Source organism: Heteronotia binoei, chromosome 21 (assembly GCF_032191835.1).
Source record: "Heteronotia binoei isolate CCM8104 ecotype False Entrance Well chromosome 21, APGP_CSIRO_Hbin_v1, whole genome shotgun sequence".
Classification (NCBI taxonomy): domain Eukaryota; kingdom Metazoa; phylum Chordata; class Lepidosauria; order Squamata; family Gekkonidae; genus Heteronotia; species Heteronotia binoei.
In genome coordinates, this window is record NC_083243.1 from 31,242,922 (window position 1) to 31,303,523 (window position 60,602).

Below are 60,602 nucleotides of genomic sequence, written 5' to 3' on the forward strand. Positions count from 1 at the left end.
AGGCTGGCTCCCAGTGCCGTCTATGGTTGCCAGCCTCCAGGTGGTGCCTGGAAATCTGAGATTACAACAGATCGCGTGATCAGTTCACCTTAAGACCGTTGTACGATGTTAGGCTCTTAAGTCTAAGGCACCAGAAGGCTCAATGAAGTCCCTCCCTTCCGCAAACCCTGCCTTCTCTAGGCTCCACCTCCAAACTCTCCAACTATTTCCCAACAGGAGGCCACAATCCGAACGCCGTCCTTCTGTTGTGCAGCACGCAACCCCCAGCCCCTTGGAGTCAGAACCACTTCCTTCGGCCAAAAGAAAACAGGCCGGCTTGGAGGCTGTGCCAAGGAGGCTGTGAAACAGTGAAAGAATCCTGCCCATTTATGGAAATCGAATTAAACAAGTTTGAAATAGATCCAGAGATGTTTTATTTAATGTCTTTTTATTTACATCTCGTTGCAAAATTTAATGTGTTTTTAAATCTTATTGCAAAAGAGGGGCAGGAGGGAAGATGCAGTGAAATAGTGTTTTCCGTTCTGAAACTCTGTGCATGCACTGACAGGGTGCAGGGGTGACCATCCTTTGCTTAGTCTTGTGAGGCCAAAATACTCCCTGTGCCGTTGCTTGCAGCTTGGGGTTTCTTACTGCAGGCCTGGGAAACAAATAATAATCACAGTACCTCTGTGCATGTGCAGAATGCACAGCTCTAGCCTTGTTCCTGCTCAGCTCTGGAATTAACATTCAACGTTTCTAGGCATGCGTTGACAACCAGAATCTGTCTTTTCAGGAAGTAACCAGTGATAATTTAATTTAAAAGTAAATTATAAGAGGGAGGGTGACTTCAATTCCATTGCTATACTTCCCCCCAGTAGTTGGTTTAGCTCAGTGGGAGTTAAGTCAATGTATGAACATATGAAGCTGCCTTCTACTGAATCAGACCCCTGGGTCCATCAAAGTCAGTCTTGTCTACTCAGACTGGCAGCGGCTCTCCAGGATCTCAAGCTGAGCTTTTTCACGCCTATTTGCCTGGACCCTTTTTAGTTGGAGATGCCGGGGATTGAACCTGGGACCTTCTGCTTACCAAGCAGATGCTCTGCCACTGAGCCACCGTCCCTCCCCTATGGACCATAGTAGCAGAAAAAGAAGCTGATAGTTTGTTAAGATTTTCTGGCCTCTTGGCTCCTTGCATAAGATAATTAGAAAAACTTAGAACAAAGTTAGAATGCAGTAAGAAAGTTAGAAACCTGTAAGACCAACAAAGGTTAATTCTGTGTATAAGCTTTCATATGCATGCACAATTCTTTGTTGATCTTAAAGGTGCCACTGGACTCCAGACTTTGTTCTGTTGCTTCAGACTGTTGCCTGAATCTAGAAAATTTTAGTCAGTAAAAGGCAGATTTAGTTTAACTGCTATGACTATAGTATTTATATCTTTCCAGCAGCGGTCTGGTTTCTGCACTGTCTGGTTTGTTGGAACTGAATCCTTTTGAAAGAAAAGTGCTTGAGAAGAATCCAGCATCCTGGTGGACTTAAGAAGCAGGATGTAATTCACCATTCAGTTCTGCAGCAAGAACTAGGGGTTTCATTGAACTCAGGGAGACTATCTTTTGCCATTTCCTGTATGTTGTATGTGCTCCCTGCAATGTAACTTTGTTGCATTGTTCAGAAAAGCAGAAAGGTTAAGCATTTAAAAAAAAATTAAAATCAATGTGTCTTGCAAATTCTGGACCTGAATTAGCCCCAAAGAAACCACACTTGCATGTTAGACTGTTTTCACAAGGTGCTTGGTGCTGTAGGAATTCAAGAAGAAGGAGATGAAGACAGCAGTTTTATACCCTGCCCTTCTCTCTGAATCAGAGCCTCAGAGTGGCTTACAATATCCTTTATCTTCTTCCCCCACAACAGACACCCTGTGAGGTGGACTGGGCTGAGAGAGCTCTCACAGCAGCTGTCCTTTTAAGGACAGCTCTGCGAGAGCTATGGCTAATCCCCGGCCATTCCAGCAGGGGCAAGTGGAGGAGTGGGGAATCAAACCCAGTTTTCCGAGATAAGAGTCTGCACACTTATCCGCTACACCAAACTGGCTCCTGCACCCATGATCCTCAGACAAACATGGTATGTGTGAAACCTGGACAGAAGCATCTTTTCTCTTGTCCAATCCCAGCTCCCCTGTACAGGAAAAGGATCATGTGTACTCTGAGCAGATAGAAGTTCCAGTGCTGCTGGTGACCAGAGATTCTGTGCAAAGTAGTATTTTTTTCTACAGGCCTCACTTCACGTTCTGGCCAGAGCAAGCCATTTCACTAGCACTCCCTAAAATGACTGACCTCAAGAGGACCAAAAGAATCATCAGCTATTCCTTCTTTCTTTTGTTGAGGAGGTATTTTTTTTAATGTGTGTCCTTGTGTGTGCACCTGGAAGTCATCGCAACCTCTCCTGACTGACCCCTACTGGCTGAGTAAAGCCTGCCCCTGTCCTCCTGGCTCTGGTATTCCAAGGAGGTCTTCCATCCAAGTACTTGCCAGAGTCCACACTGCCTAGCTTCTGAGATCTGACAAGATCAGGGAACTACTCTTGGTTATCTGGAGATCAACTGTAATAGCAGGAGATCTCCAGGTGCCACATGGAGCTGGCAACAATGACCTTGGCCTGCAGTACAACCAACCAACCACGTAGACAAGTTCCCAGGCAGTTTGAGTTCCCAGTGGCTATGCAAGCACCTCAAGTAGAAGGATATTGCACAGGTGGGGCCTGGAGAGCTCTTGCAATTACAACTGATCTCCAGGCCGCAGAGTTCAGTTCCCCTGGAGAAAATGGATGCTTTGGAGGGTGGCTGTATGCAGGGCCGGCACGTTGGAGTAGGTGGCTGTTTAGGGCACTACCCTGCCTGTGGCACCCCCTTACTCCATTTGCCTCTTTCCCTTCCTGGGAAGGCGCCGCTTGGCCATTGCACTCTTCAGAGACGTCCTTAGAAGCCTCTGAAGAGCACAGTGTTTTAGTCCTGCCCGGTCTCTTTCGACCCAAAAGCAGCCGCTGCACTCTTTGAAGGCTTCCTTGGAAGCCTCCGAATAGTGCAGTGTTTTAGCGGCACCTGGCTGCTTTCGGGTTGAAAGCGGCTGAGCAGTACCTTCCCATGAAGGCGCCACTTTCAACCCGAAAGCAGCCAGGCGCTGCTAAAACACTGCACTCTTCAGAGGCTTGAAGAGCATAGTGCAGGAGGAACGTGGCGGTGTGGCAGCGCTCTGGTGCACTGTCTGTTGCTCCCCCCGCCCTTGCAGCCCTGCTTGCCAAATAAACATTGTTAAGGGAGCTTGGGGGGGGGAGCAGAGCAGGGGTCTGCCTGGAGCTACAGAACCCCTAGCGCTGTGTAGCGTTATGCCCTACAGACATCTATCCCCTCTCCAAGCCCCATGCTCTCAAGGCTCCACTCTTAGACTTCTAGGAATTTCCCAACCTGGAGCTGGTGATCTTAGCCCCAATGACCATGCAAGAGTTTCAAGAGAAAGGATACTTCACAGTTCCTCTGCTAGTGCACTGTGTGCCTTGCGCATCAATGATTAGGAGATGTTCTCAGAGCCAAGTAAAATCTGTGCACTGCCTAGCCTCTGGGAATGATCTTACAATGGTCTTCCAAATCATGTAGCAGTCATGAAGGGAGGTGGAAGATGGCAGCATCCCCCAGCCTCCAAAGGGCTAATAACAACTAGGGTTGCCATGCCTGTGTTGGAAAATACCTGGAGACTTTGGGGGTGGATCTGGGAGATGGTGGGATTTGGGGATGGAAGAGGCCTCAGCATCTACAGTGCCAAACAGCCCACCCTTCAGAGCAGCCATTTTCTTCAGGAGAGCTGATCTCTGCCAGCTGGAGATCAGTTGTAAAAGCAGGAGATCTCCAGGGCCCACCTGGAGGCTGGCAACCCTTAGTCCCCAGAAGAAGATGCTTTTGAGTAAATACCCTCTGAATCAGGGTCCATACAGCTGCTATTTTCCTTCTTAAAACACTTTGTGTTTCTTCTAGCATCTAGTCCAGGGTGTCAAATTCATTTGCTATGAGGGCTAGATCTGACATAAATAAGACCTTGTTAGGCCAGGCCATGCATGTCATAAAACATAATGCCAGGTAGCGGAGATATAGACTTTATAAAGGACACAGACAAACACAGTTAAAGATTGTTTAAAAAGAAACTTAAAACATGTTTAAAAGATTAGCACTGTTTTGTTTATTATTTAACAGTTTCCGATAACTAACACCTCTTGCTCTGAATTATTGCATCAAAATCTGGAGATTGGCTGTGCTGTAGCAATCTTGAGTATGCTGTTTCAGGTGTTTTTCAGGTGTGTGACAGTAAGTTGCAAACCTACTTGACATTCATTAAAGAAATCTCATGGTCAATGCTTTGAGCCTAAGGGGAAACATGAAATGTTTGGGCATTGGGAGCTTTTGTATATAAGTTGCTTCATGTGCTTGTAAGTCAATGGAGAAAACAGAGACTTTGCTCTGTAACTCCTGTGTGATTGAGCAAGCCTGGCAAAGCAAGCTGTGATGCAGAAGGAAGCAAGAGAGAGAGAAGAAACAGATGACAGCGAGTTGCTCATGGGCTTGATAGGAGCCCTGTGGGGATCTGATCCGGCCCTCAGGCCACACATTTGACACCCCTGACATAACCAGTTTACTATTAACACAGCAGCAGAGCACCTCTTAAGGAGCAATCCTAAACAGGTCTAGTTCAAAGCATGTCCCATTTTATTCAGTGAGGCATATTCTCACAAAAGTGTTCTTAGGACTGCAACCTCTGATTACTTAGTGCAATACTTGAACAGTGCCTAACAGTAAATGTTGTGCTTCGCAGTTCTATGAAGTTATGTAAAAATCCATTTTCCAAATAAAGACCAGGGAAATATTATTATGATCATTTCTTAGCAGTCACTGTCAAACATTTTGACTATTTAAGTGCTATACATAGGCTGCTTCCGCATGGTGATTTTCCCTGTTCCTTCCATGCTTATTGCAAATGCAGAAGAATTTGGAATAGCAGGGGACAGTCCACGTGGTAGTTTTCCTCACACTTTGCTAGGCTCAGTAATTAACATATTCAAATAGCAACACGTCATTCATGGATTCCATGTGGAAAGAGCCATACATCATCACAGCGATCCATACAGTGTCTATAATAGAGAGAGACCTGCTTGTCCAAACCTGCCTAATTTGGTGTCACAAAGTGTTCACCTGCATGAGCGAATACATAGAAATTCAATGTTGCTCAGTGCAGCATTAATAAGGTAAACACAAGAGCTGTTCACAGCCTGCAAACCTAAACACGCAAAGAAATCAGAACCTGTAAGCCTAAACATGGAAGTAAAAAAATCATTTCATCCAGGACCTGCAATCCTAAACATGAAAGTAAAAAAGTGTTATATTTAGGATCTGTAAGCCTAAACATTGAAGCAAAAAAGCATTACATCCAGGAGCTGCAAGCCTAAGCAGGTAAGTAAAAAGCATTATACTCTATGACGGGGTGGACAAACTGTGGCTCAGGAGCCACATGTGGCTCCTTCACACACATATTGTGTGGCTCTCAAAGCCCCCACCGTCCCATCAGCCAGCTTGGAGAAGGCATTTGTCTCTTAAATAACTTCTAAAAGCCAAACCAGCCAGTGGCTTGGAAAATGCACTTAAAATTGCTTTCTTTCCACCTCTCCCTCCCCAAACATCCTTCCTTCTCTCAAACATCTGACATTTATTCTATGTGGCTCTTGGGTTAAGAAAGTTTGGCCACCCTGCTCTATGAGACTATGTTTCAAATATAATCCACACAGTTGTCTTTTCCCTTTATTAACAGGCGCATCTAAACAGCTCATAGGCTAACAGATGAATAAACATGCTTCAGTTCATACCATTAGTCTGACCAGCATCTGGCACAAGAGGCAATGCTGATGGCTGATCCCTACCACCTAATTTGAGGCTATTACCCCAACCAGGAGCAAAAGAGAATTTTGGCCATGCGTCCAAAGGTACCATAAAAGAGTGATGTCTTTACTGAAGATTACCCAAATTGCTTTGGGTAATTTTTCATTAAATACAGCAGTTTATTCCTAGTGGCTAGCTGGCAGGGGGCAGCTGCTGCAATCTGCTGTGAGAAACTGTTTTCTCCAAAGTGAGTGATTTAAAACACCAGGGAAGACACTCTCCATTCAGTCATGTTAACAGTCAATGGCAGTTATTTAGAAAGCAATGCTAAGCAGATCTACTCAGAACCCTACTCACATCCATTGAAGTTAGCTTACTCTCAGGAAAGTGTTATTTAACTTTGAACTGTATCAGCAAATAGTAAAGACTAATTCAACTTAGAAAGGGGTTAGCATAAATTGCTGCTTTCTTTTCACCTCTTCTCAGCTCTTGTATCAGGGTAAATAAGAGACCACTCCAGGGCTTTTTTTGTAGCAGGAACTCCTTTGCATTTTAGGCCACACATCCCTGAGGTTGCCAATCCTCCTGGAACTTCCAGTAGGCCCTGCAAGAAGAGCCCTGTAAACTCTTGGAGGATTGACTACATCAGAGGGCCTAATATGCAAAGGAGTTCCTGTTACAAAAAAGCCCTGCCACTAACTGTGCAGGGGGACTCCTTTCCAATTAAGGTGTTCTGTTTTAAGCAGAATATTTTACTCTCTCCACCACACTTGAGGTCAGGGTAGACAGTGCCGTCACATGCCCACTACATCAGTATAGAAGTTGTGTCATAACATAAACGCTAACATTTCAACTTTGTCAGTTATACAGGCATTTAAATATATATATATATATATATACTTTAACTCATTCAAAGATAACTGCCTAAATAGCATTATTTTCTACTTTGCCTTTTTCTGCCACTAAACCGCTAGGTGACTGCTGTGTGTGTGTGAGAGAGAGAGATTGAGAGAGAGAAACAGAGAGAGAGAGAGATTGAGAGAGAGAGAGAGAAACACAGAGAAAGAGAGATTGATTTTGAGACACGCACACCCAGAGAAAGAGGAAGAGATTGAGAGACAGAGAGAGATAGATTAAGAGAGACACAGAGAAAGAGAATGAGAGAGAGAGAGAGACTCTAGATAATGACCCCAGACTCTGTGGATCAAAAAATCTGCCCATTTGAGCCATGCACAGATAGGTTAAAAAGCAGCAGGAAGACAAAGCTGGCAACAGCTGAAAGGCTGGGGGGAAGATGAGGCAGGTTCAGAGGTGGAAGAAAGGGACAAGGCAGAGGCAAAGACAACACTTGGAGCTGTCCACTTCAATCAGCTGAAAGAGGAAGGAAGGTTGAAGCCTGCCTTCCACTTCCTGCTTAAAATCTCTCGCTGCCATCACTGTCCACTGCTTGCGGATTGGGGAGAGCTGGGACAGATTTTGTTCATCCTCCTACCCCCACAGCAGGCAAGTGATTGTGGTGATGGCAAGAGGTTTTAAGCAAAGATGTGCAGGGGATGCACTTTCTGCTTCAGCTTTCCCTCTCCTCCCCCTTGATGCCCAGCTGATTGGGGGGAAGGGGTGTCTGGCTGGCTGGAAGACTGGGGAAGAAGGAGGTGATTGAGGTGTGGAGGAAAGGAGAGAAATGGGGATAAAGGAAAAACTAGGGGGGAAGCAGATGGGATTTCCTTCCCCCACAAATTTTGAAGTTCCCATTTGTATGTGTGTACATCTCTCTCTCTCTCTTACACACACATGCATCTGTATCACCCTCCCCCTCCCTCAAGCTTCACCCATACAGTGGCCATGAGTATCCCCTTCCCAGCGACTGGGTCTGGCAATATAAAATCTCAGTTGTGCCTGGGACTCCTTCTAGGACTTTCTGGCTGCACAGTTTAAAGTGTGCTTTGTGCTTACTAAGCCTATGGTGTGTCCCACAACACTGTGCCCTTGTCTGCAGTCTTCCCTGCCCTTGTATATCTATAGCCAAGTTTCAGCACCAAGGCCAGTGGGGAATTCCAGATGCCCCAGGATACATCTTTTCCTTGTTTCCCCCACTAGGTGTGTAACCAGAGGGATTTTGCTCAGCTTGTGAAATGTGGGTTCTATTTTTATATCTTCCTGTTTTGAGGCTGATTATCTGTTTGGTCAAATGGTGAGTTTATCCTCACCTTCTACCTTAGTGGGGTACAAATCTCCATCTTGCTTCTCACCTGGGGCTTCCCCCACCGTGACCTATTGAAGAGATGAACATTGTGAGAATATTTTCTTGTTCTCTTTTTCGTATGTTCTCTCAGTGCTCTAAGCTGTGGAGTCTTATGAGCAGAAATTCTACTTTGTGAGCTACTAGCATTAAAGTTGTGAGCTACTGCATAAATTAGTTTGCTCTAGGGCCATTTTTTGTGAGCTAAGAAAAAAACGTGTGAGCCGGAGACTAAAAAACTGAGCTAGCTCACACTAACTCAGCTTAGAGGGAACACTGGTGCTGTCCTAATCTGTCTGTTTCTGTTGTTCCTTGCTGATCCCATGAGATGCAAAAATATTTCAAGATTAAGAAAACAAAAACTAGAAAGAGGCTTAGGGGTCCATCCTATTTTACATGTGCATCCTATAAGGCTGGAGCAACTGTTGTATTCTTTTTCAATAAATTTGTATAGGAAATAAAGGTTAGCCTTCAGAAGCAGAATTTTGGGGAGCATTTCTGATTGTCATGGGAGGGCAGAGCCAACAAAGTAGCAGTCACTGCACTGGACTAATTCATCTTTTTTTAATCTGCAAAATTGCTCCAGGCTAAGCACACTGTAATTAATGGGCATGAATTGCAATAAATCAGCATAGGATTTCACAGTCAGTGTGTCCGCACTTCCTTAAAACTAGACTGCTTACATTAAATTTTCTTTATTGCTTCTTTATAAGATTATATATACAAGACATTAGAAATCTGCAGAGTTATAGACGTTTAAAAAAGAGGTGTGTGTGTGTGTATGCATGTGCACATTCATGCTGCAAGTCGTGGCTGACTTCAGGTGACCCCTAGTGGGGCTTGGAGGCAAGGGACATTCAGGGAGATGTCCTGAAAATACACAGTTCCATCTCCTTCAGCTCCATACATGCCCTAGCTGGTCTTATTCTAAGATAGGCTTTTTAAGCATGCAAGTTACAGCAGTATAAAACTGACCCATTATGTTACCCAGGGGTGCTGCCTACATCTGGGGAAGCATCCCACTAAGAGATGGGGTCCCCCAGTCTTTCACTCTGAACCATGGTTCATTGCAAAAAGCAGGCCAAGAGAGAGAAGTCATGCTGGAATGGAAATACAGCATGTAGACAGTGTTTGTGGTTTGGTAGAATAGCAGCAGCCCCGGGCTAAATTTCCTCCCCCGTCCACTCTTCAATTAAATTTGTAAAACAATGGGTCTCAGGTAAAATATTGCTCATGTCTTAATATCTGGCTAGCAACTAATGGCTAATCTTCTCTACTTTCCTGCTCCAACTCAACACCTTTTGTGTTACCTCTATGCTAATACAGACCACATTGCACACATCTTTTTGTTGCAGTTCTGACTCTTCCCCAGAGTATTGAAACCCAATTGATATCTAACATTAAGCCCATCATCACCCATCATGACAAACATTAAGGATCATTCTCACCTTTTGTCTTAAACTGGAAATCTATTCAGGTACTCAGGAAAGACCCATCAATGACCATTAAGAGTCTTCATAGCTCTGGAAGGGTCTCCAACCCTTCAAATACTATAAAACATGAGAGCAAACCACACCTCACTGTTCAATCTGGGCACATAGACAGCATGATGGCTGTGCATGTTCCCATCTTTAATTTCTAAATGAATGTCTTCACATCTGGACAGGTAGTATCACTTTCATAATAAACCCTAAAAGTTCCTCTCTCACCTCTATTTTCCTAGTCTCTTGATTGTATGTGTATTCTGATTGTTTTATGTGTGATTGTATTTTTACATATTTTCTATGTAAATAATTTAAAACTTCCTTTTTATTATTTGTATTATTGGCAAAAGATCCCTGCTCCAAAATAGCTCTACCTAGATCTACCTCTTGCTAATTCCCTCATCAAAAAGTGGAGACCCCAGCAATTCAGCTAACAATTACCTTGGTATCTTTGTTCAGGCAGGCAGATCACTGTCTGCTCTACAAGAGCACACTTGCAACTGTCAGGTCTATGACTATCTTCAATAATAACGACTCTCCATTTGAACAGGATTAGTGTTTATTGTAAGACAGGATAGTACCACTGGCAAAGTCAGTGGCGAAATTAAGGCGGGATACAAGTGATGGAATATATATAGAAGCAGTTAGCCATTACATCCACGCCCAGCTTTCTGGTGCGAGATGAGTTTAAAACAGTAAAATGTAACAAGGCAGACATTCTCACAGCACAGTATTCGTTAGCAAAACATTCTAACAGATAGGGCTGACCTTGAAGGACAGACAGTGTTAGAAGGCCTACATACTTTTGTTTTCTAAGTAGCACAGCAGGTGTTTCAATACAGACAGTAAAAGAATAAAGCATTACAAAATGACAAGGGATGTTGACATACTGCCCTCCTTAAGCTAGCCCCTGGGTTTGTTCGGGAAGGCTTTATAACATTTCCAAATAAGGTCAGGGGCGAGCACATGTTCTTTTGAGACCCAGTTGTTGCGAGATGGGGAGAAATGCAACCATTTAATTAGGTACTATAATGTCCCCTTTTTGAGGCGAGCGTCCAAGATTTCTTCCACTTTGTGATGGTTCTGGTCTCCCACCAAGATGGGGGCTGGTGCTTGGGGGCATAGGTGCCACACAGATCCACCGGGGGGCTCTCTTGAATAAGCTGGAATGGAAGACAGGATGAATCTTATTGAACATTTTAGGAAGATCTAGTTCATTAATTATTCCCTTGATTTTAAAAGGCTCAATGTATTTATAAGCCAGTTTTTTAGATGTTTGTGGCAAGGGAAGGTTTTTCGTTGAAAGGAACACTGAATCTCCCACTTTGAAGTCCCATAAGGGGGAGTGGTGCTTGTCTTAGTGCTTTTTGTACTTTTCCTTTGCGATATCTAAGTTCTGTTGAATATAGCTCCAGGAGTCCCTTAGTTTAGTCCACCATTGTGCAAAGTCCTTCAGGAGGTTTTCCTCCCCTCCGCGCCGCCCCAGTAGACGTGGGAATGGTTTACCTTCATACCCATTTACGATCAACAAAGGGGAGGACTGGGTAGAGCTATGGGTGCTGTTTTATCCATATCCCACAAAGGGGAGTAGGTCTTCCCAGTCAGATTGTTAGTGGGAAATAAAACAGATACTGTTCAATAATAGAGTTCACTCTCTGTTTGACCATCAGTCTGGGGGTGATAAGCAGAGCTGATCAAGGGATCAAAAGTGACAAGGGATCTTGATCAGATTAATATTCATCTAGAACATGCTTCATTGTTAGTGAAATGGTCTTCATTTTTAATGTATCAGAACATCCATCTGATGAAGTTACATCCAGTCCACAGAAGCTTCCACACATCTGTTTGTCTTTAAGGTACCAGAAGACTGACATCTCTCTTTGCTTGGGCTGCAACAGACTGGCAAAGATGCTGCACTGGGATTTTAAATTTTATATGGTATTAATAAAGCTATCATTTTGAAAAAGTATACATTATTGGTGGGGTTTTAAAAAAAATAAAGTAGCATTTCTGTAGCAGCCAATTTTGCGGAATCTTTGGGACCCGTTTAGTTAAGCCCTCCTACTTACGTCTTTTAATATTTAATTCATATGGATTATCAAATTAATCTAGGTCCAAATTCCACAACCGCACATTTTGTTCTATAAAATACAATTTAACATGTTCCAAAAGCAATCCTAAAACACAATGCTTAGTTTACCACCGCTCCAGTTTCATTTAATCTTCTTCAACTACAAATGGCTGTTTGGTGTCAATCTGCATACTACATCATCTAGTGGCCTAAGCAATCCCGTGTCCAAAACTTTAAAGCTCTGAGGTGGAACCAGCTGGAATTCAAACCTCTGCAGAAATTTGGCCACCAACACTTTAGCCTCTATCTGTAATAAAAGCAAAAATAAAATGGTGAGCTGATGGTAGCAGTTTCAGACACTAACAACAAAAAAACAACAGTTAGAAGTGTCTGAGTTTAAATCAGTGAGTTGGAATGCTTAGTATTGGGGGGAAATATAGACGGTATTTCAGAAATTTGGTAGAATGAGGAGAATCAGTGGAACACAGTGATTCCTGGATATAAATTATATCAGAAGAATAGGGAGGGAAGGGTTGAAGGTGGGGTGGCTCTGTATGTCAGAGAGGGTATACAGTCCAGTAAGATTGAGAAGGTGAGATAATTAGATTCTCTTTCTCCTGACCGGAGCACATATTGACCCAATGTGCGGGTAGTTAAAATCACCTATAATGACACAGTTTTTACGTTTAGCCACTATCTTTAATTCTTTCATTGCTTTACAATCATCCTCCGTCTTTTGATCTGGTGGGTGATAACAAACTCCCAGAGTTAAACTTCTGTTTGAAGTGATAAGTTTAGCTTTAAGGGAAGAAGAGTTCTGGAAGCCATCTGCCCAGGGGGGGCCAAACTGTGTGGCTCTCAAAGCCCCCCGCCCACCCTGTCAACTGGCTTGGAGAAGGCATTTTTCTCTTTAAATCACTTCTCCAAGCCAAGCCAGCTGGCAGCTTGGAGAATGTCAAATGCAGGGGTGGCCAAACTTGCTTAATGTAAGAGCCACATAGAATAAACATCCAATGTTTGAGAGCCACAAGACAGGAAAGAAGAAAGGCAAATAGATGGGAGCAGGACTTTTTATGAGCAGGAACGCACAGGAATGCAGTTCTGGCTGGCTTGGTGTCAGGGGGTGTGGCCTAATATGCAAATGAATTTCTGCTGGGCTTTTTCTACAGAAAAGCCCTATGTGAAACAATGATGAGATCAGGGGTGTGGTCTAATATGCAAATGAGTTCCTGCTGGGCTTTTTCTACCTGTCTCCTCTTTTGTTTGTGTGTTTAGCAGTGTTAGGTATTTCCTTTCTTTCCTAGTCATTTCCTGCTTATCTGTATTGTGCTTCAATGAACAAACAAAAATGTTCCCTATAAAACAAATGTGAAGTCAGCACCAGTAACCATTTCTGTCTTTGTTCCCAAGTTAAACCCATCAGACCTTAGAGTGAATGGTCTTAGGAAACTGTATCTCTGTTTTAGACAACACTATTTATATTTTGCTATGGCAATTTCAAAAATACCATATGAAACTGCAAATTGCACACAGACCCTTTCTGATGGCATTAGAGGCCAATCAAGTTATTCCCATGAAGGTTTTCTGCTTATTTCCTAGCAATTGCTTGGAGTAGGCATTTGTCATGCTGTCCTAGAGAGTTTATCTCTGCAATTAATTTTTTTGCTGTTTTGTGGCAGTTTAGCAGGCCCCGTGCTTAGTGTCATTCTGGGAAAGGCTGATGATGATCACTGCTCAAAGACAACTAGTCTTATTCAAGTCTATCAAAAGCTTTTCCTGCATCTAGAAACCTTGGCATTATGAAAATGTTGCATATTTCTAATATGTATTAGGAATATTAGAAGAAACATTCAGAGATTATTTATACTCTTTCGTCACAATGTACATACTCCTGCTATATATTAGTATTATTGCTAACACTGCAGTTAAAATAATCTTGCATACATAAACTCTGTCCAATTTTTGTTTTTCTTGTTTCTCTTTTTTGCCATCAAGTTATTAATTACAGTCCACATATGTTCTAATTCCTAATATATATTTCTGAAAACTTGTTTTAACCATTTTCAGTCTTAACATGTCAAAAGGCCACAGATTCCATTTGTAGCATTTACACAGCTATCTCTTCATTTCCCAGTACTGTCCCAATACTGAGACGATGTTGGAAGCAACTAGAAGATGGTTGCTCCCCAATGAGAAGCTCCAGTGCCCTATCTGTAAAGTCACAATATTTTCAGTCTTGCTGCTTTACCAGCCTCTTGGAGATCCCTGCCCCAACCTACCTGCTACAGCAAGCAATGCTATTTTTGCTTCACAATGAGCACAGAGGAACCAAAAAAAGAAGTAATCTGCTGGGCAGTGAAGGGCTGCGATCATGCACACTAAATAATGCACTTTCAATGCACTTTCCAACTGGATTTTACTGTGTGAACGGGCAAAATCCAGTTGGAAAGTGCATTGAAAGTGGATTGAAAGTGTATATGAAGAAAGGTTAAAACGGTTGGGGCTCTTTAGCTTAAAGAACCGTCGAACATGATAGAGGTTTACAAGATAATGCATGGGATGGAGAAAGTAGAGAAAGAAGTGCTTTTCTCCCTTTCTCACAATACAAGAACTCGTATGCATTCAATGAAATTGCTGAGCAGTCAGGTTAGAATGGATAAAAGGAAGTACTTCTTCACCCAAAGGGTGATTAACATGTGGAATTCACTGCCATAGGAGGTGGTGGCGGCTATAAGCATAGACAACTTCAAGAGGGGAATGGATAAGCTTATGGAGCAGAGGTCCATAAGTGGCTATTAGCCACAGCTTACCATTGGAACTCTCTGGGGCAGTGATGCTTTGTATTCTGGTGCTTGGGGGGGGGGGAGAGTGGAAGGGCTTCTAGTCCCACTGGTGGACCTCTTGATGGCACTTGGGTTTGAGGTTTTTTGGCCACTGTGTGACACAAAGTGTTGGACTGGATGGGCCATTGGCCTGCTTCTCTTATGTTCTTAGGAAAGTGCATTATTTAGTGTGTGTTATCGCAGCCAAGGAGCTATATTTTATCTCAGCACCTTAGGCTTTTGAAGGGCCATAGAATACCTGGGAAGACCCAGCAAGCCTAAAAGTAGCTGCCTTACCTGTGCGAATTTCTGCCCAATACAGGAACGAGGCCCCAGAGAAAATGGGAAGTAGGAAAAGTAGGGCCTAAAAGGGGGGGGGGGGAGCAAGAGAGATATTCAGTCATTTATTTGGCTTGGTCCAAATAGGATGGGCTTCCCGACATGTATTGTGGTTGCCCAGAAATGTTGTTCTCCTGAATAGCTCACACCAGCCTGAGCTCATCAGAACTTGTAAGTTAAGCAGGGTCAGTCATAGTTAATACTTAGTTGGGAGACCACCGAGGAAGATGGAATCTTTTATCTAAAGGAAGGCATGAAAACCCCTTAAGTTGGTTGCAACTTGATAGCAATGAATTGTTGTTATAAATAATAGTAAATATTACTATAAATAAATAATAACCATAAATAATAACTATAACTATAAATAACCATCATCACAGATATAATAAAAACCCAACACGTTGGCTCATCCCTCAATTTTTATTGGAAGTTGTGGCAACCACAGGAGTGGCTTTGCATTCTGTCTGTCACCACTCCCCACTGTCATTGGGTAGACTCTCTGTGACCCGCCTACTGCTGGCCCTGGCAGGCCAGTACCCCATCAGTCAGTCTCTGACCTCTGAGGGAGATAGTTCTCTGCTGAGAGGTTCTCCTGGAGTCTTACTTATCACTACTGCCTCTCCTCAGGCCATCCCCCCCTCCAAAATACTGCCACAGTTTTTTTTTATAAATATGCCAGAAAATCCTTCTTATGGGGCAATATTCCACCTCTTCATTTACAACACAGCCTTTAGTTGAATCCCCTGTGAACTAATATGTGACAGACATACTTGCTTAAGTAACATTGAACATTGTTTGATAACTATATACACTGAAGCAAACTCTGACAGAAAATAGTTCAGTCTCTTCAACTGACAGAAAAGGAATGTTCCATCGCAACAGAGGAAGGGGGCAGTTCAGCAGCAGCACCAGAGAAGCAGACTCACTGTATTATGTACACTCTATACTCAAGCCTCCTTTCCACCTGCAAATAATATTCACTTTTTCTATTCAAATTAGGCTACAGTGGGCTGCTTGCTTTAAGAGGAAGGAAGTCATTTGAAGGCTCCCTTTTGCTCCCTTTTGCTCCCCCACCTGCAAGTGGGAAGGAGTGAAAGGCAGGCTTTTAATGAATGCCTACCTTCCTGCCTGCTTGCCTGACTTCTCTGTCTCCCTTCTTTCCTTCCCCTTTATTTTATCTATTTCTAACAAACTTTTACATAATTCTCATCTCATTCATTCCCCCCCTCATTCTATCTTCCTTCTCATTTTTCTTTCTCTCACTTCTTCCTTACTTTTCTTCTATCTCCCTCCTTTCCTTTCTCTCATTCTTTCTCTGTCTTTCTGTCTTTTTATTTCATTCTGGCTGCAATCACACACATTTTTCATTTCCACAAGAGCTAAGCAGAACCTGTTTGTTACCTGCATTTTAGCAGTAACTTTTGCTGCTGCTGCTGCTGATGATAATGATATTGGATTTATATCCCGCCCTCCACTCCGAAGAGTCTCAGAGCGGCTCACAATCTCCTTTACCTTCCTCCCCCACAACAGACACCCTGTGAGGTGGGTGGGGCTGGAGAGGGCTCTCACAGCAGCTGCCCTTTCAAGGACAACCTCTGCCAGAGCTATGGCTGACCCAAGGCCATGCTAGCAGGTGCAAGTGGAAGAGTGGGGAATCAAACCTGGTTCTCCCAGATAAGAGTCCGCACACTTAACCACTACACCAAACTGGCTCTCCTGACTGCAGGGATTAGCAGTTGATAACCTTTATACACATACAGTTAAAACCTTTGCTCTTAATTTCTGCAGATCAAGATAGACCATATCAAATGTACATAGGAGGCACCTGCTGGATAGCCCAGGCTAGCCCAGTCTCATCAGATCTCAGAATCTAAACACGGTTGACCCTGGTTAGTGTTTGGATGGCAGACCACCAAGGACATCCAGGGCTGATATGCAGAGGCAGACAATGGCAAACCACCTTTGAACATTTCTTGCCTTGAAAACCCCATGAGGAGTCTCCATGCATCAGCTGTGACTTGACAGCACTTCACACACAGAGAGGAGGCAACAATGGTAATCTCTTACAGCTACTCTCATGGCATCTTAAAGCCTACAATGTTTTTTTTTCCAGCAGAAAAGTTCATGAAGCGGACTCCAAGCCACAAAAAATTATCATTAAAAAATGTAATTTTTTAAGGTTTTGTACAACTCTAGCAAACATGCACCAAATTTCATACATACTGAGTTTCTGCTTCAGTTTAGCTACTTTACCTCATCAGGATTTTTTCAGTCCCACTCCCCATGCTTGTTCAGACTGCCACAAAAGTGGTCTGAAAAAACAGGAATAACTCTTAAGAAGAATGAGGAGCACAATGACCCGTGAACAATGCTGGGTATAAGGGAGGGGGAAACTGAAGCAGTGAAGAAGCTAAGCTGCAGCAAAAATCCAGACAAGTCAATACATTTTGTTTAAAGAACAGAACTTTTAATACTCTTTACCTTATGTACAGTATAAAATACTCACTTTGGTTGGTCTTTCTGAAATCGGTCAGGATCAAATGTGAGTGGGTTTTTGAAAAACTTTTCCATGCGTCCCATGGCAGCTGTACTGAACTGTCAAAAGAGAAGTCATCGACATTAGCATATATAAAACAAGTGTTTTCTTTCTAAAGGGTCTATGGAAATGACAGGTAAATGCACATTTAAACACATCATTTCAATGAAGTTCTTTCCCCAGCCTTTCTGATAGAAACCTTTGCACATCTATTATTTAATTGTCAGCTGCCTTGGTGGCTCTGATTGGGTGGAAAGGAGGAATGTAAATGTGATAAAATAAAAGCTGAACAATTATACTACACTTGCAATACAATCTTAAACAGATTTATTATTCCAAAAGTCAATAGGCTTAGAAGGGGTGACTCTGTCAAGGGTTGCACCACTATATCAGCTTGTGCAGGAAATGCTTTACATCATTCAATTCAAGAAGAAAAAAAACCTGGATTTATACCCCACCCTTCACTACCCGAAGGAGTCTCAGAGCAGCTTACAATCTCCTTTCCCTTCTTCTCCCCACAACAGATACCTGTGAGCAGTGTTCCCTCTAAGATGAGTTTGCGTGAGCTAGCTCACAGTTTTTTAGCCTCCTGCTCACACATTTTTGTCTTAGCTCAGGAAGGATTACTCCAGAGCACACTAATTTATGCAGCAGCTTACAACTTTAATGCCAGTAGCTCACAAAGTAGAATTTTTGCTCACAAGACTCTGCAGCTTACAGGGAACATTGTCTGTGAGGTAGGTGGGGATGAGAGAGCAGCTCTTTCAAGAACTGTGACAGACTTAAGGTCACTCAGCAGGTGAATGTGGAGAAGTGGGGAATCAAACCTGGTTCTCTCCCAGATTAGAGTCCTCACACTTAACCACTACACCAAACTGGCTTCCTGTGGTCGAGAGAATATCCTGTTCTTGGAAGGCACCAGCTGGTCTGTTAATGAGTATACACATCATAGAAGTGTGGGCATCATATATAGATTGTTGTTCATATTGTAAGCTGCCCTGAGCTCCTGTAATTAGAAAGGCAGCTAATAAATGTTTAAAATAAATGAATAAAATAAGACCCAGGTGGAAGTGACCTGAAGAGGAGTAGATATTCTTACAAAAACAGTCTGTACAAAGTGTGGTCTGAATGTTTTGCACTTATCAGTGCAACTGTAATGCTGCAGTTAGTGTCAGATTGGATCCCAGAGACTCAGGTTCAAACCCCCCTTCTGGGTGACCTTGGATCAGGGTGATTGGGTGACCTTGGATCAGTCTCTCTCTCTCTCTCTCTCCCTCTCTCTCTCCTTCAGGATTGCTTCAAGGGTAAAATGGATGATGAAAGAAGTGTGTTTGTAGTCCTGAGCATTCTGGACAAAGAGAAGGTAATTGGCACATTTAGGCTTTTGCGGCTAACCTAGCATGCAAAATTGAGGGTGGGGAATTTAAGATCCTGAAAGATCCTGCTATACAGCTGGTCAGCTGCATCTGCTTGGTGGCTTTGAGCCAGCTTGTACTAAAACATATAAAGGCCAAGCAAAAGTGTGGACATGTAGACAATGGGGACTCAGTAGACATTATATACTTGGACTTTCAAAAGGCTTTTGACAAGGTACCTCACCAAAGACTCCTTGGTAAAACTTAGCACTCATGAGATAAGAAGATGGGTTCCCTTATGGATTAAAAAGTAAAAAGCTGAAAAATAAACTCCCTACATAAAAAATACATACGGATGAGTTCAAAAGAGCTCAGCTTATAGAATACATCATATTGCTTTGATGTATCTATTTCTTGAACTTTGCCTGTCTGAATCAAATCCTAGGATAATGGTATAGATGTTATTATAGATTTTTGTCTGGGGGGAGGGGGAATTTAAAGGATTAAGATTTTGTGAATATTTGACTGCACTTACTGTATATCGTTTTCTAAAGTTTAATTTAAAAAAGAGAGAATGCAAAAATATTGATTAAAAAGGGATTAAATGACAGGAAGCAAAGAGTAGGAATAAATAGACAGTGCTCACCAAGACTTTTTTTTCTGAAAATAGATGTGCCGGAACTCTCAAGAGGGAAATCAAAGAGAAATACAGGGGTGCCCCTCATGAACTTTTAAACATTTTTTTAGAATTTTGTTTCCACAAAGATGTTCCAGAATTTTGTTCCACCGCATTCCCTCAGAAGAAAAATAAGCAATGGAGGGAAGTAAGCAGTGGGGTCCCACAAGGATTGGTGTTGAGGCCACCACTATTAATTTATACATCAATGATCTGGAACTGGGGGTGAGTAGTGTAGTGACCAAGTTTGCAGATGACACAAAATTATTCAGGATGATGAAAACCAAGACTGGCTATGAAGAGCTCTAAAAGGATCTCCACGAACTGGGTGGATAAAATACTGCTTGCCATGACCTGGATAGAGCAGAGAAAAAAAGGCAAAAGCCTCCACGTTAACCAGCCTCAAAATAACTCCACAAAGTTGACCTGGATAGAGCCAGGAGGCAACCTCAGGAGAAGGCCTCTGCCTCTATGCCCTGTTGTTGGCCCGCCAGAGGAACTGGTTGGCTATTGTGTGAGACAGGATGCTGGACTAGATGGACCATTGGCCTGATCCAGCAGGGCTCTTCTTGTGTTCTTGTGATATGTTATAGCAGACATAGCAGTCCATTCAACAGACTCACAATCAGGGTGGAGTTTGCTGGAATTTTGATCCCTTCAACAATGGTTTCAGTTCCTGTCCAACGTAGAGTGGTTGGGCTAGCTGGGTACAATCGTTGGACTTCTTTGAGAACCTGAGGCAGTAAAGATCAATTGAACTCAGTTTAGGCAGAGAAACCACATTTTTCTTGCTATCTATCATGAGAGATGGACCTACAACTGGAATACCTTGGTTAAAACTCTAGACCTGCTGTGAATTTACTGGGTGGTTTTTAGTAAACACAGCAATCTTAATCTTCCAGTACTGCCAGTTGTGTCTTATATGGCTTTTTAACTTTGCAGGATGGTTTCAATTTCAAACACTATTGTTCAACCCAATGTTGCCCTGTATATAAAAATGCTGAGGGAGTACCAAATTCTGTGGTTCTTTCAAAACTGTAAATTAGAAGTCAGAAAGACCTACACAAATTATGCAGGCTTAGCAGAAAGATTTTCTTTAGAGAAATTATTCAATGGTTTCCCATCCCAGCAAAACTTCATGGCATCCAGAGTAAAGTCTTGCATTTGCTCTAAATTCAACGTACTGCCCAATGAGATCTTAGAAAAAATGACATCCCACCACAAAAGGTAAGTTACTTAAATTGGCTTAGATGTCCTGGAGAACTGACACAGACAGGAAGAGGAAATTGTCACTGATTTCCCTCCTGCTGCTGTAGACCTCCAACTCTCCTGCCACCCCCCACCCCCACCCAGTAGTATTTCAAAGGGTATTTGGGGCTGCAGGGAGAGGGGGAGATGAGAAAGTCATGGTCCACAGATAGAAATCCTTTTTCATTCATGGAAATTGTCCATGGGATTAAGCCTTCTGTGTACAACACAGGAATACAGGGCTTTTTTTTTTTTTAGCAAGGATGCACAGGGACACAGTTCCGGCTGGCTTGGTGTCAGGGGGTGTGGCCTAAAATGCAAATAAGTTGTTGCTGGGCTTTTTTGTAGAAAAATTGTAGAAACAATGGTGATGTCAGGGGTGTGGTCTGATATGCAAATGAATTCCTGCTGGGCTTTGCTACAAAAATAAGCCCTGCCAAAAGCCCATTATAATACACTTGGCACATACACAAAAATAACTATTTTTAATGCACGGGAGAGTTTTTGTACATATAATGGAAGGCAGAGGAATTGGCCAAGTTGTTGTACAGTCATGGGGGATGGCAGAGCAGACAGAAATGTGGGCAGCCCACCATGGCACTATTCCACCTGTGGAAATGCCTTGCCTAACATGCCTACTGAGCAAGTAATAATTTCGTTTCTGCATGGGAATCCTAGAACATCATTGTCACAGATATATATTACACTAAGAAGCTCTGGGATATTCTTTGCCTCAAAATGACACCAAGCATTATACTCGCTATTGTTCTCCGCTTCATTACAGAACAGCAAAGAACATTCAGAGCTCTGAGACCTCATTTTTCACCTCTACCTGTGATAAGTAGCGGAGATTGCTAAGATCTTCACAGTTAATGTCTCTCTTCACACCCAGCACCTTGCTGACTTCAGCCCGAAGTCTAAGAAACAGAGACAAGAATATCAGTGAATTGCCCTCATATTTTACAGCAGGGGTCCCCAACCCCCTGGCTGTGGACCGGTACTGGTCCATGGCCTGTTAGCAACCGGGCCTTGAGTTGTATAATTATTTCATTATATATTACAATGTAATAATAAAAATAAGACAATGACATTGGATTTATATCCCACCCTCCACTCCGAATCTTAGAGCGGCTCACAATCTCCTTTCCCTTCCTCCCCCACAACAGACAACCTCTGAGGTGGGTGAGGCTGAGAGAGCTCTCCCAGAAGCTGCCTTTTCAAGGACAACTCTGCGAGAGCTATGGCTGACCCAAGGCCATTCCAGCAGCTGCAAGTGGAGGCGTGCGAAATCAAACCTGGTTCTCCCAGATAAGAGTCTGCAGATAAGAGACTTAACCATTACACCAAACTGATAGAAATAAAGTGCACAATTGTATCATTGTGAAACCATCACACACACACACCCCAGCCTGTGGAAAAATTGTCTTCCACAAAACCGGTCCCTGGTGCCAAAAAGGTTGGGGACCACTGCTTTACAGCAAGATGTATACCTTCTCTGTGGACTCAGGGAAGGGTGGTATTTAAATTGAAAATATAAATAAATAAAATAAATATTTGTTTATTTGAAACATCCACGTTTGCTTTTTTAGGAAGGTAATTTCCTTACACAGACAAATGCTCAGTGGTTCTGTTGTCAAGGGACAGAGATCTGAGTTTATGTACCTCATGGTCATAATCCAACAAGCCACTGAGCATCCTTAGGTGAAGGTTGATGTATCATGTATAGAATGATGGAGTAGACTGGAAAGTATCTTCATCATGTCTAGTCCTAGCATATTTTTCCCTGAATCCTGCAAAAAGTTGTAGATTGACATATGGCTCTTAAAAAAAAAAAAAGACAGGCAATGTGCCTGGGAAATGGCAGTGGGAAAAGGCTGAAAGCCAACACACTGTTCATCTTGATAGAACGTACACCTGCTGGGCCAACTGTGAAGTCAGGAAAAAGCAGAGTTTATTACACAGGTGAAGAACCAACAGTGAATTCCCTTTATCTGTGACATCTGTCTTCATTCTAAAGGTCACTGACATTTGGGCTTCATCTGCAACCTTGTGTGGGGCTGGGGTCAGTGTATTAATGGTTGCCAACTCCCAGGAGAAAAAGTAGTCCTTTCCCTTTAATAAAGACTTAATTTTGTTTTTGTTCTGTCACACAGTTGAGTCCGACTCTTTGCGACCCCGTAGACAAAGTCACGCCAGGCGCTCCTGTCTTCCACCATCCTCCAAAGTCTGCTCAAATTTGTGTCAGTTGCATCAGTAATGCTGTCCAACCATCTCATCTTTTGCCATCCCCTTCTTCTTTTGCCTTCTGTCTTTCAGGATCTTCTCCAGGGAGTGCTCCCTTCTCATTTGGTGGCCAAAGTATTTGAGCTTCAGCTTCAGCATCTGACCTTCCAGGGAACAGTCTGGGTTGATTTCCCTTAGGACTGACTGATTTGATCATCTTGCAGTCCAAGGGACTCTCAAGAGTCTTCTCCAGCACCACAGCTCAAAAGCATCTATTCTTCTGCGCTTGGCCTTCCTTATGGTCCAATAGAACAAAGTGTGAGTCCAGTGGCACCTTTAAGACCAATAAAGTTTAAATTTTTTGTTGGTCTTAAAGGTGCCACTGGACTCAAACTTTGCTGTTGCTCCCCACCTAAAGCTGACTTGATGGAATGTTATTTACCGGGTGATGTTATTTACTTCCATGTCAGAGAAGGCTTCAGTTGTCCATTTCCACATATGAAGCCTCTGTTAAAGGGACCAGACATTTTTCACCAATGTCAACCCAATCAGTATGCTGGAAGATTAAGAGTGTCTTGAATGTAAAGTTCACACAAAACCATGCTGACTATCCTGGGATAATTCCAGAGGGGTGGCCATGTTAATGCACTGTAATAAAATAGAACAGAAGACTAACATTTATCCCAGCATGAACTTTTGTGAGTCAGAGCTCACATTTTTAGATGGAATGAATTGAGCTTTCAGTTTTTTTAAAAAAAACTGTAGAATGCAGGGCTTTTTTTGGTAGGAAAAAAGCCCAGCAGGAACTCATTTGCATATTAGGCCACACCTCCTGATGTCAAGCCAGCTGGAACTGTGTTCCTGTGCGTGCCTGCTCTAAAGAAAGCCCTGGTAGAATGTCTTCATCTGGACATGTGAGCTCTGGGGTCACGAAAGCTCATGCTGAAAATCAATGTTGTAAGTCTTTGAAGTGCCTCTGGACTTCTGTTTTATACTTGATAACTAATTGACGGGAAAACAGATATAAATGTGTGATTGAGGCAGATACCACTCAATAGTAGCACCTCTGATTACACCAACTATTAAATGTGCCACAGTGATTGTAGTCATTGTTGATGACTGTATGCAAGACTAGGTGACATCCCTGACTGGATAGCCCAGGCTAGTCTGATCTCATCCGATCTCAGAGGTTAAGCAGGGCTGGCCTTGGCTAATAGTTGGATGGGATCAGGGGTGGAATTCTAGCAGGAGCTCCTTTGCATATTAAGCCACACACCCCTGATGTAGCCAATCCTCCAAGAGCTTACAAAAAAGACCCTTGTAAGATCTTAGAGGATTGGCCACATCGGGGTGTGTGGCCTAATATGCTAAGGAGCTCCTGCTAGAATTCCACCCCTGGATGGGATACCTCTAACAAATATGGTGATCATGATGTGGACACAGACAAATGGCAAAGCACCCCTGAACGTCTCTTGCCTTGAACACCTCACGGGCTGGCCAAAAGTCAGTTGGGACTTAATAGCACTTACTACTACTACTACGGGGTTGACATAGTTAGGTTTATCCACATGAACAAGAAGAGGATCATGACTGTGTGTACAAGAGAGCACTGTGTAAGGTAGGTATCTGGGGGAAAGGGGTTGTGGCTCAATGGCAGAGCCTCTGTTTGGCAAACAGAAGGTTCCAGGTTCAATCCCTGGTATCTCCAATTTTAAAAAATATTAGAACCTGGCAAGCCACTGTCAGTTTGAGTAGACAACACTGACCATGATACACCAACAGTCTAATTCAGTATAGGACAGCTTCATTTGGCCCCTTGAGATATATGTTTTTAACACATGGAACGGTATAATCTGATGAAATTACAATCAAACACAAGTAAAAAAAACATGTCACAGAATATGTGGACAACAGTTTCCTCATTCACTGACTTTGCTAATATTTCAGGCTGCCTTCCCAGTTCCATGAAAGTGAAAGACAACACAGAGCCAGTGGTTTCATGACCTGCAAGGACAGAGAAAATCATTTAGGTGGTTAAAATGCACAGAAATAAAACTACAGGCTGGATGTTGTCATTTCACAAAAGGAAAAATATCAAACTTAAAATATTTGAGTGTTGGCAGAAGAAGCCAACAGCAAGAAACAATACATTTTTTTTTTTGCCTCAGTGCAAATTCCTGAAGATAGTATAAAGAGTCTGCTGATAGTATCACAGGGAGAGAATGAGTCTGGCTTGAAGCCACACAGGTACTTCTGTTCTTTTCTTCCTCTATCAGCAGGGCTGGTGCCAGGGGTTTTGGAACCCTAGGCCCTCCCCCTGCCCCAGCAGACCTGGGAAAGTAAGGGTGGCGGGGCAGGGTGTGTGTGCACTCCTCTGAGAAGTGCACGCACCACCCCACCACTTTTGCCTTCCCAAGTCTGTGCAGGCCTGGGAAGGTGAGAACGGCAGGGCAGCGAGTGTGCTCTTTGAAGATTTCCGCAGCAAGGGAAAACAGGGCAGGGTAGCGAGTGTGCTCAGAAGATTTCCACAGCAAGGGAAAACAGGCTCCAAGGAGCACACACTCAGGGGGAGTTGGGGAGGGGCACCCATGCCCACCCCTGCAGCCAGGTGAAGCCCTAGGTGGCTGTCTACCTGGCCTACTAGAATGCACCAGGCCTGTCTACCAGTTAACAAGACTCTGATCTTGCAGGCTGGGTAGGGTTGCCAAGTCCAATTCAAGAAATATCTGGGGACTTTGGGGGTGGAGCCAGGAGACTTTGGGGGTGGAGCCAGGAGACATTGGGGGTAGAGCCAAGATCAAGGCTGTGACAAGCATAATTGAACTCCAAAGGGAGTTCTGGCCATCACATTTAAAGGGACGGCACACCTTTTCAATTCCTTCCTTCCATAGGAAATAATGAAGAATAGGGGCACTTTCTTTTGGGGCTCATAGAATTGAACCCCCTGGTCCAATCTTTTTGAAACTTGGCAGGTATTTTGGGGAGAGGCACTAGATGCCATACTGAAAATTTGGTGCGTCTACTCCAAAAAACAGCCCCCCCCCGAGCACCAGATACCCGCGGATCAATTCTCCATGATTTTCTATGGGAATAAATCTCCATAGGGAATAACAGAGTTCCCAGCAGACATTTCCCTCCCCTCCCCCTGCTTTCTGATGACCCTGAAGTGGGGGGAGGGCCTCCAAACCGGGGGATCCCCTGCCCCCACCTGGGGATTGGCAACACTAAGGCTGGGTTTGAAAATTACAGAGAAATTACCAGAGAGTCACACATCAGGTTTGGAGGAACTTGTTTCCCAAGTGCCTGGAGCTCTGATTAGGATTAGGTCACAGGAGAAGAGAAAAGGGGCTTCAGCCTTCCACCCATGCTGATTTCCTGACACATAACAGCTTAAGGGGAGTGCTATTTGCCCCATTGGGGTTCACATGTACTGACAGGCTGCCTGCATGCACAACACCCCCATTGGGGCAGATAGTACCCCCAGGGCCATTTCAGGATGGGGAATGGCACAAGGTGGAGGCAGAACCTTGTAAGTTATGTGCAGTTTGGCCTTTAGATTCTGTTTTCTTTTGGTAACTTCTTTGGTGCTTTCACACATGCTGAAAAAATGCACCCTGAATCAATGCACTTTGCAACTGGGTTTCACTGTATGAAATGGCAAAATCCACTAGCAAACAATCTCTAAAGTGCAGACAAATGTTCAAATGTACAGGTACATCAGCTGAGCCCATTGAAACCTATTTCTGCAGCAATATCTCCCATTGTGTATTGGACTGTATTAAAGGAACAAAAGACCTACAGACCTGCAAGGAAGAAGGTCATAAAATTGTCCAGCATATTTTCTTCATCGCACTGCCCTTCCTGAACTGTCAACACAAAAAAGCAAAGAACAAAGTTGTCAAAGAAGAGAACAACGGCAGACAGCTGAGGAGCCTTTCAAAAGAGAAGCTGAGGCTGGAGTTCAGTAGCACCTCAGAGAACAACGACGAGATTCTCAGGATATATGTATGTTTTCATGAGTCAAACTCCCTTTGTCAGGAGCCTTGTTGGTGAGACAAATGCCTACAGAACAAACATCACGTCAAAACATGTGCTGCCATTGGGTTTAAATTGTTATTATATTAGATTTAAATTGTTGTTAGAATTGTTGTTACCCATCATGAGCCCTGCTATTCTGGGGAGGGAGGGCTATAAGCCAAAGAAGATGGATGGATGCAGGGGTGGAATTCTAGCAGGAGCTCCTTTGCATATTAGGCCACACACCCCTAATGTAGCCAATCCTCCAAGAGCTTACAAAGTAGAGACTTGTAAACTCTTGGAGTGTTGCCTACTGGGGGGGAACTCTAAGAAACAGGAACTTACAGGTGAGGAAAATGAGAATGAGGGAAAACCCTGAGAAGCAGCCTCTCTGCATTATTTAAATGCATATTCTTCTTCTGTCTGGGCTGAACCTTGAAAAATTGATAAGATCTCCATGTGCTTGTATCAAAAATAGAAAGGCAGGCAGGGTGCCTGAAAAAGAGGAGCAAGGCGAAGCCAGCATGCTGTTCAGCTTGACAGGATAGGTAACACGTGTGGTGTGATGACATCACTGGTGAGTGACATCTTTCCGCAGGCGACATTGCTTGCTTGCTGCTCTAGGAGCTTCTGGAGAAACTCTATGATTTTCCCGGATGCTCTAGCAATTTGTGAGGGAAACTCTATGGTACCATAGAGTTTCCCTCACAAATTGCTAGAGCTTCTAGAAAAACCAAAGAGTTTTCCTGGAAACTCCAAGAGCAGCCATCGTGCGACATCGCCAGCACGATGACATCACTTGCGAGTAATGTCATTGTGCTGGCAACATCGGGAGGGGATCCCCCCACCAGCTCACTGCGGGCCAGCCGGTTGGGGACCTCCCCAGTGGCAGAATCCCCGCCCCTTCGGGGAGCTTGGCAGCCCTATGACAGGACATATGTCTGATGTGCATCTGTAACCTCCAAGAACTAGTTGGCTTAGCCCAGTAGAGATAGAGTTAGTGAATGGAAGTTAGTAGCAGAGGAAGAGTCTGTGATGGGGGGGATGGATAACATCTTTTCTAGGGTTCAAATCACCTTGCATAGCAGAACTGAGAATTAGTTTGTAAAAAGTTCATTGCAAAGAGGGGAAATTAAAATTATGGATGACTGAATTTTAAAAATTGGATGACAGGAAGTATTGCTGTAGGCACAGCAATGGCATACATGGGTTTTGGGGGGTATTTTTGTATTTGGGTGTGTGTGCACACACCTGGAAGTCAAAACTGCCTTCTAGTGACCCCTACTGTAGGCATGGAGGACATTCAGAGAAGTGGCTTGATAAATCCTGCCTCTGCCTCCCGGTTGTGGTATTCCAAGGAGGTCTCCCATCCAAGTACTTGCCAGGGTCAGCCTTGCTTAGCTTCCCAGTTCTGACAAGAACGGGCTTGCTTTGGCCATCCAGATCAGGGCACAGTGGCATATATGTTGATGGCAAATAACCTGTTGAATTGGCACTCCTGGGACCAAGAACTATTAATTCGCTTGTGTTGTTAAAGCAGCGAGCAAAGTGACCCATTCAAATGATCAAACTGCCTTCCTAAACAAGATTCTCTTACCTGCACTCTCTAGTATTTTATTGAGAATATCCAGAGGGGTTTCCTCTCCATTTCTGACAGCCCTGAGCCTCTCTTCAATACACTCCTTACCAGTACGACGTAATAGCCTCACGCTTTCCCGAATCTCTTCCACAACTTTTCTGTTTTTTGGGTTGTACTAAAAAAGACATCACAGAGGTTGCCATGAGCATGGTAGCATAAGATCACAAGCATAGATGGCAGAGCCATAGCCTTCTTGTGGAGATGGAGGAGTGAAGAAGGTGGATTACAAACCACTGGGAACCCCCTTCCTATATCCATGGAACCACACTGTATCTTTGAGTTGCTGGGGTTTTGCTTCTCTTTTTATTTGCAAAGAATTCTGGACTAGGTGCATCTTAGCGGAGTCTAACAAGCAGGCAAATTAGGCAATTGCCTAGGGCACCAGCCTTCTGGGGGCACCAAATTGGGCGCTCCATGTGACTCGATGAATCAGCATGGGGAAGCACCAGGAGTTAGCCTTGCCTGGGGTGCCAGACAGTCTAGAGCAGGGGTGTCAAACATGCAGCTTGGGGGCCAAATCAGGCCCCCAGAGGGCACCTATCAGGCCCCTGAGTAACTGGATGTCATTTGCTTTCTTCTCCCTCTCTCTTGCTTCCTTCTGCATAACAGCTTGCTTTGCAAGGCTTGCTCAGTCACAGAGGAGTTACAGAGCAAAGCCTCTATTTTCTCCATTGGCTGAGGCTCGTCCCTTGGGGAGGAAGGAAGAGAAGGATAGCTTGCTTTGCTGAGCTCTCTCCATTGCACAGCAGAGCTACTGAGCTAAGCCTCTCTTTCTTCTATTGGCTGAGGCTCCTCCTCCTCCTGGTCCCCTGGGGAAGGAAGGAAAGAGCCAGAAAGCACCTTTAAGATCAACAAGTGCCAATGTTTAAGCATATTTTAAGGGTTTTTTTTAAAAAAATCTTTATTTGTGTTTGTGTCCTTTATAAAGTTTATATCTCTGCTTCTTAATTTTAAATAGCTACACACATGGCCCGGCCCAACAAGGTCTCATTTATAGCAGATCTGGCCCTTATAACAAATGAGTTCAATACCTCTGGTTTAGGGCCAGCCCCGCTTACAAGGCACTTCTTAGGTTGTGAAGTAAGAGTGTGTTCTTGGAACTGCTCTATCTGTATTAACTGTACTTAAGAAATTCTTATGCACTCTTGCTTTCCTAGAGCACCTGCTCCTTTAGAGAAGAGTACAACCCCACCTAGAACAGGAGTTGTCCTCATTCCTGGGTCAATTCTGCCCCCATGGGTCATGACCATACGTTCTTCACCTTTGGACAAGGAGGGAGACATTTGTCATGACAAATGTCCACAGCACTGACCTGAAAAAAAGGATTCCGTGCCCAGTCTATCCCTTTCACGATCATGATTATTGCATGTAAAAAAGGGTTGTGGTTATCCCACAGGGTGTTCAGTTCCAAGCCAAAAGCTGCCTGTTAAGATTGAGAAAAAGTGAGGAGATGGATCAAAGCATCTGAATGCCAAGGATGTTCCACAAGGATATTTATGGTTATCACTTTATGGTCTGGGATTTAAAATTTTATGCAACTGTGTAAATGTTACATCACTCAGATGACACGATCATAGAATCATAGAGTTGGAAGGGACCTCCTGGGTCATCTAGTCCAACCCCCTGAACAATGCCAGAACTTCACCGATACCTTCCTCTAAATTCACAGGATCCTCATTGCTGTCAAATGGCCATCTAGCCTCTGTTTAAAAACCTCCAAGGAAGGAGAGCCCACCACCTCCCGAGGAAGCCTGTTCCACTGAGGAACTGCTCTAACAGTCAGAAAGTGTGATGAAGATGGTGTAGGGCAACAAAGATGGTGAGGGATCTGGAGAACAAGTCCTATGAAGAAAGGCTGAAGGAGCTGGGTATGTTTAGCCTGGAGAGGAGGCAGCTGAGAGGTGATATGATCACCATCTTCAAGTACTTGAAGGGCTGTCATGTAGAGGATGGTGTGGAATTGTTTTCTGTGGCCCCAGAAGGTGGACCAGAACCAATGGGTTGAAATTAAATCAAAAGAGTTTCTGGCTCAACATTAGGAAGAACTTCCTGACCGTTAGAGTGGTTCCTCAGTGGAACAGGCTTCCTCAGGAGGTGGTGAGCTCTCCTTCCTTGGAAGCTTTTAAACAGAGGCTAGATCTGACAGCCATGAAGATCCTGTGAATTTAGGGAGAGATATTTGTGAGTTTCCTGCATTGTGCAGGGGGTTGGACTAGATGACCCTGGGGGTCCCTTTCGACTCTATGATTCTATTATTCTAATGTTGAGCCAGAAACTCCTCTGATTTAATTTCAACCCATTGGTTCTGGTCCTACCTTCTGGGGCCACAGAAAACAATTCTGCACCATCCTCTATATGACAGCCCTTCAAGTACTTGAAGATGGTGATCATATCACTTCTCAGCTACCTCCTCTCCAGGCTAAACATGCCCAGCCCCTTCAGCCTTTCTTCATAGGACTTGGTCTCCAGACCCCTCACCATCTTTGTTTCCCTCCTCTGGACCCATTCCAGCTTGTCTATATCCTTCTTAAAATGTGGTGCCCAAAACTGAATACAATACTCCAGGTGAGGCCTTACCAAAGCAGAGTAAATCAATACCATCACTTCATGTGATCTGGACACTATACTTCTGTTACTACATTCCAGAATTGCATTTGCCTTTTTAGCCACCACATCACACTGTTGACTCATGTTCAGCATATGATCCACTAAGACCCCTAGATACTTTTCACGCATACTACTGCTAAGACAAGTCTCCTGTATCCTATAATCATGCATTGGATTTTTCCTACCTAAATGCGAACTTTACATTTATCCCTGTTAAAATTCATTTGATCAGTTTCAGCCCAGTTTTCCAGCCTGTCAAAATCATCCTGTATCCTGTTTCTGTCTTCTACTGTATTTGCAACCCCTCCCAATTTAGTATCATCTGCAAATTTAATAAGCATTCCCTCTATTTCTTCATCCAAATAATTTATAAAGATGTTGAACAAAACAGGTCCTTGAGGCACTCCACTTGTCACTCCTCTCCAAGAGGATGAGGAACCCATTCACAAGCACTGTTTGGGTGCAATTTGTCAGCTAGTTACAGATCTACCAAACGGTAACAGGATTCAAACCGCATTTTACCAACTTGTCAACAAGGATAGTATGTGAACCCTTATCAAAAGCCTTACTGAAATCAAGAAGAAGAAGATTGCAGATTTATACCTTGCCCTTCTCTCTGAATCAGAGTCTCAGAGTGGCTCACAATCTCCTTTATCTCCTTCCCTCACAACAGACACCCTGTGAGGTGGGTGGGGCTGAAAGAGGTCTCAAGGACATCTCCAACAAGAGCTATGGCTTACCCAAGGCCAGGGCTTTCTTTGAGCAGGAACACACAGGAACACAGTTCCGCTGGCTGGGCACCAGGGGGTGTGGCCTAATATGCAAATGAGCTTCTGGTGGGCTTTTTCTGCAAAAAATGCCCTATGCTAAGCAATGGCGATGTCAGAGGGTGTGGCCTAATATGAAAATGAGTTCCTGCTGGGCTTTTTCTACAAAAAAGGCCCTGCCCAAGGCTATTCCAGCCGGCGCAAATGGAAGAGTGGGGAATCAAACCCGGTACTTCCAGATAAGCGTCCACGCACTTAACCGCTACACAAAACCAGATAAACGATGTCTACAGCATTCCCCTGATCCAGCATGGTAGTCACTAACATAACATGCAGTCTGATTTCTTGAGAAAATTCAATGGAAGGAAGGAAAGCTGTAAGGTAACTGTTCTCTGAAAGGGGGCATTGGGCATTCAAAATGGCTTCCAGCACTCAAGGTTAACAATCCATCCAGGACCGGCGTCAGCATACCCTCAAGTGGGGCAGGTGTCAGGGCCTAGGACTTCTGGGGGGGGGCAGCTGCTACTGACTCCCCATCTGTGCATGTCTTCTGATGCCAGCACTCACACCCTTCCTACCTGCTTACAAATGCTTTTTTATCCACACTCCCCACTCCATATGTTGCTGTTGTGTCTGGCGTTCGTCCCGGAAAGTGTAGCACAGTGCACCTGTGGGTGGTGCCTGAAAGGGACGAATGCAGCACACCTATGACGATCAGTGGCGGGAAATTTAACTGGCCAGGATTGGATCTGACAGGGAGAAGGTTGTTCTGGGAAATGTATATAACAGGGGGCCCGGACCCGCCATGTTGTCTTTGTGATGTACTCGCTAATAAAGCATGTTGCCATTTGAACGTCTCCAACCTCAGTCCATTACACTGGCGATGAAGGTGGGATTCCGGTGAGCAGAGAGCAGCCTACAGCGCTCCGAGCTCTAGTGCTTCCGAGGTCATGGCTACTGCTCCGGACAAACCCTACTGCATTCGACGTCACCCGGCCCGACTTATGGGAATCATGGGTGGACCAGATCATCTACTACACAGACCTGCACAAAATGGAGGCAGTGGCCGAGAAGAAGGCGCTTCTCCTGAGTTCGTGTGGGATGGAGACCATCTATCTGATGAAGCGACTCATCGCACTGACCACCCTCGCAAGGGCCACCAATGACCAGCTGGTCAAGGCGATGATAAACCACATGGCACCCCAGCCGTCCTGTCTCACACACAGGCACGCGTTCTACACAAGACAGCAGAGACACACTGAGTCCGCCGCCGAGTATCTTGCAGAGCTCCATGGATTAGCCCTGAGATGCGATTTCACAGGGGACCTGGAAGAGAAGATCCTGCTGGACCGCTTTGCGGTTGGCATCCGGGAGGAGAAAATGTGCTGAAAGTTGCTTGCATACAAGGACAAAGACATCAACCTTACAAAAGCGCTTCAGCAGGCAACCGCCTTCGAACAGACACACATCAGCCCTTCCGCGAACCAGGTCGCCACTGCCTTGATCTCGGATGGCTCCGACGAGGAAGGGGCACACTAGCTTTGAAGCCAGCCGCACAGCAGGCTGAAAACACCAAACTGACCATGGGCAGCAGAGAAGCCAAGCACCAAGTGTGCCAGCTGTAGGGACTCACACGAGCGCCGAGACTGTCCCTACCGCAACACGGATTGCAGAAGCTGCGAAAAAGTGGGCCACATCGCACAAGCTTGCAGGGCCAGAACCAACAGGAGGCCTCAGTCCACACACCACGACTCAACAGACACTTACACGACAGCCTCAAACAGCATCCAGGTAATGAACTTGCCCCTGGACACCCCCGGCAAGGTTAAAAAGCAGGTCTTGATTGAAGGGGGTCCCTGTCTGATGGAATTGGACACGGGATCCTCCATCCCCATAATTTCAGAGGAGACCCTTAGTAAACTCTGCCCCCACAACCGGCCGGCCCTCCGGTCTGCGGAGTTCATATTGTAGGGCTTTCAAAAGAAAATCATGGGGTGGGCCAGAGTTTGGGTGGAGTTCAAAAATTTTAAAGGGGCCCTGGACATACTTGTGGCGAAGCGATGGCTCACCACCCTTTTGGGATTGGTTTAGTTTAAGCCCTGGGCATCAAAATTGTGGGGGCGGACCGCATGCAGGCCCACAATTTCGACCAAGTGTGCCAGGAGTTCCCGGAAGTATTTGATGGGTCTCTGGGAACCTACAAGGGGCTACCTATCGTGTTGCAGCTGGACCCCACGATCAGGCCCTTAAGGCTGAGGGCTTGGAGGGTTCCATTTGTGCTTAAGCCAAAAATCGAAGCCGAACTGGACCGCCTCGTGGCACAGGGGGTGCTAGAGCCCGTTTCCCACGGCACTTGGGAAACCCCCATAGTCACCCCAGTCAAGCCGAAGGGGGACATGCGCATCTGTGCAGACTACAAATGCACAATTAATAAAGCACTACATGACCACCCTTACCCGTCCTGTTGGTCAGCCATGTCATCGCCTCACTGGCCGGCTCTAAGATTTTCAGGAAGTTGGATTTGGCCCAAATATATCAACAACTTCCGGTAGACGAGCAAATGGCTGAGGCTCAGACCATCATTATGCACCGGGGTGCTTTCAAGGTGCGGAGGCTACAATTTGGGGTCAGCGTGACTCCGGGAATTTTCCAAAGCTTAATGGACTCTCTCCTTAAAGGGATTCTCGGAGTACAACCCTTTTTCGATGACGTTTTGTTAGTGGAACCCAACGCTGACGAGTTCTGCCACTGCCTTCGAGAGATGTTCCACTGTTTCCAGAATGCAGGTCTCAAGGTGAAGTGGGAGAAGTGCTCGCTTGGCATGCCAAGGGTGGAGTTCCTGGGGTTTGCAATGGAATTCACCCAACGGCCGACAAGACCAGGGCGATAGTACAGCCCCCAGCCCCCACTTCAGGGTAGAGGTACATAGTTTTTGGGGGCTCCTGAACTTTTACTACTCATTCTTGCCCCACAAAGCTGCCCTGCCCGAACCCCTCCACAGACTCCTAGATAAGGGCGCCCCATGGGTCTGGGGGGAAAAGCAGGCCGTGGCCTTCCAGGCGGTCAAGGACATCTTGGTTTCTAATGAGGTATTCCACCATTTTGACAAGTCCCTCCCCATGATTTTAGCCTGTGATGCTTCCTCTTACGGAGTGGCGCCATCCTGGGCCACCAACTCCCGGATGGGAGAGTGGTCCCCATGGCATATTACTCTTGGACTTTGACCCAGGCTGAGCGCAACTACGCCCATATAGACAAGGAGGCATTGACAATCGTGGCAGGCGTATATAAACTACCTGTATGGTAGGCGCTGCATGATTGCCACAGACCACAAGCCATTGCTCGGCCTACAGGCCCCAGACCACCAGACGCCGCAGATCCTGTTGCAGCAGGTAATACGGTGGAACGAGTTCCTCATCTCATACACCTACAAGCTCATCTACCGCCCTGACAATGCAATGGGCCACGCAGACACCCTCAGCCGCCTTCCGCTGCCGGAGAGGGACCTTGATCCGTCCCTCGCCCACCACGTGATGCTTCTGGAGTCTCTACTGGAGCAGCCCTTCCACGCAGCTGAGGTAGCCAGATCCACGGGTAGAGACCTCATCTTTGCACGCGTTTCGAACTGGGTGGGGAGGGGTTGGTCCATAGGCAAATTGGACGCTGCATTCAGACCATTTGTTTCCTGCCAGGAAGAACTCTCCTTACACAAAGGGTATATTGTTTGGGGCAGCAGAGTGGTGGTCCCTCCCCCACTCCGGAAGCAAGTGCTCGAAGCCTTGCACGAGACGCACCCTGGAATAGTACGTATGAAAGCTCTGGTGCGGAGATATGTATGGTGGCTGGGGATGGATGTAGAGATAGAGGGATGGGTTAGGAGGTGCCCGCCTTGTCAAGAGTCCCGGCCAACTCTGCCCGGCGCCCCCGTTCACTGCTAGAAATCCAATCAGGTGCCGTGGTCCCGGCTACACTTAGACTTTGTGAGGCCATACCAGGGGCAAATATTCTTTATCTTGGTGGATGCTTACACGAAGTGGCTGGAGGTAATCCCAGTCGCTTCCACCTCCACCACAGCCACAGTCAGAGCCTTACAGAGGGTTTTTTGCATCCACGGAATCCCTGACACCGTAGTGACGGACAACGGCACTGCGTTTACCTCCCAGGAGTTCCAGGAATTCCTGAAGAGGTACCTCATCCGCCACATACGGTCTGCTCCCTTTCACCCGGCTACTAATGGCCAAGCAGAGCGCATGGTTCGCACAACCAAGGAGGCCCTGGGTCGCATAGTCCAAGGGAATTGGGACCGCCGACTGTCCGCCCTTCTGTTTGGAAATAGGATCAGCCCCAACCTGCTGAGTTACTCATGGGCAGGCAGTTAACCACCCGGCTAGATAGGTTATACCCTGACCGGACCCAGACTTCCGCAGCTCCCCTGAGACCAGGGAGGCCATGAGGGGGTTCTTTCCGGGGGATCCGGTCTATGCCAAAAACTTTGCGAGTGGCCCGGAGTGGATATCAGCTCGGGTGCTGCGACTCACCAGGTCCCACTCTTACGAGGTCTCGTCAGAAGGGGGCCAGCTCCTCCGCAGACACATAGACCAACTCTGCCGCCGCACCCTGCCGGAGGGACCGGCAGGGCCAGGGGGAGTGGAGAACGGGGAAAGCACGGGGTCGCTGCAAGAAGCAATCCTGCTGAGCTTGCCGGGGTCGCTGTCAGGGGAGCCTTACAGGGCGGGGGAGATACCTCTGCAGGATCATGACGACGCTCTGCCAACCGCGGCCCAAAAGCGGGGAACAAGCGGTTACATAACCCCAGGCAGCAGCCCCAGCTCCCCAGATCGAACCTCAGCAGTCGCTCAGAGAGTGGTGGCCGCCCACTCATTTGAAAGACTATGTATCTTGAACTGGGGGAGAGGGGTTTTGTGTCTGGCGTTCGTCCCGGAAAGTATAGCATAGCGCACCTGTGGGTGCTTCTAAAAAATGACAATCAGTGGCGAGAAGTTTAACTGGCCAGGATTGGACCTGACAGGGAGAAGGTTGTCCCGGGAAATGTATATAAAGGGGGACCCGGCCCTGCCATGTTGTCTTTGTGATGTACTCGCTAATAAAGCATGTTGCCATTTGAACGTCTCCGACCTCAGTACATTACAGTTGCCCAGTACTGCCAGGAAAGGGCATACAAGTGGGGAATAGCAGCAGTGCTCCTGGTAGCCATGGCAGTTGCATTCTCAGCTGCATCCACCACCCAGCACCATTACAAAGTGCATGTGAATTATGCGGGCTGCTGTGACCATAGTAGAGTCACAGAAGATTGAGAAATATTCAAGAAATATCTGGGGACTTTTGGGGATGGAGCCAGGAACAAGGGTGTGACAAGCATAATTGAACTCCAAAGGTAGTTCTGGCCATCACATTGAAAGGAACCACACACCTTTTAAATGCCTTCCCTCCATTGGAAATAATGAAGGATAGGGGCACCTTCTTTGGGGGCTCATAGAATTGGACCCCCTGGTCCAATCTTTTTGAAACTTGGCGGGTATTTTGAAGAGACGCGTCGAATGCTATGCTGAAAATTTGCTGCTTCTAAAAAATGAAAAATTGGTGAGGTTAAGCTACAGGGTCTGGATGTATTTTTCTGTGCTGGGGTATGGTCTGGAAATTCTGAATGTGATTAGTACAGAAAATCCCTGTTAGAGCTTATATATTAATAAAACCGTGTAAAATGTATAAACCTGGTGTCCAAGTTCTTTCTTTTCCTGGAAATATCATTTCCAGAGCAAGATTCAAAAGACCCCTCTTGCAAACACAGATTTAGCCTGCAAATAATGCAGGTTAACAAGACCTCTGGGCACTCTCTGCCCCTAGTCCCTTCACCAGTTTGGTGTAGTGGTTAAGTGTGCGGACTCTTATCTGGGAGAACCGGGTTTGATTCCCCACTCCTCCATTTGCACCTGCTGGAATGGCCTTGGGTCAGCCATAGCTCTGGCAGAGGTTGTCCTTGAAAGGGCAGCTGCTGTGAGAGCCCTCTTAGCCCCACCCACCTCACAGGGTGTCTGTTGTAGGGGAGGAAGGTAAAGGAGATTGTGAGCCACTCTGAGACTCTTCAGAGTGGAGGGCGGGATATAAATCCAATATCTTCTTCTTCCCTTCCCATCTTGTTCTCACATGTACGCAGTGTGCTGCCCTTCTGCTATGGCCCAGTGACTATATGTTATGGCTGAGGCCAGTGTTGTACTAAGATCGAGGAGATGCGGGTTCATATCGTCATTCAGCCACGTATGCCACCCTTAGCTTCCTGTAGAAGATACGAATGTGATGGCAGGCATGCAGGCATGCAGACAGACAGACAGACAGGCACCTCTCGTTCCTTAGTATTAGCGGAAACATGACATTCATCTACTTAATACCTTTCCAATGATGTCCACAGTCACCCGTCTCAGTAGTTTTGTCATATTCACCTCCATCTCTTCATTCATTTTTTCTTCCATCAACTTCATAAGCTCTTCTGCTTTGTCATTGAAGATTCCAATCAAACTTCTTATGTAACTGGACAATTAATAAAAGACACTGAAGAAGGACTTTGTGGTTGGACAAGGCATTCTCTTTAGTTATTGAGGTTGCTATACAATGTAATTATAAATGGGAGATGCAATAAGTCTATCCAAGTGGGTAGATTCAGGTGGGTAGCTGGGTTGGTCTGAGGCAACAGAACAAGGTATGAGCACAGTGGCACCTTTAAGACCAAAAACGTTTAATTCTGGGTATAACGCAGGGGTGGAATTCTAGCAGGAGCTCCTTTGCATATTAGGCCACACACCCCTGATGTAGCCAATCCTTCTGGAGCTTACAGTAGCCCTGTACTAAGAGCCCTGAAAACTCTTGGAGGATTGGCTACATCAGGGGTGTGTGGCCTAATATGCAAAGGAGCTCCTGCTAGAATTCCATTCTGGGTATAAGCTTTCATGGGCACACATGTAGCTTAAGAAGCATGCATGCACACAAAAGCTTATGCCCAGAATTAAGCTTTGTTGGTCTTAAAAGTGCCGCTCAAACTTTGTTCCACCCAGTGGGGTGGATCTTATTCCTATCCTCTACTTCATGGAGGAATGTTTGAAGCCTTCCTCCAGCCATTGGAGGTAGAGTCATTTACATTTGAGGATGTTTTCTTAGGTTGGAAGATGATTGGATCCCCCTCAACATGAACAAAAGACACACATACATATGTACACAGGTACGTAAGTGCACGTATCATCTCACACCTGAGAAAACATCCAAGCATAAATGCATATGGACTAACCATTACACACAAACCACAGGTCTGTGGGAAAGGATGAGGCCAGAAAGTGTTTGAATTGTATTGTGTGTATATTGTGAACATTTTCTACAAACAATAAGTAAATAAACATAAATACAGTAAACAGGGGTAATTTTGTAGCAGGAGCTCTTTTGCATATTAGGCTACACATCCCTGAAGTAGCCAATCCTCCAAGAGCTTACAAAAAAGAGTCCTATAAGCTCTTGGAGGATTGGCTACATCAGGCGTGTGTGGCCTACTATGCAAAGGAGCTCCTGCTACGAAATGACCCATGGCAGCAAGTAAAATAAAATAAACTTTGCACATATCAGACCTGGACAAGTGACACCTCAGCTTCAAATTGAGAATTGGTTTGAAACCCCCTCTTTTACCTGCAAGAATACAAGATATTTACCGTGATCCTACCCAACTCTTCCACATAATCAATCCTTCATAATCTCTCCTTCATAATCAATATGCATATTAATGGAAATTAGAGGAGGGGGGACATTTTGTGTGGCACATCTATTGAGGGGTAGGTATTGGGTAGCCTCAAAGGGATTCAGCAAATTTCTTGTTCATATCATTTAATTATTTATTATCATGTTTGCACGCTCTCAATGAAGGGTCCAACTTAGCACCAGCTTTTTGTAGAAAGAAATAGTTCTGATTTTTTTTTGGGGGGGGGGGTTACATAATTTACTCTTGCTTTCTTTCTATGTTCATGTCCATACCTTCTCCTCAGAGGAAGTGGTCTGTTACCTTCCAGAACTTCCTATGGCCCTATCTTGTTGTCTATCACATTGATGAGGTTGTCTGCCCAGATGGAGGTCAACAGAAGCCTTCCCCTCAGCCCCAAAGCTGCAATTGAAGCCCCAAACACAGCGTGAGAGGGCTTTTTATTATGCTCAGGTAAGGGTGGGAGGTGCCTACTCTGCCAATGGTGGCACCAGATTACTTCCAGTCCAGCTGTGTTTACTTTGGGTTGGGGCCAATCACATCACAGGGCCAATGCCTAGACTCCAAAACTACTCCTCTCTACAAACTTTTTTTTTTAATGGAGAAAGCCATATTCTAATCTCAGTACCTGCATATAGTGAGTACTGGTTGTGAGATGAGATACACCAGGGGTGTCAAACATGCAGCTCGAGGGCCGGATCAGGCCCCCAGAGGGTTCCTATCAGGCCTGCAAGCAACTCACTGTCATCTGCTTCCTTCTTTCTCCCTTGCTTCCTTCAACATCACAGCTTGCTTTGCCAGGCTTGCTCAATCGCGCAAGAGCTACAGATCAAAGCCTCTTTTTTTCTCCACTGGCTAACCAGAGCATGAAGAATTTATGAACAAAAGCTTGCAATGCCCAGCCGTTTCATATTTTCCCCTGTGTCTTAGGCTCTGTTATGAATGTCAATAAATCAAAACTAGGTTTGCAACTTACACACACACCTGAACAGCATACTCAAGATTGCTACAGCACAGACATTGTCTCCAGATTTTGATGCAACTATTCAGAGCTAGAGGAGTCAGTCATCAGAGACGGTTAAATAAACAAAATATTGCAAGAATGCTAAGCTTATACACATATTTTAAGTTTTAAAAAAATCTTTGTGTTTGTGTTCTTTATAAAGTTTATATCTCTGCTACTTGGCATTACATTTTATGAAACACATGGCCCGGCCCAACAAGGTCTCATTTATGTCAGATCTGGCTCTCATAACAAATTAGTTTGACACCCCTGAGCTATACTTAAGACTGCTTTTAAAGATTGCCATAAATATGCAACAAGATGTTTCATACACGACGAGGTCTATTTCTCTGCTCCTGCCAGCAGAGGTCACTTATAGGAAATAGGGCCAGGGAAACTCACATTATGTCATGGGGACAAGGCTGGCACCAGAGGTCCAGGCGCCCTAGGCCCCATCCCCACCCCAGCAGACCCGGGAAGGTGAGAACAGCGGGGCCGTGCATGCTCTCTTCAAAGCCTGCCTTCCTTTGCAAGGGAAGGCAGGCTCCAAGGACAGCACACCCCACCCCACTGTTCTTACCTACCCAGGTCTGTGTGGACCCAGGAAGGCGAGAGCGGTGGGGTGGGGGCGTCCAGCAGTACCCCTGTAGACCAGGTGGTATCCTAGGCAGCCACCTACCTGGCCTACTCCCAAGTGCTGGCCTTGCACGTGGAGCATATTTCCACATAACACAGCCAAGAATGGAGTGGGGTGGCTATCTCTCCATAGAAATAGCAATCATATTGAAATAAAAAAACCAGATTCCTCTATAACAGCAAAATTAACACACTATAAAAATAGAAGACCAATTAAAGAATTTTTTTTTTAAATTGGGAAACCTACTATGCTTACTATGGAGAAAAGAGAAGCTGTATAGATAAAGAGAAGCAGCATAAATAACTCCAATTTGGTTCTGTCTAGTAATTAATGATGTCTAAAATAGTTTTTTTCTTGTTGAGCTTCAAACATGGAACAATTAGCTAATATATTTAATATGATTATTATAAGTAGTTTATTGTATATTTAATTCTTCAATTAGGTTTTGATTTATACTTAGTTTCTTACTATACTTTTCGAAATATCTCTGAATTATGTCACTTATTTTACTTATTTTGGACTATAGTTTGTTTATAACAATTATAGAATATATCTTAATAATCATTTAAGAATCAACACATTGTTATGATGAGATTCAATGTTAAATGTAGCAATGCTTTCGTGACGCATGTTTATATAAAATGGTCCATTTAATCCCTTCATGTACCTAAACATTTGATTGATGTGACTGGAACAGTTAAAGATATTGAGATTAGATGAAGTATTTTTTTATTATTTTATATTTGAAATTAGCATTTTATATTTGAATGCATTCTAAATGTTATATGCTTATTATGATTTTTGATGTTATATGTTTATTAAGATTTATGATCATCCTTGTAATATATAATTCAAATATCATTACCCCTGTTTCCTTTTTTCCCTCTATTCCTATCTTTAGAAGAAGATATTGGATTTATATCCTGCCCTCCACTCCGCAGAGTCTCAGAGCGGCTCACAATCTCCTTTACCTTCCTCCCCCACAACAGACACCCTGTGAGGTGGGTGGGGCTGGAGAGGGCTCTCACAGCAGCTGCCCTTTCAAGGACAACCTCTGACAGAGCTATGACTGACCCAAGGCCATGCCAGCAGCTGCAAGTGGAGGAGTGGGGAATCAAACCCGGTTCTCCCAGAAAAGAGTCCGCACACTTAACCACTACACCAAACTGGCTCTGCCAAGAAAATAATATATTTTTAAAAGTCTGCCACCTCTTCTTCCTATTTTATATTTTTACCTTGGTTTTCCACCCATCGTTACTGGCCAAGTCTGGAAAAAGGACAGAGATCTCATCTTGCCAGACCTGCTTATTACTGAAATCCCATTCTCCATCCATTTCAGTATTAAGGGAAATTTTACCTTAAATATACTAGTTCAGACATTCACATTATTGAGGGACATGTGGAAAGAGAGGGAGAAGTTGGGGAAAGAATCAATCTCAGGTGGAGGTGGAGAAAGAGATCAATGTGATAAGTGTTGAAATATCTAGTTAAACTATTGCAGAAGAAGCAATTAAAAGATAGATAGGTTTCCATCTGCAAAATAGCTGTAAAATAGTCTAGGGTAGGATGCCTCTAATCAACAAATGATATTAACTTGGAATCCTAAATGTAATTTCCAGAAAGCAAAGCTTGTTGAAAGTAATAAACACATTTAGAAGTGGACTTGAAGTTCACTACTGTAGACTCAACCAACAGACTCTCTCATGAAAAACAGCCCAATTCATATATATATTTGCCTCACGTTTGCTTGAAAGCTGGATCAATAATTTTCCTCTGCTTGTGCCAACGGTTGATATTGCAGTCAGTTGCCAAACCATTACCTGCAGCTCTGAAAAAGTAGAGAAAACAATAGCCTTATTCTAGGCTTCATCCCACTCTCACACATTGATCTTATTTATTTGTTTTACTTGCTTCATTTATAGTTCAACTTTCTCACCAAGTCTCACCAAGATTTAATGTGGAGCACACAAGTAAAAACAATCAAATCAGAGCAGTATACATAAAATCAACCATATCATAAAATGGGATTGCACACCTGCCCTACACAGTCCTGCTGTGTGCAGATGATATGGCAATCATGTATTTTACCAATATGGGGTTCAGGAGGATGCTAGTTAGGTTGGCTGATTACTGTGATAGAAAGCAATTAAGGATTAATTATAATAAAACAAAAATCACAGTTATCAAAGATTTCAGGTTTTCACGGCTGGTAACATCATTAGGGTTTGTAGAATCTTTCAGGCTCAAGTGCCGTGTTCTACTGGAGAAAGTTTTTCTTCCAGACGTTTCGTTCTCAGCTGCGGAGAACATCCTCAGTGGCGTTGCAGCCGGAGCAGGCGCTCTGACCTTCTTGGCTGCTGTGCATGTGCACATCAATGCACAGCAGCCAAGAAGGTCAGAGCGCCTGCTCCGGCTGCAACGCCACTGAGGATGTTCTCCGCAGCTGAGAACGAAACGTCTGGAAGAAAAACTTTCTCCAGTAGAACACGGCACTTGAGCCCGAAAGATTCTACAAACCCTAAAAATCACAGTCTTTGGCAATAATAGATTCAATCATAGATGGACTATTGATGTTTATTAAATAGAACAATGCCCCTGGGGGTGTGCATTCAGATCTACCTGAGCCAAAAGTGTACCCAAAAAATACCTTATTGGTATTTTTAGGTATATTTTGGCATCCCAAATGTATCTGGGTTTTCTTGGGAAAACTAAAAAAAAATCCCAAGAAAATCTTGGCTATATTTGGGGGGTTACCGATAGATCCCGAAACAGCAAGAGGCAGGAGCTTCCACCTCTCAGCCGATTGCTGGGCTTCTGCAGTCCCTTTAAACTTTAAAGAGACTGCAGAAGACAGACCCTGCTAAATCTCAGAGAGGCCTGAGAGGAGCAGAACAGAGCAGAGCAGCTCTGATAAGCTGAGACAGCTGGAGAAGTTGCTAAGAATTTCTGCGTTTTGAAAGACTTCATTCTGAGGCTTGGGTGACTGCTGAAAAGGCTGAGTTGTGATAGCTGGGGAACTGCTGTATGTTTGGGTGAGTGGGCTAAAGGTGAAAGTGATTGATTGATTGATTGATTGAGAGTAATTGTTGATGATTGCTTAGGAGTGGTCTGCTCCACCCTCTTTGCATTTTAAGCTGCGCCTTGCCAAAGGCGCGAGCCGAAGGGCGAGAGCTAAAGGGCTCTTGGCCTGTGGCTCTTTGCCTGGGGGCTTCCTAAGGACCAGGAACCCAGATCCCTGATTTCCTTGTTCTCCCAATAAGGTAAGTTGACCTTCCAGAAAGGGAGCCACGTAAACAACAGCATTTAAAGAGGACTGTATATTTAATATATATATCATGAAGGTAGAATGCCAGCAGGGGGGTGGGGGCTTTCCAGTGTTTTGCACTGAGTGTCACATGTATGACTATCTGCCCACAGGACAGAAGTCTTGGGTGTGTGCTCGATGCAAGGAGCTCCTGGTCCTCAGGGAACGAGTTCGTACCCTTGAGGCCGAGGTGACTGCCCTGGAGAAGCAGAGACGGTCAGTTAGGCAATTGGGGAAGACTCTCGGGGGCGTATTAGATGAGCCCCACTCTGAATGTGGCAGCCCCGTTGCTGCCAGAGAGCGTGAGGGTCGAGAGGGAACAGGGCACCTTGCTGAGGATAAGGGGAATGCGCCCTCAGAAGGGACCTCTTCTTTGGTTGGTGAGCGGGTATCCTTTCGCACCAAGGAACCATCCCTGGGCAGGGGGAGAGGGGGGTCTTGGTAGTTGGTGATTCGATCCTTAGGCAAGTAGACAGCTGGGTGGCAAAACCGCATATTGACCGTATGGTGACTTGCCTGCCTGGTACGAAGGTAACGGACATTACGCGTGTAGTAGATAGGCTGATAGACAGTGCTGGGGAGGAGCCTGTGGTCATGGTGCATGTTGGCACCAACGATGTGGGGAAATGCAGTCGTGAGGTCCTGGAGGAGAAATTTAGGCTGCTAGGTGGGAGACTTAAGGCCAGGACCTCCAAGGTGGCCTTCTCGGAAGTGCTACCTGTTCCACGTGCAGGGCAGGAGAGACAGGCACAAATTAGAAGTCTTAATGTGTGGATGAGACGATGGTGTAAGGAGGAAGGGTTTAAGTTTGTTAGGCACTGGGATGCTTTCTGGAACAAGCCGGAGCTGTACAAAAGAGACGGTCTCCACTTGTCTCCGGATGGAACCAGGCTGCTGGCGCTTAAAATCAAAAAGGTGGCAGAGCAGTTTTTAAACTAAATCTTGGGGGAAAGCCGACAGGAGATGGAATGTCTCTGGTTCGGGAGGACTCGTCTCAAAGAGATGAAGGGTTGGCTTCTATTTTTCTACCGAGTAACGGATCAGAGTTGTCCACTGTGATGGTGACAAACAGTATGGACTGTCTGCTAGAGTCTCGAGGCGGCAGGAGAGAGGTGGCGGGCCTAGCTTGCTTGGAAAATTATAAATGTTTGTATGCAAATGCTAGAAGTGTCCGAAGTAAAATTGGTGAATTGGAATGTTTAGTGTTGGGAGAAAACATAGACATTGTGGGAATTTCAGAAACTTGGTGGAATGAGGAGAATCAGTGGGACACGGTGATTCCTGGATATAAGTTACATCGGAAGGATAGGGAGGGAAGGGTTGGAGGTGGGGTGGCTCTGTATGTCAGAGAGGATATACGGTCCAGTAAGACTGAGGTCAGAGAATTAGATTCCCTTTTAGAAATGCTTTGGGTTGAAATAGAGGGCCCAAAAGGAAATTTAACTATGGGAGTTTGTTATCGCCCACCAAATCAAAAGAGAGAGGACGATTATAATATGATGGAGGGATTAAAGATAGCGGCTAAACGTAAAAACTGTGTCGTAATAGGTGATTTTAACTACCCGCAGATTGATTGGGTCAATATGTGTTCTGGTCGAGAGAAAGAGATTGAGTTTCTTGATGCTCTCAATGACTGTGCTATGGAGCAGATGGTCTCAGAACCTACCAGGGGTGGGGCGATCCTGGATCTGGTCCTAAGTAATGCCCAAGACTTGGTGAGAGACGTAAAAGTGATTGCGCCGCTTGGGAACAGTGACCATAACGTTATTGATTTCACCGTTTGTATAAATAGGGAGTTGCCCAAAAAGACCGCCACAACCACATTTAACTTTAAAAGGGGTAAATTCTCTGAGATGAGGAGGCATGTGAGGAGGAAACTGAAAGGAAAGGTAAATACGGTCAAAACCCTTGGGGAAGCTTGGAGACTATTTAAAACTATAATCCTAGAAGCTCAGATAAAATACATACCACAAGTTAGGAAAGGCACAAACAGGTATAAGAAGAGGCCAGCATGGTTAACAAACAAAGTAATGGAAGCTGTAAAAGGTAAGAAGGACTCCTTTAAGCGGTGGAAAACCAGTCCAAGTGAGATTAATAAAAGGGAACACAGGCAGTGGCAAATCAAATGCAAGACTGTGATCAGGCAGGCAAAGAGGGACTATGAGGAGCATATTGCAAAAAACATAAAGACCAACAATAAAAATTTCTTCAAATATATTAGAAGTAGGAAACCAGCCAGGGAAGCAGTGGGGCCCTTGGATGACCATGGGGTAAAAGGATTACTGAAGGAGGATGGGGAAATGGCTGAGAAGCTGAATGCATTTTTTGCCTCCGACTTCACCGTGGAAGATGAGAAGTGTTTGCCCGCCCCAGAACCACTAATATTGGAAGGGGTGTTGAAAGAGCTGAGTCAGATTGAGGTGACAAAAGAGGAGGTCCTACAACTAATAGACAAATTAAAAACTAATAAGTCACCGGGTCTGGATGGCATACATCCGAGAGTTCTGAAAGAACTCAAAGTTGAACTTGTGGATCTTCTAACAAAAATCTGTAATCTTTCATTGAAATCGGCCTCCGTTCCTGAGGACTGGAAGGTAGCAAATGTCACCCCCATCTTTAAAAAGGGTTCCAGAGGAGATCCGGGAAATTACAGGCCAGTCAGTCTGACTTCAATACCGGGAAAGTTGGTAGAAACCATTATCAAGGACAGAATGAGTAGGCACATTGATGAACACGGGTTATTGAGGAAGACTCAGCATAGGTTCTGCAAGGGAAGATCTTGCCTCACTAACCTGTTACATTTCTTTGAGGGGGTGAACAAACATGTGGACAAAGGCGACCCGATAGATGTTGTTTACCTTGACTTCCAGAAAGCTTTTGATAAAGTTCCTCATCAAAGGCTCCTTAGAAAGCTTGAGAGTCATGGAGTAAAAGGACAGGTCCTCTTGTGGATCAAAAACTAGCTGAGTAATAGGAAGCAGAGAGTGAGTATAAATGGGCAGTCTTCGCAGTGGAGGACGGTAAGCAATGGGGTGCCGCAGGGCTCGGTACTGGGTCCCATCCTCTTTAACTTGTTCATAAATGATTTAGAGTTGGGAGTGAGCAGTGAAGTGGTCAAATTTGCGGATGACACTAAATTGTTCAGGGTGGTGAGAACCAGAGAGGATTGTGAGGAACTCCAAAGGGATCTGTTGAGGCTGGGTGAGTGGGCGTCAACGTGGCAGATGCGGTTCAATGTGGCCAAGTGCAAAGTAATGCACATTGGGGCCAAGAATCCCAGCTACAAATACAAGTTGATGGGGTGTGAACTGGCAGAGACAGACCAAGAGAGAGATCTTGGGGTCATGGTAGATAATTCACTGAAAATGTCAAGACAGTGTGCGTTTGCAATAAAAAAGGCCAACGCCTGAAAAGGACTTGATTAAATCCTATTCAAGTCTACCAGAAGAGGAGCAATCAGAAATAATAACAAGACTGGACTTGTTAACAACTAAGGTTTAAAAACAAAGGAAACGGAGACTTTTCAAAAACTTCCCTATTGCCTAAATTTTCCAGCTAGGAATACAGAGGATAATTTTTAAACATTCAGAGACAATATTTCAGCCGGTCATTGGTGGCTGATCAAATGCATTAACATAAACCTAAATTACTGACTCAGGTGGACCAGTGGAAAAATGGATGTATCTATCACAATTCAACAGGAGACGTAGAAAGAATTTTTGAAAGAAGACTAACAATTAAATATACTGTCATGGAACTTCAGAGGGTGGCATTACAAGCTTTTTGATTCTGATTTTCTTAATGCCTTAGGTATTTTTTTATATTTTGTTTGTGCAGGAGACCTGGGTTCAAAACCCCACTTTCCTAACCCTTCCAGGCTTTAGAACATACGCTACACTGGCAGTTAAGATGCATTCAAAGGGGAGGGGCAGTGGAGAATTGGCTATATTAGTTAATGTGGACTTAAAAGTAGACATTCAAGTGCTGGAAACTACATGCCCAAATTACACCCAGACATTACTAATCAAGAGTCTCTACAAACTAGGAGAATACTGTGAAGAAGAGAAACTTACCATCAATTGCTCAAAAACTAAAGTAGTAGTCTTCTGAAAAAGACCAAAAATACATTCTTGGAATATACAAGATATTCCAATAGAACAGTGCAAGATCTATAAATATCTGGAATTAATATTTAGTGAAACGCTGAACTGGAACACACATGTAGCCTCCATTAAAGCATCTTCAACTAAGATAATAGGAGCTATCCTGAGATTCTATCGAAGTAAGGGGGGCTTACTCATAGATCCAGCACTTAAGCTCTTTAACAGTAAAATTATTTTTCATATAATTTATGGAATAGAACTTTGGGGCTGGAAGGAACAAACACTTGCGAGTTTAGAGACAATTCAAAACCTCATTTTGAGGTGCCTTTTGGCATTACCTAAGGGGTCTCCAGTGGCCTTATTGCAGACAGAACTCGGCACTCCTTCAATTAAGGCTCGACCACATTTAGCTGTTCTAAAATCATGGAAGAAATATCAACTTTTACCACTTGTATCTTTCAGCAAACTTAGTTTTTGTGAGTTATTAAATAAGGACAAAATCTGCTCTGACTTTTTAAACAACATTATCTCTCGATACATTGTCCCAGATGACCTACTTCAAACCTCAGGGAATATTCAAGTTTTGCAACAATAGGTATATAATGGAGGTGCTTTAATAGATAATCAGCTACTTGCTCAACTGAAATCTGCCCCTTGGTATAAATGCTTAAAGAAAGATCCTTTAAGAGCCCCTTACTTGGTTATTGAGGAAGATTCAGCGTGAGTTCTGTAAGGGAAGATCTTGTCTCACTAACCTGTTATAGTTCTTTGAGGGGGGAAACAAACATGTGGACAAACGGGACTCAATAGATGTTGTTTATCTTGACTTCCAGAAAGCTTTTGATAAAGTTCCTCATCAAAGGCTCCTTAGTAAGCTCGAGAGTCATGGAGTAAAAGGACAGGTCCTCTTGTGGATCAAAAACTGGCTGAGTAATAGGAAGCAGAGAGTGAGTATAAATGGGCAGTCTTCCCAGTGGAGGACGGTAAGCAGTGGGGTGCCGCAGGGCTCGGTGCTGGGTCCCATGCTCTTTAACTTGTTCATAAATGATTTAGAGTTGGGAGTGAGCAGTGAAGTGGCCAAGTTTGCGGATGACACTAAATTGTTCAGGGTGGTGAGAACCAGAGAGGATTGTGAGGAACTCCAAAGGGATCTGTTGAGGCTGGGTGAATGGGCGTCAATGTGGCAGATGAGGTTCAATGTGACCAAGTGCAAAGTAATGCACATTGGGGCCAAAAATCCTAGCTATAAACACGTTGATGGGGTGTGAACTGGCAGAGACTGACCAAGAGAGAGATCTTGGGGTCGTGGTAGATAACTCACTGAAAATGTCAAGACAGTGTGCAATTGCAATAAAAAAGGCCAATGCCACACTGGGAATTATTAGAAAGGGAATTGAAAACAAATCAGCCAGTATCATAATGCCCCTGTATAAATCAATGGTGCGGCCTCATTTGGAATATTGTGTACAATTCTGGTGACCGCATCTCAAAAAAGATATTATAGCATTGGAAAAAATGCAGAAAAGGGCAACTAGAATCATTAAAAGGTTGGAACACTTTCCCTATGAAGAAAGGTTCAAACGCTTGGGGCTCTTTAGCTTGGAGAAATGTCGACTGCGGGGTGACACGATGGAGATTTACAAGATTATGCATGCGATAGATAAGGCAGAGAAAGAAGTACTTTTCTCCCTTTCTCACAGTACGAGAACTCATGGACATTCAATGAAATTGCTGAGCAGTCAGGTTAGAACTGATAAAAGGAAGTACTTCTTCACCCAAAGGGTGATTAACATGTGGAATTCACTGCCACAGGAGGTGGCGGTGGCTACAAGCATAGACAGCTTCAAAAGAAGATTGGATAAGCATATGGAGCAAAGGTCCATCAGTGGCTATTAGCCACAGCTTATTGTTGGAACTCTCAGTCTGGGGCAGTGATGCTCTGTATTCTTGTGCTTGGGGGGGCAGTGGAAGGGCTTCTTGCCCCACTGGTGGACCTCTTGATGGCACTTGGAGGGTTTTTGGCCACTGTGTGACACAGAGTGTTGGACAGGATGGGCCATTGGCCTGATCCAACATGGCTTCTCTTATATGTTAATATTACTGCACACAGTTTAAGAGAAGCTTTTACAGCACTACAATCTCAGACTATGCTAACAGAAGTACTGACAGGAAGATATTCAAAAATTCTCCTGGATCAATGTATTTGTTTATGTAGAACTTTTGTGGAAGACTTATTCCACTATGTAATGGTTTGTCCATTATATTCAGATCCTAGAAGTAGATTCTTATCTGGATTACTAAATCAACTATATAATTGTTCTGCCAGTGATAGTTTATCTGTTGTTGAATGTGAACCCTCTGGTCTCTTATAGGGTAGCACTCTGCATTAGCAGTCAGAAAAGTTAGAACAAAAATGGTTCTTAGAAATGTAACGCATTGAGATGTAACACATAGACATAGTAATATAGTAACGACTGAAAATGGAATTTTACAAATGTTTTTACACTTTTAATTTTAGTTATTTTAGACATTTTAGATTCTGTATAACTGAATTTAATAGCTAAATGTGCTTTTTATATTTCTAGGGATGTAATTCCTTTCTTCTTCTTCTTTTAATTATAATGGCCAAAGACCACATACAATAAACAATCTATGTTCTATGAATTGCTAATTGGAGGAGTTTGCTGTCTGTTTGAATTGCTTTTTATAGTTTGTAATACACCTTGAGATTCAGCAAGAAAGGTGGTATATAAATGAAGCTAATGATGATAATAGTAAAAACAGCAGCAACAACGATGATGATGTCTGCTGTTTTGTAGGAAGCATAACAGTGTGCAGACTTTTCCCTAAAATTGATTCTGAGTCTATTGTTATTTAAAAAAATCAATAAATCTCACATATCATGGATTTCTTGAATTTAAATATACCTACCTTACGCCAAACATATAAGCAACAGCACCATAAATAAATTGGTCCTTTGGATATTGTGGTGACATGAGGAATTCCTGAAAAAAAATCCTCTGTTTAGTTCTTACTCAAATATACCTGCTTGCTTATAATGAGCTATAGCCCTGTTTACAAAGTACTTACGTCTGCATTCAGGATAAAGCAATAAACATTAAGATATTAATTAATTGTGAAGTTATACCTAATGAAATGTCTGGTGTGTTTATTGATCATTTCAACCCAGTTCCTGTGATGGATATTGCCAAGATCTTGAGATCTATTCAGGTCACCAGTTGTGCTTGCGATCTTTGCCCATCTTGGCTGGTGAAATAATTATACGTCATTTTAATTAGCCTTTGGTTTCAACCATAAATCAGTAAGTGACTTAGGACACCTTCCCTTGGCAGTTCAAAGAGAGTTATCTTCTCACGAATTAAGATAAAATCACTACAGAAAAATTATGCGGTCAATTATCACTCAGTCTCTCATTTGCCCTTTCTCAGCAAGGTGAGGGAGCAGTGGTGGACCAACTCCAGGTCTTCTTCTAACTAATCTGCTCTGGACCTTTTCAGTCTCATTTCAGGCCAGGTTGTGGGACTGAGACAGTGCTGACAGCATTAGTTGAATATCTCTACCTGAATGCTGAGAAAGTTCAGGCCCCTTTGTTGCTCCTACTAGATTTATCTGCAGCATATGGTACAGTGGATCATGCCATCCTGTTGAAATGTTTAGAGGCAGAAGTAGGTAACAGGAGATGTACTTTGAACTAGTTTAAACCATTCCTTATGGACTGGTCTCAAAACGTTGCTATTAGAGGTGAGATGTGAATCATGCAGGGCTTATCTGAAGGAATTAGAATTTTATGTAAAGCCTTTAGGAAAAATCATTCATAGAGGATGATCAGGGGCATGGAGGCCAAGCCTTAGGGACTTGGGAAAAGGCTTAGGGACTTGGGAATGTTCAGTCTGGAGAAGAACTTGAGGGGAAATGTGAGAGCTCTCTTTAAATATTTGAAGGGTTGTTAGTTAGAGGAGGGCACGGAGCTGTTCCAGCTGGATATTAGGAAACTTTTTTTCAGTAACAGTTGTTCAGAAGTGGAATCAGCTCCCTAGGGAGGTGGTGGTGAGTTTCCCCTCACTGGCAGTCTTTAAGCAGTGGCTGAACAATCACTTAAGGAAGAACTTGCAATGGACTCTTCAGTCTGTGCTCAAAGAAGCTCATGATAGAAATGCCACTTTTGCATATATGCAGAAATATGCTCACCATGTTAACTTTCCCCCTCACTGTCACCATCACCAGCTACCACCTGCCACCACCAATTGTTTAAGCACAGAATTAAGAAAATAGTCGCAACGTCTAACTGAGGCAGCTCAGAAAACCTGCTCCCCAAGCTATTTGGGTTTATCCCTGACTCCTGGGTTTTTAGCTCCCTATTTCCTCTTTTTAACTGATCCTCACCAAAGAAGAGCTTTTATGCTGGCCAGATTTAATGCACTACCATCGGCCATCTTCTCCGGAAGATATTACAGAATCCCCCGCAATCTTAGACGATGCCCTTGTAGCCAAGGAGACATCGAAACAGTCTCTCGTGTTCTTTTGGACTGCCCTTTCTATAGCAGTCCACGAGCAAGATACTTAGATGCTCTGCTCTTTGACCATCAAGGCCTCTCTGTCAATGCCAAAATTCGCTTTTTACTCCACGGGAAACACAACTTTGTCACCACTCACGTGGCTTGCTTTTTACAGGTTGCGATCCAAATCAGAGAGGCTTTTACTCATGCATAGCCCACAGCTATTTTATGTCATTTAACTTTTGCTGGTTTTTCTAAGGTTTTACTATATTTTATAGTGTTACTGTCGGTTTTAAAGTATACTGTACTCTTATATCAATGCCAATAAAGGTCTACTACTACTACTAAAAAAACGTTATGGGAAAATAATCTTTTGCCTATTTTCTAGCAGGAACTTCTCTGCATCCCCCTGATGCAGCCAATCCTCCTGGAGCTTACGGTAAGCCCTGTACTAAGAGATCTCTAGGCTCTTGAAGGATTGGCTACATCAGGGGTGTGTGGCCTAATATGCAGAGGAGCTCCTGCTAGAAAAAGCCCTAAGTCTGTTCCCCAGCTTGAATGTTAATGGCTGCCATGACCTAAGGTGGGGACTGATTTCACTTATCATATGAACATATGAAGCTGCCTTATACTGAATCAGACCTTTGGTCCATCAAAGTCAGTATTGTCTTCTCAGACTGGCAGCGGCTCTCCAGGGTCTCAAGCTGAGGTTTTTCACACCTATTTGCCTGGACCCTTTTTTGGAGATGCCAGGGATTGAACCTGGGACCTTCTGCTTCCCAAGCAGATGCTCTACCACTGAGCCACCGTCCCTCCCCTCATGCAAGCACAAAAGCGATTGCAAGGCTTATACTGAACGTATCTACCACAGTTCCTCTGCAGTTGCACAACTGACCAGCTCAGGGTTCAAGTCAGGATTCATTGAGGGCAAAATAAATAAAATAAATAAACTTAACTAAGACTCCATTCTCAAGTAGGTTATGGCAACTGTTGAACAAAGTACGTTCACTTAATGTGTGTGTTTGCCATGACATCCTTAAGATGTCTAATGAAAGTTAGCAGATTTATACAACTGCCATCCAGCAATTTTCTACAGGAGTGGAAATAGGGTTGCCAAGTCCAATTTAAGAAATATCTGGGGACCTTGGGGGTGGAGTCAGGAGACATTAGGGGTGGAGCCAAGATCAAGGCTGTGACAAGCATAACTGAACTCCAAAGGGAATTCTGGCCATCACATTTAAAGGGACAGCACACCTTTTCAATGCCTTCCTTCCATAGGAAATAATGAAGGATAGGGGCACCTTCTTTGGGGGCTCATAGAATTGGACCCCCTGGTCCAATAGTTTTGAAACTTGGGGGATATTTTGGGGAGAGGCACTTGATGCTGTATCAAAAATTTGGTGCCTCTACCTCAAAAAACAGCCCCCCCGAGCCCCAGATACCCGCAGATCAAATCTCCATTATTTTCTATGGGAATAAATCTCCATAGGGAATAATAGAGTTCCCAGCAGACATTTCCCTCCCCTCCCCCCGCTTTCTGACGACCTTGAAGCAGGGGGAGGGCCTCCAAACCAGGGGATCCCCTGCCCCCACCTGGGGATTGGCAACCCTAAGTGGAAATACTGCACCATCTTTACTAGGTACCTCTAAATTTCATTCACACATTCAGAATGCACAAGTTGTGACTGGGGTGCAGTGGTTAGAAGCAGTGGACTGGCAGAAGTCACAATTCTTGCAGAACTCTCTCAGCCCACCTACCTCATAAAGTGCCTGTTGCGGGGACAGGAAGGGAAGACAATTGTAAGCTGCTTTGAGACTACTTAATGTAGAGAAAAGCAGAGTATAAAAACCTACTTTTCTTTACCCCATCTAACAATCTGAGGGTTCTCCTCAGTTTCTTATGTATTAACATTCAGGCGTGGCCCACCATTCAATGGAGAACAGGCTGCAGACTGCCCCTCCATATTGTTTTCCCAACCAAAAGCACAATTGGGTACTTTGGGAAAAGCGACATGGGCTGGATTTAATGGTGTCCTCTCCTTCCACTTGTTTATGAAGCTGTGCTTGCTTTGTTTGTAGGAGATGCCATTTGAGCTCTGTTTTAATATCATAGCTGTCTTATTTCTTCGTTTTTCATAAAATACCTTTACTCCCTCAGGGCTTATTACGTTTATAATGATTCTGTGCCCAATGTTAAGCCGCACAATTGGTCCATATTCTTCAGCCCTGTGAGAAAAAAAATGACCAAAGTATAATTTTAAAGTTTAAAAAAAAATAGAGGAAAGAACTATAAGGTATAAGAAATGCTAAAGTCAATCTTGGCCAGCACCAGACCTAGCACAATCTTGATGAATTCATACAAATGGTGCCATTTGCTACTTGGGAAATTGGCTGAGATGGGTGTATAAATATTTTAATTACTCTTTTATAATAGATTTTTCTTATAAATAGCTATATAGCTAATATAGTATAGCTACATTGGTATCGTGATTGCCAATAATATAAAATAACCTGATAGGAATACTCAAAGTAAATTCTGACATCTGCAATTCATATCCAGTTCCGCAAATTTTGAATCAGAAGCTAAAATGCTAATTCCTGCATCACCAGAAAGCTAGTATTTAATTTTAATTTTATACACGCACACACAATGTGTATTCTACAGCAGCTCACATATATATGATGCTTTAGAATATACATTGTGTGTATATATAAAATTAAATACTGGCTTTCTATATTCTGATCTAAAGCATCGTTCCAGAGAAAAGGTTAGTGGTTTTATAATGAAAAATAACTTACCACTGCTGAATGTATTCATGAAATAGTTCTTTGTTTTTAAGTATTCTCAAGAGGATTGCCGCATGTCCAAAGACAAAGCTGCAAATTAGAAGTAATATTAAAAGGGATTTATGGAACCCTGTGAGTTATGCTAAATATTCTGTAGATCAAATGACAATGGAAAAAGTTCAAAGACAGCAGAAACTCTTATATGATTCCACAAACAATTTCAGACTTAAATGTATAATGCATTCCCTTCTTCAGCCAGGACTCCTCAGAAAGAGGAGTTCCCCCTTTTCTTTTTGACTTAATTGTTTTAATAGACACCCCTTTTTAGAGCCTAAGTGCCAAGGGATCCAAAACTTGGGGAGTCTCAGAAAGAAACCTGGGTTCAACCATGACATTGGATAGTTGCAGGGATGACATAGGGTGCGGCTGGAATTAAAGTGGATTGCATTCTCCTTCAGCTCCATGGCATATCTTTCTCAAGGACAAAGGACTTCTCAACTAGGGTTGCCAAATCCAATTCAAGAAATATCTGGGGACTTTGGGGGTGGAGCCAGGAGACATTGGGATGGAGCCAGGAGCAAGATTATGACAAGCGTAATTGAACTCCAAAGGGAGTTCTGGCCATCACATTTCAAGGGACCACACACCTTTTAAATGCTTTCCCTCCATGGAAATAATGAAGGATAGGGGCACCTTCTTTTGTGGCTCATAGAACTGGACCCCTTGCTCCAATCTTTTTGAAACTTGGAAGGTACTTTGGGGAGAGGCACTGGATGCTATGCTAAACATTTGGTGCCTCTACCTCAAAACACAGGCCCCCCCCAGAGCCCCAGATACCTGCGGATCAATTCCATTATTCCCTATGGGAATCGTTCTCCATAAGGAACAATGGAGTGCCCAGCAGACATTTCCCTCCCGTGCCCCTGCTTTCTGATAACCCTGAAGCAGGGGGATAGCCTCCAAACCAGGGATCCCCTGCCCCCACCTGGGGATTTGCAACCCTATTCTCAACACTGAGGACATCACACAATATCCTCCATTCCCAAGACTTACAGTCAAAGAGAACATTTATGTCATTAACTTGTGCTAATCTCAGGAGTCATTTTTGCCTCTCCCAGGTCTTTGTGCTCATGCAGATCTGGCTCACAATAGCTTCATCAAAGTAATTTTCTCAGTTTTCCTACCAACGTATGAAAGCAGCTAACTTTAGTCCTGCCAGTAAGATTAAAATTTCTTATCTCAACCCAATCCAAAATCAGGATGGTCAGATTCCCATTGGGACCTGGAATCTTCTGTGCATAAAAGAAGGACCCCAAGCCCTGGCAAACTATTCCTCAGATCTCTGGTCCAGAACTCTGCTGGTCAAAACTTTGGCTTCCCTCTGAGAACCCCCACCACCATCACGAGGTTGTATTCTGAGGGCTTTTCTTCTTGTTCTGCCAGCCTCTTGCTCTGCTCCTCAGACCCCTGCTTTTTTGAGATGCGGTGACCAGAACTATCCACAGTATTCCAAATGAGGCCACGTTATAAAAAGGTAAAGGTAGTCCCCTGTGCAAGCACTGAGTCATTATCGACCCATGGGGTGATGTCACATCATGACATCTTCATGGCAGACTTTTTACAGGGTGGTTTGCCATTGCCTTCCCCAGTCAACTACGCTTTACCCCACCCCCCCAGCAAGCTTTTACTGACCTTGGAAGGATGGAAGGCTGAGTAGAAGAAGAAGACTGCAGGTTTATACCCCGCCCTTCTCTCTGAATCAAAGACTCAGAGCAACTTACAATCTCCTATATCTTCCCCCCGCCCCCCACAACAGACACCCTGTGAGGTGGGTGGGGCTGGGAGGGCTCTCATAGCAGCTGCACTTTCAAGGACAACTCCTGAGATAGCTATAGCTAACCCAAGGCCATTCCAGCAGCTGTAAGTGGAGGAGTGGGGAATCAAATCCATCCGCCTTGAGTTGGCTACCTGAACCCATGGGCATTTTAATATTGGCCATTTTATTTTCAATCCCTTTTCTAATCATCCCTTGCACAGAGTTTGCCTTTTTTACTGCTGCAGCACACTGGGTTGACACTTTCATTGAGCCCAAGATCTTTTCCCATCTCAGTCTCAGGAAGTTCATACCTCAGTAGCCTATACTTGAAGTTGTACCACCAGAGCATCAAACCACATGCAGATCAGGAAACTAATGAAGGAAAGCCAATCCTCCTTGGGCTCATGAACACAGGCGCTGGAGGTCTCTACAACAGCACTGTAAGGTATACGTAAGTGCTCTCAAGTTGCAACCAAGTTAAGACAACCCCAGCAAGAGGCTTTCAAGACAGGTGAGAGGCAGAGGTGGTTTGCCATTACCTTTCTCTGCAGAGCCTTTCTTTGTGGTTTCCTAGGCTAGTCCTGACCCTGCTCAGCTTTTAAGATGTGATGAGAATGACCTATACCATGCCACCTTCTTTGGAACTGTGAGACAGGCTATTATTATTATCAGGGTCTTTTTTGTAGAAAAAGTCCCGCAGGAACTCATTTGCACATTAGGCCACACCCCCTCACATCACCATTGTTTTGCACAGGGATTTCTTGTGGGAAAAGCCCAGCAGGAACTCATTTGCATATTAGGCCACACCCCTGACACCAAGCCTGCTGGAACTGCATTCCTGTGTGTTTCTGCTAAAAAAAAAAAAGCCCTGGTTATTCTTATTGTTATTATTTTGCAGACATGGAGCTGAGTTTACTCTCTTCTATCACATTCTTTCTCAGTCTCCTCCAATGAGCTTGGGAGTGGTATACACACAAGTCTCCCTTCCTCCATTTTATCTAATATTTATACAATTACTTTTAGTATCACTGACTTTCACAGCACCACTTACCTTGACCTTGGAGGACCAGGGATATAATCAGATTTCATGTGGATATATTTTATGTAGCAGCAATAAAAGCCAAAGGCCAGGAGGGCCATGGCGAGTAAGAGACGCAGCAAGACCCAGATTGTCTCCAGTGCATCCATAACTGCTGGGAGTGTCCTTTTGATAGTTGTAGTGCCAGGTTCTCTCTGTTTCTCTTTCTCAGGTGCAGGGGTAGAATTCTAGCAGGAGCACCTTTCATATTAGGCCACGCACCACTGATGTAGCCAATCCTCCAAGAGCTTAAAAAAAAAACCCAGCCCTGTAAGCTCTTGGGGGATTGGCTACATCAGGAGTGTGTGGCCTAATATGCAAAGGAGCCCCTGCTAGAATTCCGCCCCTGCTCAGATGTTTTTGGTTCCTGAAAGACTGGTGGAGTTCTTGTGAAACCACTGTTTTATTGGTTGGAGATAAGATGAAAGGAATTTTGTGTTACAATTGCAATTTCAATTTCAGTCTCATTAAATCCCAGGACATTAATTCCAAATTGTTGGAAGAACAAAATTGCCATGTGGCATATGCTAGAGAGCCAGCCTTCATTAATATTTTCAAAATGACACTTAGGTTCAGCATCTCATAGAGTCATAGAGTTGGAAGGGATCTCCAAGGTTATCTACCCAACCCCCTGCACAATGCAGGAAACTCACAAACACCTCCCCCTAAATTCACAGGATCTTCATTGCTGTCAGATGGCCATCAACCTCCGTTTAAAAACCTCCAAGGAAGGCGAGCCCACCACCTCCCAAGAAGCCTGTTTCACTGAGGAACCGCTCTAACCGTCAGGAAGTTCTTCCTATTGTTGAGCCGGAAACTCTCTTGATTTAATTTCAACCCACTGGTTTTAGTCCTACCTTTAAGGGCCACAGAAAACAATTCCACACCATCCTCTATATGACAGCCCTTCAAGTACTTGAAGATGGTGGTTATATCACTTCTCAGTCACCTCCTCTCCAGGCTAAACATCCCCAGCTCTTTCAACCTTTCCTCATAGGACTTGGTCTCCAGACCCCTCACAATCTTCGTCGCCCTCCTCTGGACCAGTTCCAGCTTGTCTATATCCTTCTTAAAATGTGTAGAAGGCATGCACTGAATGTCATGGGTGCTGGGGACCCTGCGGAAGAAGCCGAACCTGTGGAAGAAACTGTGCCCCTGCCACTTGCACCAGTGCCCCTGCCTCCTGCTGGAGAAGAGTCAAGCCCCCCCTGCCTCGCCCTCTCGGGTGGCTCGTGTGTGTGACCGCCTTCGTCAGGACCTCAGGGATCGAAGGAGGGCGGCACGCTCACGAGCAAGACGCTCCCTGAGCCCTGAGTTTTAAAAGGATTCTGGCCCTTCTAGGATGCTTGAGTCTCAGCAGGATCCTGGCTGCCTCTCTGAGCCAGCAATTAGCCCAAATGAGCAACAGACAGCAGAGGGCTATATAACTGTGGGCTTTGGGAGGAGGCTTTGTGGAAGCAACTAGTCACTTACCTGACGTTCTAGTATCCACTTCGGCTTTGACGTCGGCTTCTGGACCCCCTGACTCTGGCATTGACTTCTGGACCCCCTGACTTCGGCTTCTGAACCTCTGACCTGCAATACCTGGACGGTGATTCGGTTTTGGTGCTTTGGACCCTCCTTGCTACCCAGCTATAGACCTTGGACTACCCCTGGACTTCGCCTGGCCTGGCCCCAGCCCGTGACAC

The 60,602-nt window shown here is 44.4% G+C and overlaps 1 protein-coding gene across 1 annotated transcript; it reads right to left on the reverse strand.

Moving 5' to 3' along the window:
• Window positions 1-11,847: 11,847 nt before the first annotated feature.
• LOC132589557 (cholesterol 24-hydroxylase-like) lies at window positions 11,848-59,024 on the reverse strand. Its single transcript, XM_060262323.1, has 15 exons — window positions 58,888-59,024; window positions 56,033-56,110; window positions 55,378-55,459; window positions 51,648-51,721; window positions 43,051-43,137; window positions 38,324-38,462; window positions 29,855-29,965; window positions 28,501-28,657; window positions 26,690-26,752; window positions 24,818-24,890; window positions 21,496-21,580; window positions 20,039-20,149; window positions 17,355-17,443; window positions 14,807-14,873; window positions 11,848-11,994 (listed from the first exon to the last, which is right to left on the reverse strand). Exons 1-15 carry the CDS (start codon window positions 59,022-59,024, stop codon window positions 11,848-11,850), a joined length of 1,500 nt encoding a protein of 499 aa, XP_060118306.1.
• Between the last annotated feature and the right edge of the window lie 1,578 nt (window positions 59,025-60,602).

Coding starts and splice junctions, on each gene's coding strand:
- LOC132589557 (XM_060262323.1), bottom strand. CDS start 59,024: ATGGATGCACTGGAGACAATCTGGGTCTTGCTGCGTCTCTTACTCGCC. Junction 51,722..55,377: donor TAAGCCCTGAGGGAGTAAAG/GTATTTTATGAA, acceptor ATTTTTTTTCAG/GAATTCCTCATGTCACCACA. Junction 24,891..26,689: donor TATGACCTTCTTCCTTGCAG/GTCTGTAGGTCT, acceptor CTGTCCTTGCAG/GTCATGAAACCACTGGCTCT.